General features: G+C 34.8%; 2 protein-coding genes and 1 long non-coding RNA gene across 5 annotated transcripts; 1 reads left to right on the top strand and 2 right to left on the bottom strand.

Annotated features, from left to right (window-relative positions):
* Positions 1 to 11527: 11527 nt before the first annotated feature.
* On the bottom strand, positions 11528 to 14843 carry LOC136226676 (uncharacterized). Its single transcript, XM_066015296.1, has 5 exons — positions 14610 to 14843; positions 12476 to 14220; positions 12188 to 12392; positions 11918 to 12093; positions 11528 to 11828 (listed from the first exon to the last, which is right to left on the bottom strand). Exons 2-5 carry the CDS (start codon positions 13737 to 13739, stop codon positions 11728 to 11730), a joined length of 1746 nt encoding a protein of 581 aa, XP_065871368.1. The 5' UTR covers positions 13740 to 14220; positions 14610 to 14843; the 3' UTR covers positions 11528 to 11727.
* A 23718-nt stretch (positions 14844 to 38561) lies between these two features.
* Positions 38562 to 39206, bottom strand: LOC136225983 (uncharacterized). Its single transcript, XR_010687420.1, has 3 exons — positions 39035 to 39206; positions 38905 to 38965; positions 38562 to 38820 (listed from the first exon to the last, which is right to left on the bottom strand). It is a non-coding gene; the product is annotated as an uncharacterized lncRNA (long non-coding RNA).
* A 949-nt stretch (positions 39207 to 40155) lies between these two features.
* LOC136226795 (structural maintenance of chromosomes protein 5-like) lies at positions 40156 to 60509 on the top strand. Of its 3 annotated transcripts, none has more exons than XM_066015448.1 (31): positions 40156 to 40512; positions 41290 to 41467; positions 41552 to 41705; positions 41958 to 42031; positions 42800 to 42949; positions 43044 to 43148; positions 43221 to 43366; positions 44169 to 44280; positions 44385 to 44540; positions 44924 to 45045; positions 45327 to 45471; positions 45551 to 45616; positions 46736 to 46864; positions 46949 to 47047; positions 47196 to 47361; positions 47449 to 47594; positions 47767 to 47830; positions 47920 to 48044; positions 48162 to 48239; positions 50011 to 50083; positions 55523 to 55626; positions 56858 to 56974; positions 57063 to 57140; positions 57765 to 57864; positions 58138 to 58192; positions 59249 to 59297; positions 59379 to 59466; positions 59573 to 59645; positions 59790 to 59893; positions 59968 to 60018; positions 60218 to 60509. In XM_066015448.1, the coding sequence occupies exons 1-31, from the start codon at positions 40442 to 40444 to the stop codon at positions 60223 to 60225; spliced, it is 3186 nt and encodes a 1061-aa protein (XP_065871520.1). In that variant the 5' UTR covers positions 40156 to 40441; the 3' UTR covers positions 60226 to 60509. The 3 variants fall into 3 exon arrangements, with proteins under 3 accessions (XP_065871520.1, XP_065871519.1, XP_065871521.1); XM_066015447.1 differs by having other exon boundaries at positions 60232 to 60508; XM_066015449.1 differs by lacking the exon at positions 60218 to 60509 and having other exon boundaries at positions 40157 to 40512; positions 59968 to 60167.
* The last annotated feature ends 11580 nt before the right edge of the window (positions 60510 to 72089 follow it).

The following is a 72089-nucleotide window of genomic DNA, read 5'->3' as shown; positions in this document are numbered from 1 at the left end:
ACAAATTATGTGCTATGAATTTGTGGGCAAGGTTCAGGAGTGGATCCTGTAGAGATCTCGGGGTAGCAGTGCTAGAGTTAAATTCTGACTGTCCGGTCATTTCTTCCCAGGCTAGTTCGGCAGTCATGGGTTTTTCAGAACTCGGGAGAGCCCCATTTACGTTTTTAACTCCCATACAGGCCGCTATGGCCGCTTCTCGGAGGCGAAAGGGGTGTCCCCTCAGCTGGAAGGTATACATGTCATTACTCTCATGTTTCTCCTTGTTCAGGGTACTTAGGAACTCTAGGGTATAGTTGTCGTAGGCGACAATTTTCTTTGTGGCTAGATTACACCAGCCTTGGGCCTGCAGGATTTTCTTGAAGTCCTTATCCAATCCTAGAGACACTAAGAAAGATTGATCAAAAAGGACTTGGGGGGAGTGGCCTTGTTTTGCAAAACAGGCATACTTAACCCCCTCTTCCTTACATGTTAAACCGAAAGGGGACTCATACTGAACCTGTAGTGAGTCGATGAATTCAACATCAGACTCGTTGTTCTCTTCTTCCTCAATGACTTTGTCTTTCCCTTTCCGTCTCATGGCTTCCTGAGGATGAGAAGGGTAACCAAAACGGATAAGTTAGAAGTGATATATGCATAAGTAAACAGTTAGTATTAAAACCACCCAAAGAATGAATTCACAAAACATGATTAAGCTTTAAAGTTAGGCACTTAGGGACCGAATTGCAAGGTTTGGTCCCTAAATGTTTACTAATTATCTCCCAGATCCTAATTAGTGCAAAATTAACAAGCCCCAGCGACCAAAACATGTTATGGGGGTAAAATGAAATCCTATTGACGGGTTTTCGGCTATAAATCACATAGTCGAACTTTTGAAGCTCAAATGGAGAAAATACCCAAATTGAATAATCTTTTCCAAATATCTCAAATTAGAAACTCAAATCATACCCAAAGCATATAGAAATCACTAACAAGTTATTAATTTGCAAAGGAATCAAGAAAAGTAAAAGAAAATAGCAAAAATCGGAAAGATCCCAAAACCTAGGTTTACCTAAAAATCAATTTTAAAGCTCTTAAACTAAAAACTAATGTTAGAATCATGCTTGAAATAAAAAATAGGTAAGAATTCATACCTTAATCGTTGATTTCGGTTGAGAAACAAAGATTTGGGAGTTAAGGTTGTTTAGAGAGAGAAAGAGAGAAGGTGGAGGAAGAAGAAAGAAAAGAAGAAAGAAAGGAAGGAGAAGGGGGATGAGTTTCATACCCCCCCCCCCCCCCCCCAATTCTCTAATTTTTTTTTTTTTAGAGTTGGGGAGAATTTCCTGAACTCAACCGAGTTGGCCAGCTCGGCGAGCTAGGGTTTAGGCCCAGCTTGTTGAGCTAGGCCGTCCCAGCTCGCTCGAGCTGGGCGGCAGTGCCCAGCTCGGTGAGCTGGGCACCAGGGGGCGAAATTTCACCCCCTTCCTGCCCGGGACACCGAAAAACGAAAAAAAAATATATTTTATTTATTTACTTTTTTAAGAGAAAGAAATAAGGAAAACTAATGGGGAATTTGATTCAATGAAAAGAAACAGAAATTGAAAATAAAGCAATCAAAATATTCATGAAAAATAAAGAACTGAAAACATAAAAGAATTGTTCGAAATTGAATCAAAAACCGGGAGAACCTGATTTTTCCCGCTACTTATTCCTTTCTCTAGATCTTTGGATTCTTCTCCGTTGTGCTCGGGAGAGAATCCTACGACCTTTCCTGTCTGTCCCTGTTAATCTGAACTTGAACGTACTCTTCGCAGGATCAGGAAAATCGAGAATGGCAAGCCAGCTGAGACAATCGTGATGCGCCTCAGGGCAGAAGCCCAATAGAGACTCATTAAGGGATAAGTGTACCTCATCGTTATCAAGTAATAATCTGGACAAGTCTAGGTATCGAATCCACAAGATCTACTCTTATAAGTATCGAGCTACTCAGTTTCTAGTGTTATCTAGGCTTTGGGGGGGGGGGGGGGGGGGGGTTAAGTTTGGTTTTGATTAAGTTAAACTACTCCTATCTAAGTTATTCTACTCCTAAGTGATATTTCAATAATGCAATTACCCGAAAGGATATGGAATGATACGATAATGACAAATATAAACTGTTTAGACAACCAATTAATAACCTAATCTAAGTCACTTGCATTCGAGGCGATTAACCCTACTTATCCTTCTCTGGTTCCTAGTTCGTGATTCCCTTGTAAGGCCGAAACTAGCTCTAAGGCTCAGAAATTTAGGCTTAATCTTCTATAAGGTCGTCAATCTTATAGGCTCTGACTAGGTCAGATTCAGCTCGCAATATGTGCCAACAAAATATTTGGATTTATGAATGAGTTAAACCAATCAAACAAAGCATAAGGCAAAGATTAAATAGATAAATCAATTGAACAAAACAAGAATTGTATTAACATTAAAGATGGAGAAAATTGTCACGAAGATACAATGAGCCTAGGATTCATAGACTAGATTAAGAGATAAACAAGTTGTAAAAAGAGTAAGAAAATCCCTTTCGGGGAACCTGTCTACCGCTGTAGGCGTCTTCCTAAGCCTTAAGGCGGAACCTTGAATAATCCTCAGAGAATGGAGCTTCGAATGTTCTTCAATGGAGGATGAAGGAGATGGAGGAGTTGGAGAGGATGATTCAAGGGGGAAATCTAGGGTTTTTACAATAAAAGAAAGATATATAATTTACATGTGAAAAGTCCTATTTATAGTTGCGGTTTGATTCCCAAATCTGACCGAATTCGTTTCCTATTGCAGGTGGGAGAATGAGGGCAAAATCGTGACATCGTGGGGCCGGGAATGAGTCAAAAGACTAATTCCTGCAGGCCAGCTTGGCGCGAGCTAGCTACCAGCTCTCCGAGTTGGCCTAAAAAGGCCAGTTTGGTGAGCAGTAAGTGCCCAAATGCCCTACGTAACTGTCGGGTGTTCTCGAAACGCGATTTTTGCCCGAACTTGTTCCTGTTTTGACCTACACACGCATATAAACTCCAAACGACATTAGTTCCGAGGCTAAATTGACCCACCAATCGCTTAATTTGAGTATAAACTCTATTTGGTGCGACTTTTGGTGGATCATTTAGCCGTGATAAATAATTGAAAGCTAACATACGTGCTAGTTTGGCAATATTTGCCCAAAAACAATTAGAAAATGAACAATCTAATTAACACACACATGCATATAAATGCGAGAATTGTTCACTTATTGATGAAAACTAAACTAAACCGTCTTAAAACCATACCTAAAGATAGGGTTTTTAACCCCTATCAGAGAATTCGGAAGCAAAGTAAGGTCAGCAATTATGGGGGAGCTTTATGCTGTGTTCTAAATTTAATTTTTTTCCAACATAAAAATGGGGGAGTTTGTTGAAACACAATTTCCACACTAATTTTTATTTGACAAATCTATTTAAATTAGAATCAAAATCCTAAGATAAATTGTCAACACATTAAATTTAAAAGGCTTTGATTTATTCTTACTAATGTGTTTGCTGAGTGTTTTGGATCAATTGAATTATAAGTGCAAAAGAAATTAAAAGTAAAGCCCAAGTCCATAAGCCAAGTCAAGGCCCAAGTAAGCAAAGAAGAAATTCAAATGGATCAAAGGCCTTCGGATCAACTCAGCCCAGTAGAAGGAAGGATCCAAAATAAGAGCCAATGCCTTCACAACGAAGCTACTGACTTCGAAGACCAAAGGAGGAAACAGAAAAGGCTCAAGTTGACTTCCTAACTTGCATACAAAGGCTATCCAATTGAGGAAAGATTCAGATGCAACAGACGAGTTCTCGCTGTGTTGTCCGAGAATCTTTACCAAAAAAAGGAGAGACAATCTGAAGCATACTGAGTAAAGCAACTGAAGCGCTGATCAACAAAAAACATAGATACAGAGAAGAATTTGTTACGATTGGCCGTGGCACTGGCTACTAAGGACGAAAGGGACAGCAGAGTTGTTTCCCTCCAATAGTTATTTCGAAATTTGAAGTGACTGATGCCTTGAAGTGTCACTATAAAAGGCCTGTCATTTGTTTCATCCAAACTTGATCTTCAACATGCGAAAGATCTGAGCAAATTCATACTTGAAGTTCCATTTGAAAGCAAAGCAAAGACATATTTACACAAACTCTTATTCTTGTGTGTAAACAATAGATTAGATCATTCAAGTGTTCTTTGTTTTAGAACAAAACATTATCAATCACTAAATCTAGTTAGGAGACTCTAAGTTGCTCGATATTTAGCAATCAGAGTTGGATAATGCCGAGTGTAGGTATATAGAGGACGGTACTCTATAACTCCTCACTGACTATTGTAAAGGGTTTGTGCTCTACCCAAAAGAGCTTAGTAATGGATTAAATCTCAGAAAATGAATTTCGGGGACTGGATGTAGGCAGGAGGCCGAACCATGATAAACTGCTGAGTAACATTTTCTATCCCTCATCTCCTATATCTACTTGCTTTTATTTTTGGCTAAGAAAACATTTAACTTAAGCCTGCTGAGTTGCTTGATCTAGTGTTGAGTTCATGAATAGACTTTTAAGTGCTATCTCCTGAATTTGTTGGGGTTTAGTGTTCTATAGTTAATTGTTGTAGGATATAAACCAACTGTAAATGAATTGTTCTTTTATATCATTTGTTTTTAATAAGATATAGTTTTCAACTATATAAAGACAATCACTTTTAAGAACTAAATAAGTCAAAGAAAAGAAAATCCTTAAGTTTATTTAAAGTGATTATAAAGTGTTCATACAAGCATGAAGTGAGACAAAACATTATAATAAACTAGTAAACTTATAACCACCCCAAGTCAAGTAATATGTTTGAATAGGGATTGACATAATATTGTTGAGACTTGCATGTAATAATGTCTTATGTTGTGAATGGAGAGATGATCTTACAAGCTTCAGATATGTGGATATCTGGGCAGTTACATGGATCCAGTGAAGGAGTTCATTAGCATTGGGGACCCGACTTGAGATAACAGGATGGATGGATTTATCCTGTCACCTGTTCATCACATTGGTATTAGTAGGTATAAGTAATCCTCAGACTCAATGGAATATTAATTAGTGATTCTGGATTATGGAATGTGATACTTTGACTCTGTTCAAACACGATCCATAACAGGGAGGACCCTGGGGTGTGTGCGAGGAGGCGTTGGGTATCACATTAAGTAATTGCATAATATTTAATGTTGGATTGAACATTTGTCACTCCTGAGAAATGAGAGATATGTCTAAGGATAGCTTGTGGAAGACTTGACTCTAAATCCTTGCAAGGTGATGGATTAAAAGTTGAAATGGAGATTTCACAAAATCTATCTATTCAGAGTTAACTCGGCCTGTATAAGTAAAATGAACGTCTCAGTATATGTGACTTGACATTATCCATAGTCATAAGATTCGTTCGAGGATGTAGTTGATGAAGGATCGAATTATACTGGACCTAATACGGAAAGGTCAACGACGGAATCAACCTGTTTTCTTATAGCTCTGGGGGAATGTTTACGGTTCTGCTATTCACAGTCCGCGCACTCATTCCGATATACAAAAGATTGAATATAATTTTGGGAAATTAATTCAATGGTTGTATACGGCTAGTAGCAATAAGAACCTAATGGGTCACACATACGACTTAGAACCAAAAGAGGGCATAATGGTAATTAATGAATGGAAGATTATAATTGTTTTAATCACACTAATATGGGGGCCGAAATTTATATGTATTTTTATACATGTATTAATTAATTTATTTAGACAATTATAATTAGATTATAGTTGTGGTTAAATTAATTATGGGATAAATAAATTAGGAGGTTTAATGTGATTATATATCTTCTAATTATTATCCTATCAAATAAATAAATACTATCTATTATATTTAGATATAATTATAGATAATATTAATATAGTATTATTTAGAATAAAACTCTACTTAAGTAACTTAATTCTATCTAACTAGGGTTTAGATACAAGAGGCTATATATAACCCCCCATATGTAGAATTTCGGCCAACACTAAATAGCCACCTAGGGTGAATTTCGGCCAAGACAGTTAGAGGAAGGAATTGGTTCCGCTTGTCTCCAGCCGATTAATTTCTATCTCTTCTATCTTCTCTTTGATTTTGTGTTGATTTATTAGAGATAATCTTTACTGATTGTTATTCTTTGGTTGAGATTCTAATCGTTTTGCCTGTCTGTTTTTTTGTTTGTGCTCGTGAAACTCGGAGTAAGAGTTATGGGCACTTCGTTTGCAACTGTAGATAGAAACAACATTTAAGGTATTTCATTCTATCCCTCTTTGTATGAAATAATGATTAACAGATCTTGGTTAAAGGAAATAGGTAAAAAAAATTATGTTTCCGTTGCCTTGTGTTTGCCTATTTTCTTTTCAGTGGTATCAGAGTCTGCGTTAAATCCATTATTTCATATATCATAATAAAAGTTTTTTCAATCAGATTGAATAGATTCATTAATTAGGTTAATTAATAAATTTTGATTTAGTTAATTAATCTAAAAGATAAATATTGGTCTTAATTATTTGATAATTAAATCTTTGTTATGGTTATGGTTTTAATTGATTAAATTTCGATGAACTAAGAACGAGGTTCAAGAGTTTATATGATTAATTAATAAATGTGATTTTTTTTATTAATCCGGAGTAAACTAAAATTGATTATTTTGATAATTAGTAATTTTGGAATTCTGTTTTAATTATAAGAATTAAAATTAAAATTAAAAAAAAATACTTAAAGGGGTTGTTACCGCGAGGCAGCAACCCCCTTTAACATGAACTGCTGCCGCAAGGCAGCAGTTCATGTTGCTGTCTTGCGACAGCAGCTATAAGTTGCTGCCGCAAGGCAGCAACCCTTGCGGTAGTAGCTCTTAGTTGCTGCCTTGCGGCGGCAGCGAGGCCGACCTCCCGAAAGTCGTCCGATCGATTATTAACGTATAATTTTTTTTAAATAGTTTTATTAAAAATTATTCATTTTTTAAATCCAGAAAAACCTCGTTATTAGTTTATCAAATTGAAACTTATTTAAATAAAATTTTATGAATCCGTTAAATAAAGATAATCATGATCTTGTATAAGTTATATTTTATCTAATTTGTATTCTGATGCATTTAGATTAGAATAAAATATAAAGGGATACAAGTATAAAATTAAATGATAAAAAAGATTAATTTGATTAACTTAAATATTACATAAATAGTTTATGTAATCAACCAATTAAATTTATTAAATTGAGTCTTTGCATGTTTGGAGTTATGGACATATTTGGACCTTCTATAATAGTTATTTAGTCTTTTGATATTTTTGAAAAATAGGATCTGCATGTCCTGCCTTGTCTAGTCTCTATTGTAATTTCTCTTCTCATCTAATTCCCTTCAAATTAGTTGAAGTTTTCTTTAGTAGTGTAGAAATCAATATTGATTTCGAGGCGCCAAGGAGAAGACGGAGGAACTGAATGAGAAATATGTAATAGTTAGTATTTCCCTAGGGTTGACCATTTATTCCGTTTTTGGCTCAACGGAATAATTTAGATAATATGTCCATAATTACCAATGTAAATTGTATGTGTGTCTGATGTATGCTAAAGCAAATCAAGACTATGTTAGATTATGAGATTTAAAATATAAATCCCTCACTAATTAAAAGTTAGGTCAATAAGCAAGTTATAAAGCAGTTGCCCCCCTAATATTATAATTCAGCCGACAGTATCTGGGGGCCTTTGGGTGTCTGAGAGTCTCAGGGCTCGGGGTATTATGGATAACACCTGAATTATCGAAAAATGTTTTCACGAATATATAAGGTTAATGACTTAAAGTGGCTGAGAATAGTTGGGCGAGTCGTTTGGATTATTTAAAGCTACTGGGCAATATGGTTGGGATTAATACTAGAATGTATTAGTTACTAATGTAGTTAGTAACCCAATAACCTAGGAATCACATAGTTGATGTGATTGATTATATGAATCTACCTATTAAGGGGAGTGAGCTTGTTTGAGTCATTCAAGGTAAGTTTCACAAGATAGGATCCTAGCTCACTAAAGAATCTATGAAATTCTTCGAATTAATATTGAGGGTTATTAATTTAGCAAAATAGTGGGAGCAATTTAAAATGAATTAAAAGTCCTATGTTTTAAATTGATATACTTTAAAGCAATTGAATAACATACGTCACTCTTTCTCACTCTCAGGTTATATTAATACACTCCTAAAATCATGACTAAAACCAATCTGCAAAATATACTTACCGATAACAAACTGAATGGTTCAAACTTTACCGACTGGTATCGCAACCTCAAAATCCTTTTGAAGTTCGAAAAGATAGGGTATGTACTAGATACACCGATACCCCCTACCCCAGCTGATAATGCTCCCATTGAAAAGATCGATGTTTACCAGAAGCATCGATCCGATGATGATAATACGGATGCATCATACTTGCATCTATGACACCAGAACTGCAGAGGCAACATGAGGAGATGAATGCCTATTCTATTGTCATGCACTTAAAGGAGCTGTTCGGGAAATAGAATCGCTGCGAACGCTATGAGATAGCTAAACTGTTATTTCATTGTAGGATGCAAGAGGGCACATCTATTATGACACACTGTGTCAAGATGATTGGCTATATTACCAAGCTTTCTAATATTGGCATTGTGATGGATCATGAACTAAGTGTCGACTTACTTCTTACATCCCTCCCAGAGAGTTATTCACAGTTCATCATGGACTACCAGATGAATGGCTTACAGACCTCTCTTGAAGAGCTCGCGAATATGCTTAAGACTGTTGAGCCTAATATGAAGAAAGACAAGGCAATACCTGCTATTGTTATTGAGGGATCAAAGAAGAGGAAAGGGAATCCTCCCAGTCCTAAATATTCCAAGAAGAACAAGGGAGCCAAACCTGCCCAAGCTAAGGGGAAGCAAGTGAAGAAACCAAAGGGAATGCCACTTCTGTGGTAAAAATAGGCATTGGAGAAGGAATTGCAAGGAGTACTTAGCCTCCCTCAAGAAGGGAAAAGACGGTGCTTCTGCCTCTGGTATGTTCTATATTGAAATCAATACAATTTCATAGTCTGGGTCTTGGGTATTGGATACCGGATGTGGATCTCATATTTGTACAAATATGCAGGAACTAAGGTAGACCAGGGATTTGAAGAAGGGAGACATAAATTTGCGAGTTGGAAATGGAGCAAGAGTTGCAGCACTCGCAATTGGAGATTATGTTTTAAATTTACCATCTAGACTTGTAGTAGAATTAAGAAACTGTTTGTATGTTCCTGAGATGTCTCGAAACATTATTGCTATTAGCTGTCTTGTTGATGATGGCTTCAATATTTCAATAAGGAACAAAGTTTATGAATTCTATAGAAATGGCATTTTCTATTTTTCAGGAATATCATTAAATGAGATTTATGTTTTAGATGATAAAGTTTCTGTTTTCACAATTGATACCAAAAGACATAAGCTAGATAATTCAACTTACTTGTGGCATTGTCGCCTAGGCCATATAAATAAAAGACGCATGCTTAAGCTACGCCAAGATGGGCTTATAGATTTAATTGACTGCGAATCAATGGAAACATGTGAGTCTTATTTAAAAGGGAAGATAACAAAGACACCCTTTAGCAATAAAGGTGAGCGTGTATCAGACACTTTAGGATTAATACATTCAGATTTATGTGGTCCTATGTCAGTCCAAGCAAGAGGAGGATTCAGATCCTTCTTAAGCTTCATAGATGACCATACTAGATATGGTTATATTTATTTGATGAAGCACAAGTCAGAAGCTTTTGAGAAATTCAAATGCTTCAAGAATGAAGTAGAAAATCAAACAGGAAAGACAATCAAAATACTTTGATCAGATCGAGGTGGAGAATATCTTTCAGATGATTTTCTGAATTATCTAACTGAATGTGGGATTTGCTCACAATGGACACCTCCTTATACACCACAACACAATGGTGTATCCGAAAGGAGAAATCGTACCTTATTGGATATGGTACGATCCATGATAAGCAGTACATCCTTTCCAAAGACGTTCTGGGGCTATGCCTTGGAAACTGCCCTATTTACCCTGAATCGAGTACCCACCAAATCCGCCAGTGCTACTCCATTCGAACTGTTAGTTGGAAAGAAACCTGTTTTCTCTTTCATGAGAATATGGGGATGTTCAGCACGTGTCAAACGCATAGTATCAGATAAATTGGATTTTAAATCTGATAAATGTTTCTTCATAGGATATCCTAAGGAAACTGTAGGGTATTACTTCTATCATCTAGATGATCAAAAAGTTATCGTATCCATAAATAGTGTGTTTCTAGAGAAAGAGTTTCTTGAAGAAACACATACTGGATGCAGAGTTGAACTTGAGGAAGTTCAAGAAGAAACACTTGCTGAAACTGCGGAAGCAATAGTGGAACCTGAAAAAATCCCATTAGATGAGACTCTAGTGCCATTACCCACTCATAGGTCTCAAAGAGTTCGTGAACTCCCAGTTAGATATGGTTTTCTAGTGGGAGATGATGAAGAGGTTCCCATATTAGACGACGAATCCGAGAACTATGAAGAGGCCCTTACTAGTCCAGATTCCAAAGCATGGCTTGAAGTCGTGAATTCTGAAATGGACTCCATGTATACCAACCAAGTGTGGACTTTGGTTGACCCACCCGAAGGAATAAAACCTATCAGTTGCAGGTGGATCTTCAAGAAGAAGACATACATGGATGGAAAGGTTAGCACCTACAAAGCTAGGTTAGTAGCGAAAGGATATCGTAAAAAACAAGGGGTTGATTATGATGAAACTTTCTCTCCAGTAGCCATGTCCAAATCAATCAGAATTATGCTTGTTATTACCGCTCACTTCGATTATGAGATTTGGCAAATTGATGTGAAAACAACTTTCCTAAATGAAAACCTACTTGAGGATGTATATATGATGCAACCTGAACGTTTCATGTCAAAGGATGCAACCAAGGTTTTCAAACTTCAGAGATCCATTTATGGACTCAAGCAAGCATCAAGGAGCCGGAATAAACGTTTTGATGAAACCATAAAACAATTTGGTTTTGAGCAAAACTGCGAAGAGGCTTGCATTTACAAGAAGATTAGTGGGAGCTCAGTCGCGTTTCTCATACTATATATGGATGACATATTACCAATGTTATCAGAACCGGACCGGACATCAAACCGGATTTGTAACTGGGTCACGGGTCACTTGGTCGGATCGGATGGCTCGGATTGGTTGGACCGGATGACGTAATAAATAAATAAAATATATATTAACTATATATATTAAAATTATATTTATATATATATATATAATAATTATAATAAACCTGTTTACAAAACTTTCATTAAAAAAAAAACCTGTCTACCAAAATATATATACAAAACCTGTTTCTTTCAAGTTAACATCATATCTAAACAATAATTCAATAAACAATAATTCAACATGTAAAACTTGTATCCTTCAAGTTTAACATCAAATACAAAATAATTCAACATCACACATAAACCATAAATCCTTAAACCATAAAGTCACATCAACATTAACATATCAATTTGATGATCCGAATCAATTTGGTGAAACCATAAAACCAACATAACCAATGTTTAACTTGATTCTAATTTCAAAAACCAAAATGACACCAAAAACGGATTCATTAAACAAAATGACACAAATATCAAACTAAATTAAGTATTTCTTCCATGGTTCAACCAATCATCATCATTATTGATGTCTCCTTCAACATCTTCATTGCTTTCATCAAATATTGCATCATCTTGTTCATTCACTATTCAATCAAATTAAGAAAATAATTCATTAGAAATATAACATAAAAATATAAAGTTCAAGTAAAAATATAACTATTTATAAACAAACCTTCCAAATTGATGGATGAATCATCACCACCAAGCTTTGGATGTTCTTTTTCAAGCATGTTTTCTAAATCATCCATGTCAAGTTCTCCTTCATGTTCATCCTCAACTATCCAAAACTCAGTTTCATCAATTGATTCATAATCAACTGGATCAAACATTTTCTTTCCAATATTAGACCTATAAAACATAAAAATTAGATTAAATCTATTTGCCATACAAGTAAAAGACTTAAACAAAACAATTAAAGTTATTCAATAAGATAATTGCATACCTATTGCGCAAACGCAAATTGTAATGAACATAGACAAGATCATTAAGTCTTTGATGCTCCAATTTATTTCTCTTCTTAGTATGGATACGCTCAAACACACTCCAATTACGCTCACATCCAGAAGAAGAAGCAGTCTGACTAAGAATTCTAATTGCCAACTTTTGCAAGCTTGGCACTTCATAACCAAAATTTCTCCACCATACATCTATAACAAGTAATGTTAAATAATAAGAGCATCATAAAATGGATTGATACAAAATTAAATAGTAAATATTTAAAATAGTTTACCCGGTTTCATAGTTCTGCAACTGTCGAGAGCCAAATCTCTACCAAAACCTCCCTGCCTTTGTCGAAATATATCAATTTCATCAACCACCTTCTTTTTGTTGAAAAGCTTCTGATTACCAATAACATCCATCAATGCTCTCATAATCTCTGGTTTGTTGCAAAAGTTAGCTGTATCATATTGAAAAGCCGGATTCAACCAATATGCAGCAGCATGAAGATTTTGGCGCAACATCCTATCCCACCGGTTCTTGATAATAGATGTGTAAGGCTTGTATAAATACTTCTTCCTTTTAAATAACTCTTTTATGCCATTACGAGCCCTATACATCCCTTCATAAACATAACCAAGTGCTGCTTTTTCATCCGAATCACAAATCCGTAGCAAACGCATCATAGGTGTCATTACTTTAACAAACATCAAACTGTTTGTCCAAAACCGCTCATCTAAAACAATTTGTTTGACATCTTTAGCTTTAGGCATCTTCAGGTATTGTCTGAACTCATCACTTACTACCAAAGCTTGCAAATCATGATTGTGATCATGTAGACTCTTCAATGCAATAAAAGTGGTGGCAAAACGAGTAGCCCCAGGCCGCACTATCTCTGTCCAACCAGGTCGGTTCCTTAACCAATTCAATGTATGTTTGTGATTGTAAACAAACACTGTAACCTTTGAAGCTAAAGTGGCAACATCTCTTACACTTGGCATTTCTGCAACATCTTTCATTATCAAGTTAATACAGTGAACAGCACAAGGAGACCACTGAATGGTAGGATATCTCTCTGAAAGTTTCTTTCCAGCAGCTTTGTAATTGGCACCATTATCTGTCACCATATGTAAGACATTGTTTGGACCGACCATCTCAACAATTTCCCCAAATAGGTTGCATAAATTTTCAGCATCTGTATATATACCTAAAGCATCAACAATAAATGACAAACCCTTTGAGCAATATACCAAAAAATTGATAAGTGGCCTTTGTCTAGTGTCTGTCCATCCGTCACCCATAATAGTGCATCCAAACTCTGCCCAATGTTGTCGATGAGCATCCACAAGTAATTTAACTTGTGCTTTTGCATCCTTCAACAAGTTAAGACGCAATGCATGAAAAGAAGGGACTCTATATCCATGTCCCATGCTTGCTATCCTATCTGCTGCAGCTTGAAAATATGGAGAATTCACAGCATTGAAAGGAATACAAGCATCATAAAACCACATAGAAATGGCCATATCAGTGTCATGCCATTTTTCTTTGCTTTGCATGCAAGCTTTAATACTAGGCTGTTTAGGGTCTTGTATGCCAGTTTTAAAAAAGGAAGTGATCTCACCAAGTTTGGCTTTACCTTTAGAGGATGCAGAACCACTCTCAACCTTTTTTGATGGACAAGATGCAGTCTCTTCAATCTCTTCTCCATCTTCATTTATGCATGCACGTGCCCTCTTATTCCCCCGGGCATTCTCGATTTCTTTCAACGATCCTTCAAGTAAAAATTTAGCTTCTGCTGTGACTTTCTGCAATAACCAACATCTCCCTTCTCCCCCGATATATGCTTCTTCATGCGATTAATACCCCCTCCCGCAATTTCCTTTTGACAAAAAGAACATATCAACACTCTCTTGCCCTTTGCATTCGTTCCCTCCGAACAAAATCTCCAAGTTGGATCTGATCGCTGTCTTATATTTGGTTCTTGAACCTTATTGGCAGTACCAGTACCAGTGGAATTTTTTCATTTGATTCAATTACCTAAATAAAAATTGCAAACATAAGCATTTATTTGGACATCACCATCACCAACATTTAGACAATAATAATATTTACCAACATCAAAAAAATCAACAAGCATTTAGACATAAAAAGCAACATCAGAACTTATCATCAGAAACTATAATAAAAATCAACATCAGAAATCATCAGAAAATCAACAGAAAATCAAAATCAACATAGCATAAATTCAGAAAATCAAAATCAACATAGCATAAATTCACAATACTTTAATTATATTTCCAATGTTAACAAAATAAATATCATCAGAAATTCAACTCATCATATCATATATTAGATAAAGGAAATGAATATTGGATTTAGAAATTAGAAGCAGTAAAAGAAAAGTTATATGTTCGAGTTCGACAAACCGTGAGTGTCGGAGCCGCTGAAATGGTGGAGGCGGAGGCCGAGGTGGATGCGCTGGGTGGGAAGGGAAGAGGCGCTGGAGAATAAGGGTCGGAATGGAGGAAATCAACGCCGGAGCCGCTGGGTGGGAAGGAGGCGGAATCGTTGGACTGGAGTGGAGTTGGCGTTTGCGGCGAAGTCGCAAGAAAGAAAATAGGGAAGAAAAGAAAGAAATGTTCCTAAATTGTTTTTTAGGGTTCAGTTTTGTGTTTTTTATTTTATGTTTTCAATTTTTTATAAAGTTAACTCATTTACTAAAATGATTTTGTTTTTAAAAAAAAAATAAAAGTTCAAAGACCCGGGGGACCGCCGGGTCCCGGACCGACCACCGGGTCCCGGGTTTTCCCCGGGTCTCTCCGGTTTGTTGAGGATTCAACAAACCGGGGTGGCTCGGACCGATTGTCTGGCCGGTTCCCAGTTCGACCGGTCCGACCGGCCGGTCCGATCCGAACCTGATAACATTGCATATTACTGATGGTAAATGATGTAGCAATGCTTCAATCAGTGAAAGTATGGTTATCAGGTAACTTCTCTATGAAAGACCTAGGAGAAGCAACTTATATCTTAGGGATTAAGATCTATAGAGATAGATCAAGAAGACTGTTTGGTCTTTCACAAGCTACATACATTGAGAATGTGTTAAAGCGGTTTAACATGCTTGAATCGAAAAGAGGTAACTTACCCATGCGATATGGGATGAAGTTAAATAATCGTCAGTGCCCTAAAACAGAAGATGATAAGAAACGAATGGTTGTAATTCCTTACGCTAGTGGGAAATCTAGGTGATGATCACTAGAATGGTTGTGCACTAGGCATGATGTAGCATTTGCATTGACAATGACGAGTTGCTATCAGGGAAATCTAGGTGATGATCACTAGAATGCCATCAAGAACATTCTTAAGTACTTGAGAAGGACTAAAAACATGTTCCTAGTGTATGGAGAAGGGGAACTAAAAATAGAAGGATTTTCCGATGCCAGTCATCTCATAGATGAGAATGATTTTAGATCCCAATCAGGATACCTGTTTATCCTAAATGGGGGCGCGGTCAATTGGAAGAGTTCCAAGCAGGGAAGCGTGGCCTTATCTACGATCGAATCTGAGTACATCGCAGCTGCATAGGCAGCAAAGGAAGCGGTTTGGATTAAGAAGTTCATCACTAAACTAGGAGTGGTGCCTGACATTGTAAATCTCATTACTCTGTACTGTGATAACAATGGAGCCATTGCATAAGCAAAGGAACCACGGTCTCATAATGCATCCAAGCATTACCTTAAGTGATACCACCTTGTAAGGGAGATTGTTGCAAGAGGAAATGTGAGAATAGAAAGAGTGCCTACTGAGGACAACGTTGTAGATCCGTTGACATAGCCCTTAACCCAGAAAGTTCATGATCATCATTTGAATTCTACTGGGATTAGTTATAGAAACAATTGGCTTTAGTCCAAGTGGGAGTATGTTGGGGTTTAGTGTGCTATAGTCAATTGTTGTAGGATATAAACCAGCTATAAATGAATTGTTCTTTTATATCATTTGTTTTAATAAGATATAGTTTTCAAATATATAAAGGCAATCACTTTTAAGAACTAAATAAGTCAAATAAAAGAAAATTCTTAAGTTTATTTAAAGTGATCATAAAGTGTTCATACAAGCATGAAGTGAGACAAAACATTATAATAAACTAGTAAACTTAAAACCACCCCAAGTCAAGTAATATGTTTGAATAGGGATTGACATAATACTGTTGAGACTCGCATGTAATAATTTCTTTTGTTGTGAACGGAGAGATGATCTCACAAGCTTCATATATGTGGATATCTGGGCAGTTACATAGATCCAGTGAAGGAGTTCATTAGGATTGGGGAACCGACTTGAGATAACAGGATAGATGGATTTATCCTATGTCACCTGTTCATCACATTGGTATTAGTAGGTATAAGTAATCCTCATACTTAATGGAATATTAATTAGTGATTCTGGATTATGGAATGTGATACTTTGACTCTGTTCAAACACGATCCATAACAGGGAGGACCCTAGGGTGTGTGCGGGGAGGTGTTGGGTATCACATGAAGTAATTGCAGAATAGTTAAAGGAAATAATAATTAACGGATCTTGGTTAAAGGAAATAGGTAAAAAAAATTATATTTCTGCTGCCCTATGTTTGCCTATTTTCCTTTGAGAATCAACATCAGAAACAACTTTAGTTGCTGACCAACTAAAGCTACCTCTGACCGCACTCAGTATCCTTGTACTTTTAATCTGCGTGAGAAAATATATTTCTCACTAAGAACAAGTCAGCCTTAACACAAATTTTTAAATAGTTCCTTTAACCCCCCCCCCCCTAGGAACTTATTCTCATAACACAAGGGACCAAAATTCTCTCCATCTTCCGGGTGAACAGTCTACTTTTGTCACACCCGACCCCAAATAGCATCGGGTATGAACGGAAAACAGGATAACGAACATCTAACAGTCTAAAAGCCGAACGTCTTTTCTAATAGATAAAATTTTATTCGGACTACCTAACATTTATTTAATTATTTGGCTTGGACTTGATAATTCTATCAAGCTTCCTACGTATCCCGAACATCTTGCAATCTTTAAATTGGGAATCAAAGCCACGTAGTTCTAACAATTTTAGGTAGTTCTCTTAATTAATTGATACATTGATCAACACACTAATCAGTTAACTGTATATTTCACTTTACTACTATATAATCCAATTAAATAATGTTTTATCAAAACTAGTTCATGAACAAATAACCGTTTTATCAAACCATTTCATAATCAAATAAATGTTTTATCAAACCAACTCGTAATCAATCAAACGTAAAATCTTATATCAAAATCAATCCGAAAACATAATCCAAATGAACTTAAAATATTGTATCCATCCTCGAGTTTCTCCCCTTAAGTATCAATCCATAACCACATATATAGTCGAGACGTCTCTTAACATTGCCTATCCCATATGGTCTTATCCAACACTTCGCTGCCATACCCAATAGGTCTTCAGACTGTGTACACAGGCCATGTCCCTCACTGAACATGGTCTTCAAATATAAAACCACCGATCCGGATAACTCTCGATGGATATAAAATCATTAAATCATAACGTGCTCAAATTTCCTTTCACAATCAAATTCCAAACTATTTCATAACCATAAATCATTTGGCTTCAATTAGCCTTTTGTATCATAAAAATCATATTTGGACTTCAATCCAAAATAATAACAACAATAATCGCAACAGATTTCTCAATCCAAAAACAATTCGTAAGAAATCATCAAATTCATTTTGCTCAATATAGATATATATTGAAACCAAAAACATATATGTATATGTAAATCAACCAAATCAAGCCTTAAATCAACATAATCAAGTAAAATCTGAAAGTCACATAGAAGCATAGTCAATAGCTTCATTTGAATCATAATTTCACAATAAAAAGCAAAATCAGGAAAAACCTCACTTTTACAAAATTCCTGCATAACCCTAAAATATCAATTTCTGAAACTTCTTTGATTATATATATATATCTATGTACATAAAACTCAAAATATAGTTGATAGTTACTTACCTTGGTCACTAATTGAACAAAATACACCCGATCGATAAGTCGCTAAATTCTGTCTAAGACGTTTCCCTCCAAACACCGCTGAAACTCAAAAACTCTTCGATTATGACTTAGATCTATACATAAGGATGCTATGTGTCTAATTTCGAGTGATTCGGACGGTCGAATCTCCGTAAATCGAAGAAACGGTGGAGAAACGGTCGAAGAACGATGAAAACTGATAAAGATGAAAGAAGAAAAAGAAAAAGAAAAAAGAAGGAGAAAAGAAAATGATGAATGTGATCATCATCTGGAACATTTCGCATATACATCTCCAAATTCGGCAAAGAACTCGTTTGGTCCTCCATCTTTATATAATCTTTAAAAATTATTCTAAACTCTTAATTTACATATAAAATCATCAAATTAACTCCAAACTTTTCCTGTAGCACCAAATAAAAATCACACACCTAATAATTATAATATATATTACTATCCAGGTATAAATTCTAGAAATTTAGACATGGACGTGACAATTCTCCCCACCTTAAAGAAATTTCGTCCTCGAAATTCACGTTCTCTAATCTAAATTTTCTTCCTCAAATAATCTCCAAGATCACAAAATTATTTCAAATTATCCAGATTCCTCATAATCATCATAAGACCACAAATTCTAATGTTTCCTTCCATTAACTTCATCATTTATCAATATCGACATCATTGTAACAATGCTTTAAATATAACTCTTAGTAACTTTAAACTTCAACCTAGTCAATTCCATCACCAATACATCCACAATAAAAGTTCAAATATCATATATGCAATTTGATATGATATGATACACTTTATATTCATATCTTCCTATCACTAAACCAAATCTCACTTTAATAGATTTAAATCACAATTGATTTCATCAATTGCATATATATCAAATATATTTCACCTATCTCCAAGTTCTATAGACTTCAAAAATAATCACGTTTGAACCACTATGGTCTTACCCAACACTTCGCTGCCATACCCAATAGGTCTTCAGACTGTGTACACAGGCCATGTCCCTCACTGAACATGGTCTTCAAATATAAAACCACCGATCCGGATAACTCTCGATGGATATAAAATCATTAAATCATAACGTGCTCAAATTTCCTTTCACAATCAAATTCCAAACTATTTCATAACCATAAATCATTTGGCTTCAATTAGCCTTTTGTATCATAAAAATCATATTTGGACTTCAATCCAAAATAATAACAACAATAACCGCAACAGATTTCTCAATCCAAAAACAATTCGTAAGAAATCATCAAATTCATTTTGTTCAATATAGATATATATTGAAACCAAAAACATATATGTATATGTAAATCAACCAAATCAAGCCTTAAATCAACATAATCAAGTAAAATCTGAAAGTCACATAGAAGCATAGTCAATAGCTTTATTTGAATCATAATTTCACAATAAAAAAGCAAAATCAGGAAAAACCTCACTTTTACAAAATTCCTGCATAACCCTAAAATATCAATTTCTGAAACTTCTTTGATTATATATATATCTATATACATAAAACTCAAAATATAGTTGATAGTTACTTACCTTGGTCACTAATTGAACAAAATACACCCGATCGATAAGTCGCTAAATTCTGTCTAAGACGTTTCCCTCCAAACACCGCCGAAACTCAAAAACTCTTCGATTAGGACTTAGATCTATACATAAGGATGCTATGTGTCTAATTTCGAGTGATTCGGACGGTCGAATCTCCGTAAATCGAAGAAACGGTGGAGAAACGGTCGAAGAACGATGAAAACTGATAAAGATGAAAGAAGAAAAAGAAAAAGAAAAAAGAAGGAGAAAAGAAAATAATGAATGTGATCATCATCTGGAACATTTCGCATATACATATCCAAATTCGGCAAAGAACTCGTTTGGTCCTCCATCTTTATATAATCTTTAAAAATTATTCTAAACTCTTAATTTACACATAAAATCATCAAATTAACTCCAAACTTTTCCTGTAGCACCAAATAAAAATCACACACCTAATAATTATGATATATATTACTATCAAGGTATAAATTCTAGAAATTTAGACACAGACGTGACAACTTTTATAACCAAAGACTTCTGTTTCTTGTCCTCTGACTTCTCCTTGTTCTCAAAGCTCTTCATTGAGATCTCATGCGTCAGAAGAGATCCGATAAGCTCATCAAATTTGTAAGTTGTTAGATCTTGAGCTTCTTCCACACCAGTCTTTTTAGCTTGCCAACTCTTTGGAAAGCTTGTGAGTATCTTCTTCACTTGTTCTTCTTCCGTGAAGGCCTTTCCGAGTCTTTTGAGCTTGTTGATAATATTGGTGAATCTGACATTCATCTCTGAGATGCCTTCACCATCATTCATCTCAAACAGCTTATACAGCCTCATGTGCTGGTTCACCTTTGACTTTTTTACTTTGCTCGTGCCTTCATAGGTCACTTCCAGCTTCTTCTAGATTTCCTGTGCTGACTCACATCCTGAAATCTTGTTATATTCTGCAGCATCTAACGCATAGTGAAGCATATTTATAGCAGAAGCATTGTTTTGCAATTTCCTAAGGTCATCTTTTGACCACTTAGCCTCTTCCTTGATGACTTGTTTACCATTAACCGTTTCATATGGAATGAACGAGCCATTGACTATTGCTAGCTAGGCACTCATATTCGTAGCTTGGATGAAATTTTTCATTCTATTCTTCCAGAAGGTATAATTTGATCCAAAGAATAGAGGTGGTCTTGTGATAGACAAGCCCTCAGGCAAGATCTGAGTTGTTTCATTTCCAGGTAGGAAACAAGTGTTATTGGCAGCCATTATGGGATCACGCTCAAGATAGTTTTATCTTGTGTGTTGAGCTTTTAGGCTCTGATACCAATTGTTGGTCCCTTGTAATGTGCGAATTAGTTCCTAGGGGAGGGAGGGGGTTAATGGAACTATTGAAAGTTTAATTTTTTTAGCCAAGTTAAAATACTTCTCACAGTTTAATAGCATGACACATAGGGTAAATCTTAATGATCAGAAACAACTTTAGTTGATTAGCAACTAAGATTGTTCCTGCCTTTTGTTTAGGAAGTAACACCTCATAGGGGCTTCCGAACTTAGTGCTTCTTAGAGGCAACTCTGACTAGTTTAGATTTAATACTTTCGAAAAACAAGAAAGCAAGCAATAGTAAGGAGTAAGAATTAGAAAGTGACACTCAGAAGTTTTATCTTGGTTCGACCTCCTGCCTACATCCAGTCCCCAAAATTCCTCTTTCGAGCTTTAATCCACTACTGAGATCTTTATGGTGGAGCACAAACCCTTACAATAGCTATTGAGATATTACAAAGTACCTTCCTCTATAATCCTACACTAAAACTATCTAACTCTCTGTTTGCTAAATACCGAACAAACATCAAAGCTTCTGAACTATTCTAAATGATTGATAGTTTGTTCTGAATAAGAACACAATGAAAGATCTTCGAAAATGATTACACATAAGAATAAAATGTTTGTGTAAATGCTTTTGCTTTGCTTGGGAACTTCAGGAAATGATTCACTCATAATTGAAGATCAAGTTCCAAAGTTGCAAATGAGGGGGCTTTTACAGTTGACACTTGAAGGTTGGGGTTATTTCGAATTTCGAAATTACCGTTGGAGGGAAACACTCTTCTGTCGCTTTCACTCTTCAGAGGCCAGTGTCAACAACCAATGGTTTTCTATATTTTACCGTTGATTTGTCTATTGCGATGTGCTTTAGAGCCTGGTCGGAAGCAAACCGATTGTCTAACCAAATCAGGCAAAGTTCTGAGGTTGACCAGGGGACAAGCTGTTTGGTGCTTCTGAAACTTCCCTTTTATGGTGAGGCTTTGTCAGTTGCGTAGAGTCAACTCTTGATCTAATCCAGCGTGTCTTGATCTGTCTTCCGAATCTGTCTCATCTTTAAGACAACTAAGCTTGCTTCTGGATCCCTCTGCCCGTTGGGCTGAAGCTTGATCCACTAGCCTTTGGCTTATGGGCTTTGACTAAAGGCTTAAGGCCTTTTCTTATTTCTTTGAACTTAAACTTAATTCATCAACACACTTCAACAAACACATTAGTATGAATAAATCAACATTTAAATTTAATGTGTTATTTACCATAGAGATATTAATTTCATTTAATATTTTTGTCATAATCAAAATTAATGTGGAAATTGTGTTTCAACATAAACATGTTGTTTCTCACTCTAGTGCATAATCAGAATATCGAGCGATGTCTTAATTAGTGTGTGAGATTATGTGGTCATCATCTTTTGTCCGAACTTGGTTTCAACGTCACCATTTCAGCAAAGTTATGGTGTGATAATCAAGCAACCCTGCATATTGCTTCCAATCTCGTGTTCCCTGAATGTACCAAACATATTGAAGTAGATTGTCACTTTGTTCGTGAAAAGCCAGAAGAAAACATCATTGCCACAACATACATTGACACCAATGAACAACTTGGGCACATTTTTACCAGAACACTAAATGAGGTTCGGGTAAACTACATTTGTAACAAGCCTATCATGACAAATATCTATGCTCGAGCTTGAGGGAAAGTGTAATATATATATATATATATATTAAGATGTAGAACTGTAACCATTAATTAGTTTAGGCAGTAGTTACCATTTATTCCTAGTTTGTCTTTATGTATAAATACTTATTATTTTCTCATAATCCGATAAAGTTTTATCTCAATCTTGTGTATGTGATTACAAATGTGTTCCCTAAAATATTATCACATCCAGTTTGAAGTAGACGCTAAAAGTATCCTGGACAGTATCACACCATGATATTTCGAAGTATGGCATCGTCATAGATGACATCAAGACTCTAATGGTGCATGATCGGTATGATGGTTCATCGGCTTTTATTTCTAGGTTAGAGAACGATGCGACTCATCGTATGATCCGTAATGCTCAGTATAATGCTAATTATTTTAGTTTTTTTTATTAGTTATTTATGTAATTCCTCTTACTACTAGAAGGATATTCCTCGTTTCGCTTCAGAAAAAAACACTTGATACATTTACTATATCTAAATTAAACTTACAAATAGCAAATTTTCATTTTAAAAGAAAAAAATTTAAGTTATTTGATTAATAAGAATAAATTTTAAAGGCATATACATCTTCAGCTTTGGAAACTAATTGTAAATAAATATTTAGTTAATCCTAAAAGGTACATCAAAGGATTAAGATTGCTTCATATATTATAAGGAGTTATATAGCTTTTCAATTTAGTAATGTGAGATGTTTAATACGCCCCCTCACGGGGATATTAAATGAATGGAATTGGGATATCGATGGAATATAATGAAATAGAGCCACTTTGAGATTCGTCCAATTCATTTGGTGTATGACGCTAATGTCATTAAGACCCCAACATTGAACATGACTCTAATACCATGTAAACAAATGCCTAACTCACTAAAAAGATACCATCTGAATTTCAAAACGTTAAAATTAACTCCCTCAAGTTGCTTACTTAGAATAAATAACCTTTCAAATGTCACATGGCGGCACGTGATTGGAACCTCAAAAAGTTAACTTTCCAATATCACGTGTTGCTAATCATATTCCCACATAACATTTGAAGGGTTATTTGTTTCAAATAAGTAAATTGAAGGGATTAATTATAATATTTTGAAGTTGATGGGTCAACTGCAGTATTTAACAACTTAAGGGATTGAGGATGTATTAGAGCAATTTTAAAACATTATGATAAAAAATATATATTTTTAAATTATATAAAAACTAACCTTCACAAATATATATTTTTAGTAGGTATTACCTATTATGTACTGAAAGTGGGAAAAAAATTTGTAATTGGTAGTGGAAACACAAACGGGACCGTTTTGCTATTAGGTAGTTGAGGGATTTGAAATAATTTGCAGGGCAAAAATGTAAAAGTATTTAAAAGGACAATATTGGAAAAAATTGAACTAAAAATTGAAATTGGTATTGTTCTCTTCTTTCATTTTTATATATATACCAGTTCAAAAATATATATTTTGAATAGATTCCTTTTTGGCAGAGGGAATGAATTATTTTGCATCAAACCTGTGTATAATACAATAGAATAAGGTATTAAAATAGACTCAAAGTTTTTACGGGAATGTTAATTTAACTCCGACGTAAAAAATAACATCATTTTAGCCTCAACATTTATAAAATCAATTATAACTCTGGGTAACAAACTTTAAATCTAAATTGGTAATATTTCACAAACGTTGAAGCGTAATACCTTATTCTTTCATCATTTTAAGGTACCCAGGGCTATTATCCAGGGCTATAATTACACCACAATTTCTTTCATCATTTTGAGGTACCCACCTAACTGATACTAAAACGGCACCGTTTATATTCTCAAGCCTTGAAAAGATTCTTTTCCCATTCATTATAATATTATCACATGTTTCATTTTTTTTATAAATCAACCTCCTCCATTTATATATCTATCTTAGATTTACTTGGCTTTTTCTCTTGCTCTCATCAATATATCTATCTTAGATTTACTTTGGTTTTACACTAAAACCTCGATAAATGCATATCCTTGGGACCGAAAAAAAATTCATTAAGCGAGATTATTTATTAATGAATTATTCATTTATCGATAAATCGATATTTATTATTTTATAGATAATTTTTCATTGTAAAATATATATATTGTATCGTCAATAATGAACAATGATGATGATGATGACGAAGAAATTATCCAGTCAATAATAAACACTGATGATGGAAATGATCCAAAGCCAGATGATAGTTGCGTTGTTACAAATGTATCGTCAAAAGAGGCTTTTCAAGCAATGGTCACCTTAAATAACTACTTGCTACAACATGAGCAAAATATACCAGAAGTTGTGTTTGCATTACAAAAAGCTAAGGATGATGTTCATTTTGGTTTAGGTGGAAAGAAAAAACAATCAACTATAGATGCATTTTTTTCAGAAAAAATGACTTTTAGTTGATTGATTCAAAAGGTTTTGGTATATATATTGTATGAAATTCAATAATTATTAATTTATATTTTCATTGGGCCCTTAAGGATTTAAATATTTTTATTACTTAATGCATTTAGCGAGGTTATTACTTTAGTCCATTGGCCCAAGTCGGGACCGAAAGAATTTATTATATAAACGAGATTATTACTTTATCGAACATTCATTTATCGAAGTTTAACTGTAGTATACAAACCATTTTACAAATATTGAGATTAAAATTATGTTATTTTGTATATTGAAATTAAATTGATACTTTAAAAAAATAGAAAATTTTGATATGAAATTGTAAAGGTAAAATTGGAAATAATTGGAACAAATATTGATTTAATGCAATCCACTTTTATAAGTATACTAGAAAGATACCTTGCTTCGCTTCGGGAAAGAAATAACGTGTTAATTTTTATTAAATTGAACTGTATTTTAACCACTTGAACCACGCGGTAGCCACTCAATTTTAACTTACTCCTCAAAATGACCGTTAACGACCGTAAAATGAAAATATTCAAGAATTAAAGTTGTTCAGAACGAAATTTATCATAAAATCGCATTTTTTATTTTCCAAAATCACATTTTTTGAGCTTTCTCTCTCTAAATATTTATTTTCTCTCCTAACCAAACAACACCTAAATTACCTGAAAACGAAAATTTTCAAAAGTTAAAGTTCCTTAAAATATCATTAACTCTTCGAATTATTTATTTTGATACCGTCAATGGTCGTTTTGAGGTATTGAGTGGCCACTGGTGTTAAAAAAGTGTAAAGTTCAGTGGCTATACTGTTAAGAATTAAAGTTCAGTGACCACAATGTTAAAATGGTAAAGTTCAGTGGCTATGGGTGTAATTTACCCTCTTCCAAAGCAAAAACAAAAGGCGTCGTTTTCTTGTAGGGGGCTGGGTGCTATAAAAGCTCACACAAAAGAGAGGATGTAATTGAGGATAATATTGAAAAGATGAATGTCAAATTAATTGAGGATAAAATTGGAAAGTAAGTGGAAGGATAATATTGGAACAAATTGAAAAAAAAAATTGAAATTGGAACTGTTCATGCTTTTCAATTTTATAAGTATACTAGAGGGATACCCTTGCTTCGCTTCGGGAAGCAAATTAATTAATTAAAATTATAGATCATATATTATTTACTCATAGAATATAATCGTTTTTAATATCGTAATGAAATAATATTATATAATTACACAAATAAATTTATTAACTTAGAACTCTATAAATACATAGGTAATTAGTTCATTTTGGACCACTAAATTTTATGTTCCTTCGGATACATTAATAATTGCTTTTCCACTACTTAACAATTATTCTTTCACTGCCTAACAATTTAATTGACACTTGAAAGTTCTCAATTTATCATCCACTATAATGCTGGCATACTTTGAATCTCCAAATGCAAAGATGGCCGTGAATGACTCTACGGCTACTTAAGTTTTGTAAAACCTGCAAAGATCAAGCAAAAAACACACAAAATATACAAAAATAAAAAAAATACAAAGATCAAGCAAAAAACACACAAACTATACAAAAATAAAAAAATAATCATAAAAGTTACTAATCTTGTTCTTTTCCCCGTTCATTGTCTAAGTTGCCGTTCTATGAAAAATAGCCTATATAATTTTATTGACAAAGTCATTATTATTATTATTAGTATTTGCTTGTCTTTAACTTTTCTACTCAATTGATTCTTCTAGTTATTGAATTAAAATTTTCAAGAAATGCACAAATATATAAATTCGAACAATTATCCTTAGATGAAGGCAATTTAAGCTAATAAGGGGATGTTCCTTAAGAAAAAATCAGTTTCTACCCCATATCAATACTGTAACAATCCTAAGAAATCCTCAAAAATTAAGAACTTCAATAAAGATTGGAAAAATATGTATTAAATAAAAAATCACAAATTTAGGGGTTCTAATTTCTAGAACCACTTATTTTATTTCCTTTAAGGAATGTAAAAACAAAGCAATTATGCCAATTGCCTCAGTTGTTTGGTATTGAAACTGAATCAAACTTTACTTCCAAAAACAGTTACTTAAGAATGTAAATCAGAGTAAAAGCACTAACTTTTATACTTATCTCGATCATTTGTATGTGGATAACCATTCAAATAAAGGAAAAAAAAATAGAAATGTAAAACAAAAAAGAAGGCAATGAAGCCACCAACCTTTCTTTTCCTATCTATGCCTTTCTTTTCCAATGAAGCAATGAAATATGTAATCAACATCTTCAGTTCCGTCCTCAACAACTTTGCTAATTTATCAACCCATTGTTGAGCCTGGAATGACAAATATCAAGCCAATCTATCTATTGTTAGGAAAACAAACTTTAAATGCAAACTGATAATTAATATTGAAGCACTTTAATACATATAAAATAGAGGTTATATAAGCATATGAAAGTTTATATTTCTATAGTCTCTAACTTTTAAATATCTTATATCCTATTAAATTGACTCTTTAAATGTTTCCCATATCATCTCATTTCAAAGGTTGAATTTATGCAAAGTCAAAGTTTAACATATACATTTTAAAGGATTGACATTATCAAGTAGATAACTAAATGCAAGCAAAACCTGCAAAAACAAACCTTAAAATAAATTCCAGTCTCAGTTAACCCAAAAAAAAAATTGAATTACCAATTATCTCCATAATGATTCGACAATCAAACAATCAAGTCAGGCACTCTTACAAATGACACTATATAAAAGATTACTTTATAAGTCCAGTTCAAAGGTATTTGACCTATAGAAAATACTGTGTCTAGACATGTAAAGTTTAAATTGAAAAGTTTGATAATAAGTAATTATTTAGGCTAGTTTTTATTAAAAGGTTATTGTAGATTACCTTTAATTCACAAAGAAGTTTTTATTTGTTGAGATTGGTGAGAGTAGGAAAACAAAATAAAATACGATAATGTTACCTTGAAGTCGTCGACCATGCAAGAAATAAAGTAATTTTGGTATTCCTCAAGGGTGTATTGAGAAGGGCGAGTTGGATCTAAATAGTCATTCTGAAGAAAATCATTATTACCCTACATTTCTTACTATCTCGTCTGCCTTCTTCTCCCCTACCACCCCAGTCAGATGCACCTAGCAGTGCTTCAAGTATTATATCTGCTTAGAAACTGCTCATACATTCTATAAAATTATCCACACACACAAAGAAAAAAATATTAGTGTTATTTCATATATAATCCCTGCTAATAATTACAATTATAAGTAATTAGAAGGGTATATAATAATAATAATAATTACAGAGAGATTGACAGTGAAGTCATTGTAGCCATAACTTTAAAAGGAGAAACCTATAGAAAACTCAAGCACTTTTCAAAGAGCTTTGAACGTGTTGCATTTAGAGTAAAAGTGAAAATGTACACACTAAATTTTTAGAATATGTAAAGCTAGACTAAAATTCCACTTGCATAGAAAATATCAAATTTAATAGAGAAGCAGCAAATACAGCTCCAAAAGAAACCAATGGCCAAAAAAACACAGGCTAGGAGCAAATGTATAAGATAAAAAGAGAATTTGAAGTGAAAAAATAATTACCAATTGATATTATTACAACACCCCAATTGTAATGATCCTAATTTTATCAATTATTATTATTATTATTATTATTACTACTTTTATAAAAATTACCCACCTTTATTTTATTTTACCTAATCAAATTAACCTTCCTAAAACTACTCACTCCTCACTCAACTAACCCTAAAAGAAAAGAAATAACCTGCTCTTCTCTTCTTAGTTCAAGAGCCGCCGTCCTCCTCTCTACTCCATCAAAATAATTTTCACTGGTTAATGTCCTCTGAGTAAAGCTCCTTAAACTGTTCAGGTTAGTCCCTTGGTTATTTGTCTGATTTCTTCTATATACCATTGTGATTCTACTATTCTATTTCAAAAGGCTGTCTTTTCAATTGGGCACCACTATTCTCTTTTTTGCTGCAAAGATTAAAGATCTTTTCCTAGACTTAATTGATGTTCCCTAGGCTAACTTTTGCGTGTAACCTACTAAGTTCACTTTTAATTAGTTTCAATTCTTTTAAATTGCTTTCAAGTTGTAGCACAAAAAAAAAGTATCGAAAACCCATTTTCTAAAACAGGAGAAAGAAAAGAAAAAAAAAACAAAAGCAAAAGACCTTTCATTACTATATTTTGTTTGGCAGGTGAATTAATTGTTTTTGTCTCATTTATTTGATCCAAACCCAATTTCTGAAACAAAAAAAGAAATGAAAGAAAACAATACTTTAATCTATATATATATATATATATAAGTTGTGTGCCATGAAATTAATTGCTTTTCTTTTCTTTCAACTAGCTTCCATGAATTAATCATAGTCTTATAGTTACTCTATTTTCGTTTTAACCAAAAAACTCCCTATTTGGAACTTAATTTCTTTCTTTAGATCAATTGTCCTTTAATAATTTAGTTCAACTGAGTTTAGAATAATTTATTTGGGCTTCGTTATCCGTGATTTAGGAACTTCAGAATTTCTCCCAGACGCTTAACTGACAGACAGTTGTGATCTTAGACCAAGCATTTTTTTTCGGATTTCAGGTGAGTGGTAATTATAGTACATGACACTATTTTATTGAAATATCAGAACTGTTTATCAAAAATTAGCATTTGACGGTATTTTCCCTTTCATAAAAGCGTATATTTTGAACCTTATTTTTTTACTAAATATCCTTAGTATTAGAGCGTATATTCTGGGAACATGCCTTTATATTAATTGTTTGATTATCAGTTACATTGAAATTTTTAAGATTTTGATTTGATATGATCTGTACTCTCTGATACGCGATTTATCGCAGTTATTACCTTTGTTTTAGAAATCTGATAATTCGTTCAATCAGTTATGATTTTCTGATTTATATATGTATACTATATGTTTTCAAACTGGTACAAGTGCTCAGTATATCTGTATCTATTATCTGGCCTCTCACCGATCTTCATAACATTAGGTCCTTGCATTTGTCTTTGAGTCAGGTTGTCAGTTGTCAGTTTGTCGTCAGTTGTGTCAGCATTAGAATCATGCATAAGATCGGTGAAGGCGATTATCTGTTATCTGTATCTGTTATTGGTAGCGCTTACCATTTATCTGGCCCTGGTGGTGTGCAGTATCACCACTCTGTTACACTGTACCATGTGTTTTAAAGCTTTTGTCTTATTTTCTGATTATTCTAATATCTGATATTTTGAAAGGCTTCAGTATTATTTTTGACAATTGATTACCAGTACTTTGATTTGATTATCTAATATTGACCATTATGTTTAACTAATTTTGAATACTATATTTGAAACTATATTTGTCATAATTTAAAAGTATCAGCCTGTCCACCTGTTCCTTTCTGCTGTGTGCTATAGCTACTGCTCACTGAGGTTTTCGCTCGTATAGACGAAAATCTCATACCACGTTGAATCTTTCTTTTTCAGATTAAGGTCCCTGTTCGTGAGGTAACCCTTGGATTGATGTTGAAGGAGATTGCCTAATAAATTAGCTTTATATTATCTTTAGAGACTTTTGATTATTGAGATTTGACTTGAATATTTAGGTTCCTTTAAGGTTCATGATGTAATTTCAACGAATTTGGTATTCTGTTATTAAATTTTGGAATTTCCATTAGTTCAGAATTAAGGCTAGCATAGGTTAAAGTTAATTTAATTTATGCGCCGGTCATGGCCTGGGTTGGGTCGTGACAAAGGTGGTATCAGAGACTAGGTTTAGGTTCTTACAGACTTGCTGTATAGGATTCACGTGTTTTGTTCGTATCCCTTATCTTGCATATCTATCTGGGTCTTATTATTTACTCATTTTCAATATCTCATTTGCTAAAATGTCTAACTCTGCTGCATGGATAGGTAATCATGCCTCCTAAAGGAAGAAAAAGAGGCAAGAATACGGTTAATGTTAGTACTAGGAGTAGGGTGACCGTTGAGAATTCATCCCAACTTGATGGGGGAGCTTCACACCCTATTGGAGGACTAGCTCCAGCATCTGAACCAATTTTGCAACCAGCTGGAGGGTCATCTCAGCCCACTCGTACAGCTTCAACCTCTCAGCCTGCTCAAATATCTAACACTGATTTGGCTGCTGGATTGCAAAGGGTCTTTCAAGCAGTTGAAAGGCTAACAAATGTGGTAGGTGAAAACAGACAACCAAGAACTACAGGATCTGCTATACCTAATGATAGAGCTCAATTACAGGATCTCAGTGACTTCTTGAGGTTACAACCTCCAAAGTTTTCGGGTGAGGATTCTGTAACAGATCCTATGGATTTTCTGGATGCTATGGACAGATGTTATGAGGTCTTGGGATGCACCAGTGCTAGGATGGTATTGTTAGCAGGGAATCAGTTACAAGGAGTGGCACGTAGTTGGTATCTTTCCAAGAGAGGGAATGGACTTGATAACGCTTTCCTTTGGTCACAGTTCCGTGATTCTTTCTTAGAGAGGTTCCTTCCTCCTAGTGTTAAGGAAGCTAAAGCTTTAGAGTTTGAAGTGCTGAAACAGGGTGGTATGACTGTGAGTGAATATGAAATGAAAGTCACTCGACTTGCTCGTTTCGGTGAGCATCTTATTCCAACTGAGGAGAGGAAGGCAAGGAGGTTTGAAAGGGGACTTCGGGACAGACTATTAGACCGAATTGCTCCTTTACGATTGTCTAGCTTTGAGGAAGTGGTGGATCGATCCAGGCAGATGGAGATGTTTGATGATCAGCGTAGGGCTCGTGATCAGAACAAACGTGCTCGATATGACAACCTGAGTGGGCAGCATAGTAGGGGAAGTAACTATTCAGTGTCTCATGGGTCCCATTCCTTACCTGGTCAAGGAGGGCAGTACTCCAAGAATAATCCGAGATATGGTCAGAGAGCTCAGTCCACTGGTACTCAGAATAGTCAAAGTTCCTCTAGATCGTCATTCCCTACTTGTCAGCTTTGCGGTAAATTCCATGGTAACTCTCCATGCCATCGAGCAACTGGGGCTTGTTTTGGTTGTGGTCAGGTGGGACATAGAAGAAAGGATTGCCCAAGCAGTAACACAACACTAGCTGTGAGTCAGGACACAGGTTCTGCCCCTTTTGTTACTCAGCCATCTTCTCAGTATGGTGGTAGAGGCCAGAGTTTAGGAGGTCGAGGTCAGGGTGGTCGAGGTCCCAATTCAGCTCCTAATCATGCAACAGCAGGTCGAGGTCAGTCTAGAGCCTTTGCTCTGACACAGCAGGATGCTCAGGCATCTAATGTAGTGGTGACAGGTACCATTTCTGTATGTTCATTTGATGCTAGAGTTTTGATTGATCCTGGTGCTACACATTCCTTTGTTTCTCCTTGTTTTTCTATGAAATTTGGTGTATCACCCACTATGTTAGATTGTCCCTTATCTGTGGCAACACCTATAGGAGATGTACTTGACATAAATCTAACTTTTAAGAATTGCTTAGTAAAAGTAGGGGAAAGGGAACTCTTAGTTGATCTTGTATTACTTGAAATGTTAGATTTTGATGTGCTTTTGGGAATGGATTGGTTAGCCTCATATCATGCCTCTTTAAACTGTTATAGCAAGTTAGTAACTTTCAAAATTCCTGGGGAGATAGAATTTCAATTTCAATGAGATCGTAGCATGGCTCCTCATAGTCTTATTTATGCTATTACTGCAAAAAGATTGTTGTATAAGAACTGTGAAGGGTTTCTAGCTTATGTTAAGGATACTCAAGCAGAGGGTGTCGAGTTGGAGAATGTTGATGTGGTGAATGAGTTTGCTGATGTTTTTCCTGAAGATTTGGCAGGTTTGCCACCTGAAAGAGTAATCGATTTCTGTGTTGACTTAGCACCCGAAACAAGACCCATATCTATGCCTCCTTACCGAATGGCTCCTGCTGAACTAAAGGAGTTGAAGGAACAACTGCAAGACTTGCTTGACAAAGGGTTCATCCGTCCTAGTGTCTCTCCTTGGGGTGCTCCTGTGTTGTTTGTGAAGAAGAAGGATGGATCAATGAGATTGTGCATTGATTATCGACAGCTGAACAAGGTCACAATACGTAACAAATACCCTCTTCCTCGAATTGATGATCTATTTGATCAGCTCCAGGGTGCAAAGTACTTTTCTAAGATCGATCTGAGGTCCGGTTATCATCAGTTGAGGGTTAAAAATGTTGACATACCTAAGACAGCTTTCAGGACTAGGTATGGTCACTATGAATTTCTGGTGATGCCTTTTGGTCTCACTAATGCTCCTGCAGCTTTTATGGATCTAATGAATAGGGTGTTTAAGCCCTTCCTTGATCGTTTTGTGATAGTGTTCATAGATGACATTCTGGTGTATTCTAAAAGTAAAGAAGAACAGGAGCAACATCTGAGGCTTGTTCTTCAGACCCTAAGAGAGAACTAATTGTATGCTAAGTTCTCAAAATGTGAATTCTGGTTGGATAGTGTCGCATTCTTAGGGCACGTAGTATCCAAAGATGGGGTGAGTGTTGATCAGAAGAAGGTTGATGCTATTCTTCATTGGCCAAGGCCTAGTTCAGTGTCGGAGATTCGAAGTTTTCTTGGGTTAGCGGGTTACTATCGACATTTTGTGCAAGACTTTTCTCGAATAGCTTCTCCTTTAACCAAATTAACCCAGAAGAATGTGAAGTTTCAGTGGTCAGAAGCGTGTGAGAAGAGCTTTGAAGAATTGAAAGTTCGTTTGACTTCAGCACCAGTGTTAGCTCTTCCATCTGGATCGGGGGGCTACACAGTGTTTTGTTATGCATCAAGGGTTGGTCTGGGTTGTGTATTGATGCAACATGGTCATGTGATTGCATATGCTTCTCGCCAATTAAAGCAGCATGAAAAGAATTATCCAACTCATGATTTGGAAATGGCAGCAGTGATCTTTGCGCTGAAGATATGGAGACATTACTTGTATGGGGAGACATGTGAGATTTTCACTGACCATAAAAGTCTCAAATACATCTTTGATCAGCGTGATTTGAATTTGAGGCAGAGAAGATGGGTGGAGTTTCTCAAGGATTATGATTGCACAATTCAGTACCATCCAGGGAAAGCAAACGTTGTAGCAGATGCTTTAAGTAGGAAATCTCTGGGTAGCTTAGCTCATCTTTCCGTAGTGAGGAGACCTTTGATTGGTGATATTCATGAATTGATTGATCAAAGAGTAGAATTTGAGGCAGCATCTGAAGCGTTAGTAGCTCATTTTCGTGTTAGACCTATTCTGTTAGATAGAATCAAGGCAGCCCAACAAGAAGATCCTCAATTGTGTAAAGTTAGGGATGATGTTTGTCAGGGTAAGGTTAAAGACTTCGTGATTGGTGATGATGGAGTTCTTCGTTATGGGACTAGATTGTGTGTTCCTAGTGTTGATGATTTAAAAAGGGAAATTTTGGAGGAAGCACACTGTTCAGCTTATACAGTTCATCCTGGTTCCACTAAGATGTATAGAGATTTAAGGGAGTTATACTGGTGGAGTGGAATAAAGAGAGACGTTGCAGACTTTGTTGCTAAATGCCTTACTTGTCAACAAGTCAAGGCAGAACATCGGAGACCGTCTGGGTTGCTCCAACCATTACCCATTCCTGAGTGGAAGTGGGAGAACATTGCTATGGACTTCGTGGTAGGATTGCCTCGCACTAGAGGAGGGTACGATTCCATTTGGGTAATAGTCGACCGTTTAACTAAGTCTGCTCATTTTCTTTATGTGAAGATAACTTATGATTTCTCTAAGCTTGCTCAGTTATACATTGATGAGATTGTTAGACTTCATGGAGTTCCAGTCTCTATTGTGTCAGATCGTGGTCCTCAATTCACTTCTCGGTTCTGAAAGAAATTTCAAGAAGCACTTGGTACAAAACTTCAGTTTAGCACCGCTTTTCATCCTCAGACGGACGGACAGTCAGAGAGGACTATTCAGACTTTAGAGGATATGCTTCGAGCTTGTATTTTTGACTTTGGTCAAAATTGGGATCATCATTTACCTTTGGTAGAGTTTGCCTATAACAACAGCTATCAAGCTAGCATTGAGATGGCACCTTATGAAGCTTTGTATGGTCGTCGGTCGCCGATTTGTTGGGATGAGGTTGGAGAAAGGAGACTCACTAGACCTGAGTTGATACAGTTGACTTCAGATAAAGTTCGTGTTATTCGTGATAGACTCTTAACAGCTCAGAGTAGGCAAAAGAGTTATGTTGATCCGAGGTGCAAGAATGTAGAATTTCAGATCGGTGATCATGTGTTTCTGAAAGGAATCATGCGTTTTGGCAAGAAAGGAAAACTGAGTCCACGTTATGTTGGTCCGTTTGAGATTCTTGAAAGGATTGGTGCAGTTGCATATCGGTTAGCGCTTCCACCTGATTTCTCTAAGGTTCACCCGGTATTCCATATATCGATGCTTAGGAAATATATTCCAGATATTTCTCATGTTTTGCAACCACAAGCTATACAAGTTAGAGATGATTTGTCATATGACGAGCAACCAATAAAGATCTTAGATAGCCAAGTCCGCAAGCTGCGATCCAAAGAAGTTCCTTTAGTCAAAATTCTTTGGCAAAACCACTCTAGTAGTGAAGCCACTTGGGAGACTGAATCTGAGATGCGAACCAAATATCCCCATTTGTTTGATATTTCAGGTTAGTATTTTTCGTAAATTAAATTCGAGGACCGAATTTCTGTTAGAGGGGAAAAATGTAATGATCCTAATTTTATCAATTATTATTATTATTATTATTATTACTACTTTTATAAAAATTACCCACCTTTATTTTATTTTACCTAATCAAATTAACCTTCCTAAAACTACTCACTCCTCACTCAACTAACCCTAAAAGAAAAGAAATAACCTGCTCTTCTCTTCTTAGTTCAAGAGCCGCCGTCCTCCTCTCTACTCCATCAAAATAATTTTCACTGGTTAATGTCCTCTGAGTAAAGCTCCTTAAACTGTTCAGGTTAGTCCCTTGGTTATTTGTCTGATTTCTTCTATATACCATTGTGATTCTACTATTCTATTTCAAAAGGCTGTCTTTTCAATTGGGCACCACTATTCTCTTTTTTGCTGCAAAGATTAAAGATCTTTTCCTAGACTTAATTGATGTTCCCTAGGCTAACTTTTGCATGTAACCTACTAAGTTCACTTTTAATTAGTTTCAATTCTTTTAAATTGCTTTCAAGTTGTAGCACAAAAAAAAAAGTATCGAAAACCCATTTTCTAAAACAGGAGAAAGAAAAGAAAAAAAAAAAACAAAAGCAAAAGACCTTTCATTACTATATTTTGTTTGGCAGGTGAATTAATTGTTTTTGTCTCATTTATTTGATCAAACCCAATTTCTGAAACAAAAAAAGAAATGAAAGAAAACAATACTTTAATATATATATATATATATATATATATATATATATATATATATATATATATATATATATAAGTTGTGTGCCATGAAATTAATTGCTTTTCTTTTCTTTCAACTAGCTTCCATGAATTAATCATAGTCTTATAGTTACTCTATTTTCGTTTTAACCAAAAAACTCCCTATTTGGAACTTAATTTCTTTCTTTAGATCAATTGTCCTTTAATAATTTAGTTCAACTGAGTTTAGAATAATTTATTTGGGCTTCGTTATCCGTGATTTAGGAACTTCAGAATTTCTCCCAGACGTTTAACTGATAGACAGTTGTGATCTTAGACCAAGCATTTTTTTTCGGATTTCAGGTGAGTGGTAATTATAGTACATGACACTATTTTATTGAAATATCAGAACTGTTTATCAAAAATTAGCATTTGACGGTATTTTCCCTTTCATAAAAGCGTATATTTTGAACCTTATTTTTTTACTAAATATCCTTAGTATTAGAGCGTATATTCTGGGAACAGGCCTTTATATTAATTGTTTGATTATCAGTTACATTGAAATTTTTAAGATTTTGATTTGATATGATCTGTACTCTCTGATACGCGATTTTTCGCAGTTATTACCTTTGTTTTAGAAATCTGATAATTCGTTCAATCAGTTATGATTTTCTGATTTATATATGTATACTATATGTTTTCAAACTGGTACAAGTGCTCAGTATATCTGTATCTGTTATCTGGCCTCTCACCGATCTTCATAACATTAGGTCCTTGCATTTGTCTTTGAGTCAGGTTGTCAGTTGTCAGTTTGTCGTCAGTTGTGTCAGCATTAGAATCATGCATAAGATCGGTGAAGGCGATTATTTGTTATATGTATCTGTTATTGGTAGCGCTTACCATTTATCTGGCCCTGGTGGTGTGCAGTATCACCACTCTGTTACACTGTACCATGTGTTTTAAAGCTTTTGTCTTATTTTCTGATTATTCTAATATCTGATATTTTGAAAGGCTTCAGTATTATTTTTGACAATTGATTACCAGTACTTTGATTTGATTATCTAATATTGACCATTATGTTTAACTAATTTTGAATACTATATTTGAAACTATATTTGTCATAATTTAAAAGTATCAGCCTGTCCGCCTGTTCCTTTCTGTTGTGTGCTATAGCTACTGCTCACTGAGGTTTTCGCTCGTATAGACGAAAATCTCATACCACGTTGAATCTTTCTTTTTCAGATTAAGGTCCCTGTTCGTGAGGTAACCCTTGGATTGATGTTGAAGGAGATTGCCTAATAAATTAGCTTTATATTATCTTTAGAGACTTTTGATTATTGAGATTTGACTTGAATATTTAGGTTCCTTTAAGGTTCATGATGTAATTTCAACGAATTTGGTATTCTGTTATTAAATTTTGGAATTTCCATTAGTTCAGAATTAAGGCTAGCATAGGTTAAAGTTAATTTAATTTATGCGCCGGTCATGGCCTGGGTTGGGTCGTGACACCAATGGAGATGAACTTTTCCTTACACATGAAGTAGCCATAATTAGATCACCATCTTCAAAGCTAATAGAGATTAAATTAGTCAAGACAAAAAAAAGAAACAAATTTTTGTTGTACATTTAAAAGTAAAGACATTTCTAAACTTCAAAACCAAACAAAAATTTGATGTTAAGAGCATGAATACGTCTCATCTAACAATACCACTTGTCATCTAACAAATTAATATAGAAGAAAAAACAGCAAAAACATTGTGAGCAGAAGTATAGTCAAATCTCATACAACAAAATAGGTAAAATTGTAACAAACAGGCATGGGCAAGAATAGTTCAGCTAATCCAAATGGAATTAGTTAATCATATTTTCTAATTGTAAGAGGAGTATAATTCTATTTACTTGAACTTCTATATTGCAAAATCAACAATATATTTTCAGATTTCTACCTTTTGGTTTGCCCGCTAGCTCTATCTCCTATTAGCGATTTCTTCGTGGATGGAATATAACTCTGAAGCTAACAAAAAATAAGATCGAACTGAATACATAAAGAGAATAGAATGTGGATTCAAAGGTGAAGTTTGCAATAATTACAATACAAAGATAAAATAAAAAAATTGCAGAAGCTATAAAAAACAAAAGGGAGGAAGAAATTTATCAAACACAGTAAAAAAAATACTCCACAAAAACAGATCCAGGATTTAGGATTCTAGGGTATCGCCGCCCACCTGAATAAAAGAGAAGAGATTTGCAAACCGGAAAAAGAACAGAAAAAGGAAGGAGGTAAAGAAATGAAAAAAAGAGAAGAATACCTCTGCTATAACCGATTGAAAACAAACCATGATTGGGAATTCCATATTCAGTTTATAAATCCTGCAAAAAGGAACAAAAATTAGACAAAGAAAAAGAAAAATAGATTTAAACGAAAGAAATGAAACTTACCTTCTCATAGTTCTTCAGTTCTGGAACCTTTTGACCAAAAACCAAAATCACTTACAAATCTTAAAGCCTTTTGAGGAAGATGACCATTATTAGGCTTAATGGTGGCACCTCCAAACTCAATATCATATTCAATTATCTTTCTCTTCTGGTGGCCTAACCTTCTCCATTTCTTCATCGGTCCCATCCACTACATATCTCTTCTACCATTGAAAGCGTATAAAAAATCCAAAGGCCAGAAATCAGTAACAAATTAAAAATTCATTCGTGAAGTAATTGAGAATATGAAAATGAACTTTTTTTTAAGATGAAAAGGAAATTAACAATAAGAAAACTTATTTCTAAAAAACCAGAAACAACCTAGACCATATGAAGAACCCACTCATCATATCAGAATATAAGAAAAAAATAGAAAAAACAGATCTAAAAGGAGGAAAAAAGTTAAATCACTACGATCTATAATCCACTTACCACTGGTGGATCTAAAAAAAGGAATCAACTTAAAAGAAGATCAGATTGTGAAAAAAGGACTTCGAGTTGATCTGAAAATGTCTCACACCTTCAAAGAGAACGAAACCACACGATAGGGCTGCGGATGTCATTGGAAATGTGAGAAGAAAGATGATTGTCGAGATGTTGTTGTTGTCTGGTTGGAATGCAAAACAGAGAAGAAAAGGAGAAGCTTGAGAGAAATGAAGTCTTTTGGAGTGAGCGGCTGGGTGAGAAAAAGAGCAACAGATAGAAGCCCTAATGTGGAAGGGAAGAAAAGTCAAAGTTGCCCCAAGCAATACGGTACCGTTTTGGTGCCAGCTGTGGGCAACTCCAATGAATTTAAAGGGAATGACGAAAATACTAAAATAACCCTCAAATGCATGGTGAAAAGACATGGCAGGACACATGAATCTGAAAAAAATCAGAAAAGGAAAGGGCTTGATTGGAAAATTTTGGTAAAAATTTCCAATTGTACTGTACAATCTCTTCAAGTTTATAGTATATATATATATATAATATAATATATAATTCTATTTAACTTTTTTTAAGAATTAAAGTTTTCTTTGAAAGAAAAAAGAAAAGACACATATAATATGATTTCTATATATTTGAAATGGAAACATGGCACCGAGTCATCATGGAGTTGGCTCGTAGGCAATGCCGTACCAACAAACATCCCGGTTCGTGGGCCCTATTTTTTTTTGTTGGTGAAAAGGTCCCACATTAATATGACGTGATAGTAGACAGACAGAAGCTCTCTCTCCATCTCTTTATTTCGCGCCAATTTTCGTTTCTGGACTGTCTTTCTTTTCCACTCCATTTAAAACCCTAGCTCTCTTCTGGGTTTCATCGAGACATTGCTTCTCGACATCTTCAAAAATCTTAACTTTCCAGCTACGAAGCGAACGACCGAGCAACATGAAGCGGTCTAAAATGGCCGAGGACCCTGACGACCCTTGCTGGAAGGCGAAACGCGCCAAAATCATAAGGTCAGTGTAAAATTTTGCCTTCTGTACTAAATTGACAATGCATTTTGAGGAAATGGTAGAAATTGAGGAATATGGGATAGCAAGTTTTTTTTCTTGATATTTGGGACCATGGGAATTTGGAACCTGGCGGCTGAGGTCAATTGAGCTTCATTGATTTAGAGGAAGTATTTTAGGGAAAAGGAAGAGACTTGAGAGGGATATTGAGTTGAGAGTTGGCTTTATAAGTTGAATAGAGGAATTGGACTTAACGTATACATTGGAACAGATCATTTGAATGAAGATTGAAGTACCTTTCTTAGATTTCCAGTTGCCATTCAGGAGTTTTGATGACAATTTATTTGAGGCTTAACTCAGAATACCCATGGAAAAGTAACCAGTTGATCCCTGTCTAAAATTTATTTGAATCATTATTTGTTGCAGTAAAAAAGCTACAGCTTATAGTTAAAATCTCAAAATATCCATCCAAACACCTCCTGAATACTAACTCAGGAATCACCAATTAAAAGCCCTCGACTTCCATATTCCTTAATAAGAAAAAAAGATCCTTTGACTTCCAAATTCCTTTGCAACACTGACACCAGGTCAGAAATCACAAAATAGAATCCCTCAGACTTCTAAATTCCACTTGCTAACGAACTTTTATTGTAACCCCTATACTTGGTGAAATAGAAGAAAGATTTATAAGCATCCCAACTAGTTGGGATTGACAAGACACAGTTGAATATTATATAAAGTTGCCAATCAAAGAGAAGATTAACATTTTATTTTATTTTTCAGGGGAGAAGATGATTATATGCCAGGAAACATAATTGAAATGGAACTTCACAACTTCATGACCTATGATCATTTGTTTTGCAAACCAGGATCTCGCTTAAATCTTGTTATTGGACCAAATGGGTCGGGCAAGAGCTCTATTGTGTGTGCAATTGCGCTTGGTCTAGGTGGCGAGCCCCAGGTTAGCTGAAGATTAGCGTACTTGTTTATTATATGAATTAGTTGTCCATGTAGACTTCATGACATGGGGACTTTGTCTATGCAGCTCCTTGGTAGGGCGACAAGTATTGGAGCATATGTCAAACGTGGGGAAGAATGTGCTTATATTAAAATATCCCTAAGAGGAGACACAAAAGATGAGCAAATCACCATCATGCGCAAAATTGACATGCATAACAAGTCAGAATGGTTGTACAATGGTTAGAAATTCATTACTTGTCATAGCATTTCATTTGGTAGTTTGATAATTTTGGCAGCAATGTTTACTTGATTGGGATTTAATAGGGAGTAAATCATAAGATTGTCTTTTTCTATTATGTGTTTACCTTATTAGCAAATTAAAGTGATGATGTTATTGTTAACAGAATAGGAGAAATTATTTTCTTTATTTTTGTATTGCTAAAATTGAAGTGATGCTCTCTTTTTGTTCATCCATGCTATGTTGATTTCAGGAAAAGTGGTACCTAAAAAAGAAGTAGCTGAATTAATTCAAAGGTTCAACATCCAAGTCAACAATTTGACCCAAGTAAGTCGTGGGAATCGCTGTTGGATTCTTTGCATGGCATCTTATAGCATTATTCTACAGATTTATACAGCGCTTCTTGGTGAATAGATGCACATTGCCTGTAACTTATGATTTTCAGATGACATTATTATTGTTATAGACCATTAAGAGATACCATGTAGATTAAGAGTGTACATTAATATATTTACCCTAAGAGCAATACACATATATACATACAAGGTTCTCCTTCAATCAAGGAGACATTGCAGGCCTACAGCAGTCTTATAGCAGCCTAAGCATGCTTTAGTTGACTTAGACATGCTTACATTTATTGCATTGATTTATTATGAAACAATTATTATTGAAGCATTTGTCATATTGGATATGTATGAAAGGAGGCTATTGGATTTTGAGTTAAATTTTGTAGCCTGATAACTGTTAACCTTTTTGTATTGCGCTGGAACAAGGGTACACAGTTGTCACTCTTCTTTTTTATCTTATTTAATATAAAGAAAACTGTGGAAATAAGAAACCAGCTTCTCTACAAATGTTCACCAAAAAAACTAATTAGAAATTTAGAATCATAGGCATCCACTGATGAATTCTTTTTTAAGATATATTTGAATTTATATGATTTTCACTGCCTGATGGCCTAATTCACTAAATTCAGGATCTCAATGTTTGCATTACACAGCTAGTATAGGTGCTTTAATTATTTATACTTCTCTATCGTGTTGTGTCTTCTCTTTAAGTTTTTCATTTGTTTTTCTCATGTCATGGTACTTTCAGTTCTTACCACAAGACAGAGTATGTGAGTTTGCTAAGTTAACTCCTGTGCAACTTTTAGAAGAGACTGAAAAGGCTGTCGGTGATCCTCAACTTCCAATTCAACACCGTGCTCTAGTTGAGAAAAGCCATCAAGTGAAGATTAACGAAGTGGTGAATTTCTAATGTTCATCGCTTTTGGAAGCACTTCAATCATCTAATGATGGTTCATGCAATTTTTCTGAAACATGCCATGTGTTTCTTGTAGGCTATTGAAAGAAATGGTGAAACTTTGAATCAGCTGAAGGCCCTTAATGCTGAACTTGAAAAGGACGTAGAACGTGTCCGCCAAAGAGATGAACTTCTAGCGAAGGTATGTATAAATTTCTCCATTATTATGGTTTCTTGTAATGCCTATCTGACACTTCTATTCCATTGCCTAAAGGTTGAATCAATGAAAAAAAAGTTGCCATGGCTGAAGTATGATATGAAAAAAGCTGAATATATGGAAGCTAAAGAGCAGGAAAAGGATGCCAAAAAGAAATTGGATGAGGCAGCTAAAGCTTTGAAAAATCTTGCAGAACCTGTTGAGTATGGTCTTCAACTCTTATTCAGAAATATTCTGTGATAAAAGCTTACGACATGTTTGTTTATTTTTGGCAATTTCATGTCCATAATGATAGAAAATGGGTTTTATTCATTCATATTATCTTTATTTATCTTTTAAATCTTTTGTATATTAAGATATCATGAAAGCAGTACAATATGGTAATCTCACGGAGAACAGGCGTAATTGTATCTTAACTTCATGCTCCATTCTGTAGAAGTATTCAAGTTACATCCTCGCTACTCAAGACTTGTGGGATGAAACTCAAACCTTTTCCAAGATTATGATAATCTAAAATGCTAACAATTGAAACTGCCTTGTTCAGGCTCTCGATTTACATGGTCAATGGCTGATCTTTTCCATGAAATGAATAGATATTTTATTCTCTTCGTTTAACACAATATAGCCAAGATTCTCCAGCTGTCATATGATCTTAGAGCTGTTTTTGGTTTTCACCACTTTTCTTTCCTCCTTAAGCTTCCTCTATATGATTGGTCTTTGGTCTTCTGTTAAGTCTAGCAAACCTTCATCCTTTTTGAGGCTTGAGATCCGGTGGTGGTGGAGAAATATATTATTGTGTCTTAATTTCACTCATTCTTTCCTTGGCCTCCGTTATGAAGAAAACTTAATTCCTTCATCAATCAGGTTAACTGGAATATTTTATCGTAATTTCTGATTTTGAAATGATAAGAGGGATATATCATTAACTGAATCATTTGTTGAGCTACTCAGTACTTAAAGAGGAAATATTATGCCATGACCAATTAGTGAAAAAAAATATTGCAGCAAAAAGAAGAAGGAGAAATCCCTTATGGATTCTAAATGCAAGAAAGTCCAAAGTCTTGTGAAAGACAACGCTAAGCAACGTATGGAACTTCTGGAGAAGGAAAGCCATCTGGTGCGTTGGTTTTATTATAGCTTGATGCTTTTGTAAACTCTAATATCTGGTAGCAGAAATAACTGGATAGACCATCACTTTCAATATTTCTTGTGTGTTTATAGGGTGTTCAAGCACGAGGAAAATACAGTGAAATGGGAGATTTGAAGAGGCAAGAGGAATCCCGTCAAAAAAGAATGCTAAAAGCTAAGGAGGACCTTACTGCTGCTGAAATAGAACTTCAAAACCTGCCCATTTATGAGGCCCCAAAAGATTTACTTGTAAGTTAAACTTTCTTCTGGTGGTGGTTATTGTAGACTTTTCAGCCATTTCTGATAATGTGCCTCCAGAAGTTCTTAGATTTTTATTGCCAGATGTGGTTAAATGACATAGCTGTTATTCGTATTCTGTCTTACTGATGCTGTTCGGCTTGCTTGGTGCAATGAAGTTTTGTACTAAATATTTTGCACCTGTTGTGATAGATCACTTGGGAATGACTAATTTGGTTGGTTTTAGACAGTTCTCTGAATTGCAGTTGAAAGCATGAATCTGCAATTCAAAAATCTATAATTGATAGAATATACAATAATACATGTACACAAGGACATGTAACTTTTGAAAGAAGGGGAGAATTGAGTAATTGACGTTTTCTTATCTTTTTCAGGAAAGATTAGGTGCTCAGATTCTGGAGCTACAAGTTTCTGCAAAGGAAAAGAGGTCACAGAAGTCAGAGAAGGAGAAGCTTCTGAGTCAACATAAATTATCATTGAGGCAGAACCTGGACAGGTGATTTCAATTTGGAGATCATTTTCTTTCTCCATAAGCTTTTAAAGAAAAGTATAACTTTCTGTAGATTGAACTCTGAAACACAAAGAGAATGGTAGAATACTTGTATGTTTTGTATTATGAATTGATACATATATGTATATACATCAGAGAATATGCTATACTAGGTAAGGAATAAATTATATTTACTCTAATTACTATGATCAAGGAAACTGATTCCTATAATCAAGGAATGATAGCTATGTACATGCTGTAACAAACTCTATTGTATCACTTTGCAGGTTGAAGGATATGGAAGATACAAAGATTAAACTTTTACAGGCATTAAGAAACTCTGGAGCTGAAAGTATTTTTGATGCTTATAAGTGGTTGGAACAACATCGGAGTGAACTGAGAAAGGAAGTTTATGGTCCTGTGTTGCTTGAGGTACCTTTTAGTGTTTTGGCTGTTTACATATGATCTTTCTTTTCACTTTGTCATATTTTTAGTTGGATTGGAAACTAAGGTCAATGTATCGGATCGAGCACATGCAAACTACTTAGAAGGCCAGGTCCCATATTATATTTGGAAGGTATTTTCTAATATACTTTTCTCTGAATTTTTGCTTACCTGTAAAATGTTGTGCTTAACATCGGATGGTTAAGTTCAGGAAGTTTTCTGCATCTGTTTTATTTTCGATGCATGCATATTATTTTATAATTTCTTTGTCCAAAATTGGGTAAGCATTCTTACTCGTTTCAAAGTTTCAGCTGCACAAGATGAATATAAATAGAAGTAGCAAAAGGCTTAATGTGAAATATGTTGGCAAAGAGTGATTGACTGATTTGAAAGATCCGAACATGATTAGTTGTATTGGGATAAACAACGGAGATTTTATGAAAATTCTAAGCTTGTATAATTGTGATGACTATGTATTTCCCAAAATTTCCCTTTGTATGTCTTGCCTTTATCAGGCAAATAACATATGTTATGTCCAAAGCTCTCATTGTGGCACCTTGCAAGTGGCCATAAATTATTCTATGAATAAATTAATTGCACAAGGATTAGGATGAAGCAAACTAACTAAATAATTGAGGAGTTTGGTGTTTTGCATGTGAATATGTTAGTCTGTTTTTGATTTTGGCCTTTAGGCAGATGGTCTTTGAAAGGGACACCACACCTAATTTAAGTAAAGATTAGTTGATCAAAATTAGCATGCATACATATACTCTGAGGTAGTTGAAACACTGTTCCCCTGAATAGTTTCTTTTATTGCTTCGTGAAATATTATAGGAAAAAGAGGATTTATGAAAAAAAGAGAGTAAAAGTTCTACTCATTGGAGAATGAAATGTCTGTTCTAATGCAATAAAGAGCAAGTAAAAAAAGTGGAAAGATTAGTGCTTTTGGTCAAGTTGGATCATACTCGACTAAGCTTTTTCCTCGATCTCACAATTTTTTTTTTCTCTGTATCTTATTTTACCATCCTTGGCACTTAAACGGAGAATGTGATATCAATCAGGCTGCGATCATGCTAGATTCTGCTGACTCTCAGTTGTCAATTTTCTTCCAAGTCTAGTAACCTTTTTAATTGTGATTTGCAATTTTTCATTTCACAATATTTATCATTCTACCATTCTATTTAGCAGCACGTAATCCAACATACATCTACCATTTGGTTTCAGTATTTACATTGGTGCTCTCATTTTGCAGTCTTTCATAACCCAGGATCCTCATGATCGGGATTTTTTGGTCAAATGTCTAAAGAATTATGATGTTCCAATTTTAAATTATGCTAATGATGAATACCGTGCCAAGGAACCCTTTCAAGTTTCTGAGAAGGTATGGGCACCTTTTGCCTGGAAAATATGATGAATTTGCACTAGTGAGATTATCTTACTGTGATTTCCTTGTCTTCTTGGGCAGATGCATGAGCTTGGGATCAATTCTCGACTTGACCAAGTCTTTGATGCTCCTCGTGCTGTCAAGGAGGTTTTGATCAGTCAGTTTGGTCTGGATAGATCTGTATGCTTCCCATACCTATTCTGCTAGTATTTATTAATAGGTCAAATGATACGAGTTTTGGAAGTTACAAGATATTCTAGATTATGAAGCTTTTTTCATTCTTATGTGCATGTGAATATATAATGCTTATATTTGTTTGTTTCTTCAGTATATTGGGTCAAAAGAAACTGATCATAGGGCTGATGAGGTTGCAAAGTTGAAAATTTTGGACTTTTGGACTCCGGACAATCATTATCGCTGGTCCACTTCTAGATATGGTGGTCATGTATCTGCAAGTGTTGAACCAGTCAATAATTCACGTCTTCTGCTGTGTAGTATGTATTTTGTTCCAATAAATCAATATATTGTCCAATTTTTTTTTATAAAATTTTGAGACATCCAAGTTTTTGTTTTGATGTTAGGTTCTGATGCCGGAGAAATTGAAAGACTGAAGAGCAGGATACAGGAGCTGGAAGAATCTGTTACTGCTTTGGAGGGAACTTTTAAGTTGCTGCTTGCAGAGCAAAGACAGTTGGAGAATGAAGAAGCTGAACTCCAAAAACAACGGGTATGCTTAAAAGAATGCAAGAAGTGCAGCATTATGTCTTCATATACTTCACCTGTCTTTTTAGATTTGCTTATGCATGCATCTGAACTCAAGATAATTTCACATTAAATACTTGTTCTCTGCAAGACATTAAATTCCCTAAGAATTTTTTCATTTCATGTGTAATATGCAGGAGGAGGCTATCAGCGTTGTACAGCATGAAAGAAAACAAAGGCGGGAAAAGGAGAACCTTGTCAGTATGTAACACAAACTTATTGCTTTGAAAATGATATTCTTTTTGGTTCTTGTCGCACAATTTGAATAAATAATGGTTGCTTGGCTTTAGATCAAAGGAAAAGGAAACTTGAATTAATGCAGAAGGAGGATGACTTAGACACTAGCATGGCAAAGCTTATTGATGAATCTGCAAAAATTAATAATGAGAGGCTCCGATGTGCAATTGAAATTAAGGTGAAGTTCCTTTTGGACTGTTATCTTTTACTGTGTTAACAGTGGCCACGTTTTTATGTCAGTGGAAGTTATAACACAGAGTTGCTTAACTTTGATCTTGTTTTTTCTCTTTGGCAGAATTTACTTGTTAATGCTGTTTCTTATGAATGGAGTCTTGCGGCGAGACATATGACCTCCATTGAAATTGATTCCAAGGTATTTTTACTTCAAGTCTCTCCGAATGATTCTTAGTCACAGTGATTATATATATACATACACACTGTCAAGGGGCATGCTACTGTCTGATTAAATGCAAATCGTACTATGTTGCACAAAAACGGACATGGACATGAAACAGACACGAAATGAACACGGACATGAAACGCAGAAATGCTACTAAAGAGGAGTGTCCGTGCAACATAGAAAGCATCTGTACAAAACTTGGGAATCTGCACAGAAGAAAATGCTTCCTTTTTATTCTGCCCCCTAGAAAGCAGTCAACCCTGGGTATATATCCACTTGCAAACCAGAAATCATTTTGGTCTGTGCTGCTTCATATCTAGTTTGGCTTGAGTTTTGAAGGATTCCACACCTTATGTGACTTTTTTCTTACTCTATATCTACTTTTTCTTGTGATCATTTGCTACAATATTCTATGTCGACGGAACAGTAACCACAACTCTGATTCTTTTCATCTCACTTTACTAAACTTTATCTCTTGTGTATATGCTATCCATACCCATATGATAATATACTAGTCAAATCTTTCAATTTTTGAAGGCCTAATAAAATAATCCAGACAAAAAGATTTAAATTTGATGACTAAAGCCTGATTTTCCAATTAGTTGCAATTTTAGAAAATTGACAAATTGGAAAAGGAAAAAAAAGGAGGCCCTAAAGACTAGAATCCTCTTTTTCATGATTTTTCACATTTTTTTTTTCTTTTTGCTATTTGGCAAGTTCCTAGGGCAAAAGGTTCCTTCACTGTAAATAGAAGGTTAGCCTAAACTGGCCAATTTGTTATAATTTTAGCCAAAGGGTAAAATTTGGCAAAATAATAATTTTTTTATTCATATAGTACTTCTAATTTTTTTTATCTACAACTTTTAAATAACAAAAACTAAGGGGAATTTTTTTTCCAATTCTAATAACTTCTTATATTATTGAAAAGAAAATGATTACTTAAGTTTTCAATATATATTATTGTTTTGTAATTTGTAAAAATGACAGAAGTAAGTGACTTTTTATGAAAATTTTCCCGATACATTGCTGTTCAAATTCAATTTGCATTAGTTTTGCTAAAAGCACAAATAATGCTAAAGTTGTCAAAGCAAGAAGTTTTTATTAAATTTAAAATTTATGGAAAAAATTTCAGCCTAGGGTTTGTTAATTTTATACTTTGGCTAAAATTCCAGCCACTCAGCCAACTAGAGCTAAAACTGCCAAAATTAGAGGCTAGAGTCAAAACAAAAAATTATGAAGAGGTATGGGTTTTTCTAGGCAATATGCCGAATCAGTGTATTCACCCTTCAATTCAATAAATCAAATATAAGCAGGCTGCAGACTATGAATAATGACCCTACCTTTAAAACAATCCTATCCTAAGTGAACCATTCAAACCTCCTTAATTCATCTACAAACTGTAAGGATATTCACAAACTTTACAATCAGAAACCTAAGTTATCGCTTTTGACATGATATGCATCTTGCTTAACATAAAATATCGTATAACATACTGGAGGGAAGATAGAAATCACCACAAAGTTCTTACGCCAACCCTTTCACATTTTGCTTGGTCTTTTTAAAAAAAAAAAAAATGTAAACCTATGATAATTGTTGGGTGTTAGTGGCTTCAAAATTGTTGACACGATGTTTATACATAAACAAGTAATGTCTAACAATTGGAAAAATGTTGGGTTCATGATGGCATTGAAAGACTTAAAATTTCTTTGTTCTGATGTTTTTACTTGGTGCATTTTTCCTTTAGATTAAAGATCTTGAAATCAATCTGAAGCATCATGAAAAGTTCGCTCAACAAGCATCAATACAGCTGGAGTATTGTGAGTTACTTATTTTCTTTCTCTGGTCTCAGTTTGTGTTCTCGGGGTATTTTTAAGTCAATGGAACATTTATTATGACATGCATACACCTTACTAATCTATGTTGGACTCTGGACACAACTATTTGTTATATATATTACCAGGTTTTGGGTTTGAAATTGGTTAACAAATGGTTAATATACACAGAGAATACAACATAAATTAGGAAAGTAATTCTAATAGAAATCCCTTGCAATATGGGATTCTAAAACGAAATTTACCGCTAATATTCTCCAAAATTAACTCCTAAATTAAGGTCACTAATCCCCACACTTTGGTGAATAGAAATATTCCATTCTTAGCTTGGATATTATATTCTCAAATATTAAGCTACTCAGCCCCTTAATGAGAATGTCAACAAGTTGTCCTGCATTGGCACATAGAGTGCATATCAAACCATTGTCCAATTTCTCCTTGATGAAATGCCTATCCACCTCAACGTCTTTCCTCATATCAGATGAACTTGGTTATGGGCTATGCTTATTGCTGATTTATTATCGCAATAGAGTTTCATAGGACCATCCACTTAATCTTTAGGACATCAAAAATAATTTTCAGCCAAAGCAATTCACATATACGTGGTGCCATTACACGCAGTTCTGCTTCAACATTGGAACGCGGTACTACTTCTTGTTTCTTACTTCTCTGTGTCAAAAGATCCCCTCCAAGGAAGGTACAATACCCTGATGTAGATCTCTTATCAACAAGTGATCCTGCATTGTCAACATCAATATAAGCTGGCAGTTGTCATCTTCCATTTCTCGACAAGATCCCTCTTCTAGGTGTTCCCTTAAGGTATTGCAAAATTCTGTGTGCTGCTTGCAAGTGGACTTCTCTATGATGATGCATAAGTTGACTAACCTAGCTCACAGCATACGCTATATCAAGTCTGGTATGTGCCAAATAAATAAGTCGTCCTACAAGGCGTTAATACATTTCTCTTGACTAGAACATCTTCCTCTACTTTTCCTAGTTTAAGACCTGACTCTATGGGTGTACTTTCGGGTTTGCATGCAGCTTGCCAGTCTCCTTGAGCAAATCAGTAACATACTTTTGTTGGGATATAACAATTCCTTTTCTAGAATGTGTCACCTCATTTACCAGAAAATACTTGCTGCTTGCTCAATCTTATCATCACCAGTTAGTATAATGTCATCAACATATACTAGTAATAATGTCACTCGTATGGTTGAATGCCTAATGAACGATGTGTGGTCCCTTGACTTTTCCTTAATCCCATGGCTAACACGACCCTTGAGAATCTCTCAAACTAGGCTCAATGAGATTTTTTCAATCGATACAAAATTTTATTCAGCTTACGTACTGTATTGGTTAGCCTGGTGGAACCTGCATGTAAATCTCCTCTGCAAGATTCTTGTGCAAAAAAGCATTCTTCTCATCATATTCTGTAGGTCCCAACCACAGTTAGCAAAAAAAGGGCGGCCCGGTGCACTACAGTTAGCAACTAGAGATAAAATTATTCTAACTGCATTCATCTTAGCCATAGGAGCAAACGGCTTTAAATAGTCAATATGTATGTTTTGGTGTATCCTTTTGTTACTAGTCTTGCCTTGTACCGTGCTACTGATCCATCAGCCCTATATTTCACTGCATAGACCCATTCACAACCTACCATTTTTTTCCTGGTAACTCCACCAAACTCCAAGTTTTATTCTTCCTCAATGCCTCTATCTCCACATGCATGTCTTGTTTCCATTTTTCATTAGGCAATGGCTCAAATGAGGTTTTAGGGGTGGTTGTGGTATTGAGGTTTACGAGGAGGGCTTTGAATGTTGGTGAGAGGTTTTGAAAGGATATGTAGTGTGAGAGTGGGTTGTGCATGTTCTGGTTCCTTTACTAATGGCAATTGGTTGGTCCTAATCTTCCTTACTAACCTGTAAAAAAAAAGGGCGGCCCGGTCGCACTATGCGTCCCCGCTGAGCGAGGGTCCGGGGAGGGGTCCCACCACAAGGGTGTACTGGGGGCAAGCCTTCCCCTGCCAATTTATTTGGCAAGAGGCCGCTCCTAAGACTCGAACCCGTGACCTCTTGGTCACACGACAACAACGTTTACCGTTGCGCCAAAGCTCGCCCTCCTTCCTTACTAACCTGTATTCAGGAAAATTAGAAACTGTTACCTCATTTGAGGTCCTGAATCAAATTCTTGCATGTGCACAGATTCCGGAATGACTTCTTTCCACCTTGAGTTTACCAATTTCTATTCGAATCTCACATCTTTAAGAATAGATTCAGATTCAGAAAGTTCAGGTTCTGAATGATTGGACTCATGAAGGATATGTTCGGATTTAGGATTCAAGTTTGGACAAATTGGACTCATGGTTTGTTGAAGGCATCTGATTGGGTTTAGATGGAAGTAAATGGTCAAATTCAGACAACCCAAGAATGGTTTTTTTATATTCCTTGAGACTCTATAAGGTCGGATGAGATAGGCTTCTTGCTTACTGACGGTTGCATCCCCTGATACATGAAACTTCTTCGAAGGAGGATGATAGCACTTGCGCCCTTATAGAGTTGATGAATACCCCCACAAAGATGCACTTCAATACTCTAGGATCTAATTTTCCGCAGTCTTGGCAATGGATATGAACAAATGGCATGCCCAAAAAAATGCGAGGTGAAAGATTGTTTGTAGTGGACAAATTCGGGGTAGAATGAAGAGAGAACCTCCATTGGACTTTTGAACCCTAAGAGACTAGAGAGTGAGTCTGTTACTGAGTACAACCACTTCCCCCCAAAAATATTTCGGTACATTTTGGCGAAACAAGAAAGCTCGAGTTTGGTCTGAAAGGTATCCATTTTTTCGTTTGGCCATACAAGATTTTGTTGTGGTGTTTTGATATAGGATGACTCATGAATTATCCACACTTTTTGCAATAGGGAGTGAGAGTTTGGTTGAAATAGTCTTTGGCATTGTCTGGTCTAAGCTTTTCGATAGATACATGAATTGGTCTTTATTTTTTACCATAGAGATGAAATTTGGAGACACACTTGTGTTTGAGCAAGAAAATCCAGGTAACTCGGTGTAGTCTTCAATAAAGCTCACAAACCATCATGCTCCTAGCACATTTGAAACAGTTGAGAGACCCCAAATATCAGTGTGAACAGGGTAAAAAGGACAAGTGCTTCGTTTGTTACTAATTGGAAAAGGCACACGTTTCTGCTTAGTAAGTTTGTACACCTCATAGTGAAGATCCTCAACATCTAGTTTTGTAAAGAATGAAGGAAACAACGATTTAATAGCACACGATGGCATAGAAAGGCCTTTTCTTTATTTGATAACAAAGACTCAAACAAGAATGAGTAGGGACTGCTCTTGGATTTGTTGGCCATTGGTTTCCTCAAGCTGGTAAAGACCATTCCATTCTCTAGCACTTCCAATCCTCCTCTCCATATCCTTCTCTTGAAATGCAGACTGACTAGTGTGAAATATAATATTACAAAGTAAATCGCATATGAGTTTCTGAATAGATATTATACTAGTGGATACCTTAGGGATATGAAGAACATTAACGAAGTTATGCACGTGTTTATTTTGACATCTCCTATGCCGGGCTATGCTTGCTAAGGATCCATCTGTTGCGGCTATTTTCTTATTGCATGGGCATGGAGAGTACAGGGTGAAGTGTTTGGATGGATGAGTCATGTGGTCTACGGCTCCTCCTGAATTCGTGATCCTTTAATCCAAAATGAAAAAGAATGCATACCTGAATAAACTAAAGTACCTGTAGGTTTCTCCATCATAACAGATTCAGTCTTCTTGACTTCTGTCATCGTTTTTCACTCTGTAGAGCAGTCGACTATTTAAACGAAATTAATCAGCAGAACCAGCCTCGACAGTAAAGGTCGTAGGCCTAGAAGCAAGAAAAAGAAAAAAGGCGATGATGCTGATGGAGGTTGATAACCAGAATTTCCAGCATTGAGGGCTGGTAAAAAAGGGCTGAAAGTAGGGCTGTAAATGAGCCGAGCCGCTCATGAGCGGCTCGGTGGTTGGCTCGATAAAAGCTCAGCTCGACTCTGCTCGATTTGTAAACGAGCCGCTCATGAGCACGATTTACTGGCTCGGTTCGTAAATGAGCCGAGCTTGAGCAGGCCAAAGCTCGGGTCGAAAGCTCGCGAGCAGGCTCGATTAGAACATTTATGAACAAATTTTAGTTTTGTAGAAAACTATATAGTTTTGTGTTAGTTCACAAATATCAAAACTTAATATTATTTCATTTGCTATTAGATGAGTTCGTTCACAAACATAATAAATGAGTAATAGACGAACTATTTGTAAGCATATTGTTTATTTATTCACGAACTTTGCTTGTGAGCTTGTTTATGTACACAATTAAAGAGTTATTTGCGAGCAAACTTCACAAATATAACAATTCATGGTTAGATAATTTTCTTAATGAACTAAGAGTATTTTGGGCTCGAAACAAGCTCGAAGCTCGGCTCGAGCTCGTTGAGCAAGCCAAAGCTCGGCTCGGGCTCGAGCTCGTTAATTTTATAGCGACCCGAGCTTGAGCAGGTCAAAGCTCAGTTCGGCTCGATTACAGCCCTAGCTGAAAGTGTTTAATTGACAAAAAACAGAGGAAAATAGGGGAAACATTGTTCACAACAACAACAGAGATTGGCAATAAAGGCCCAACCCTTTAGCATTTGTTTGGGAGTTGGGAGGTTAATGGGTGAGATTCAGAGGAGGTAATGGAATGGGAGGGGAAGTGATGGAAATGAAGGTTAAAATTTAACCTTGTTTGGGAGTTGATGAAATGTAAATGGAAGTTAAAAGGTTAGTTTTCATTAAAAAGTTTCCATTACTCCCATTAACCCTCATTTTGGAGGTTAAGATATAGAGTTAATGGGAGTAAAATGTTAACTCCCATTAACCTTCGTTTACTTTCAACAAAACTCCCAAACAAGGTTAATTTATAATTTTACATTCCATTACTTCTAACCTTTATTAACCTCCTCCCAAACAAGGGCTTAATTTTCTCAGAGGAATTTGAGCCTACAGCTCTGCTACCATGCCAGATTTTGGGATTGATATGGTTTTTCTTGTATTAACAAATGGGTAATGTATACAGAGAATACAACATAAATTAGGAAACTAATTCCAATATAAATTCCTTATGGGTTTTAAAATACATATTTTGCAACTAACACTCTCGAAAATTAACGTCACTGCTTCCCACATATTATATATATATATATATATATATCCATTTCAGCAAATCTGTGAGGACTAATGAAATGGAAGCAAACAACAAAATGGTAGAAAAATTCTCTCAGCATAAACATCTGAAACCTGCAAAAAATAAAGGGGATTTTGTTTAGACATTTATTGCTTTCAATTTTTTTTAAGTATTTTTGACTTTTTACCTTGAACATCACAAAGGCAAGAAGGGGCTAGAGGAACAGAGAGAACAACTGTTGGCTGCCAAGAATCATGCAGAATCAATTTCTGCCATTACTCCGGAGCTTGAAAAGGCTTTTCTTGAGGTTCGTTTATTCTTTGGTTTTTAAAGTTAGAATTTCACCTGAAATTTTCTATGACTTTGAGTTGGTCCAGCAATAATGACTGTCTTCTATTTGACTCAATTTTGAGTGTTGATTATTTGACAAATCTACTATTGTTTTTTATATGGATGCATGCCATATTTGTACGAAAGCAGAGAAGGACACTTGATAAGCATGTAACTTGTACTAATAAAGATATTACTGTCGTAGAATTATTATTGCTTAATTTCATTGGAGTAGTTATCTACTAAGAGCTTCATGTATTGAACCTTTATTGGCTTGAGTTTATTTCCCTTTTTCCTTGGACTCAGTGTTCAAATTTGACAGAACTATGAAATAGTGGACTCTAATCATATTCATTGCCTGATTTTGAAATGTTATCCATAGCCCAGTTAAAGAGTGGTTAAATGAAGATCGTAGCTTATCTCTAATGTTACCCATACCCCAGTTGAAGAGTGGTTAAATGAAGATCTTATCTCTATGGAGTTCTCTTTCCATAGTTACCAATGTGTTTTAATACCTATCGTTCCTTATTATCATTAGAGAATGTTTCGAACTTTCAATTCTAATTATCTTGATTTCAAGGTGTGAAAATATAAAAGGCTGCCATGAACATATGAAACGTCGCAATTTCATGATCACGCTAGTCAAGTAAATCTCATTAGCTATGGACATGAGTTCACAGCATACTCATCCTGAACAAGCAGGATTTATCAACTGATTGATCCTTATCATAATGGATTTGAAGTGAGAAAACCGTTTTTAATGTTTGAATTAGACCTAGGATGTCTTAAGGTAGATGCATTAAATGAAAATTGAAAGCATCAACTTCCTAGAGTTTATAATGAAATCACGGTTAAAGGAGAAAACGTACTTTCACATGTGAAATTGTTCTTAACAATTGTCACGAACCAATTGAACTAAAAGCTTAAGTTGATAGTCAGGACTTGAACCCTCAACCACTTGGTCTAAGAGGCTCTGATTCCATGTCATGAAACCAATTGAACTAAAAGCTCAAGCTGATAGTTAAGGCCGAGGAATAACTTTTATTATTATATCCGACAATAATCATGCACTGCTTTTCTGAAATCACTATTTATCAATTTGATTTTTTTCTTTTTGTTTATTTTTTTGTAATCCTTGCTGCGTCTCTCTACCAGTTTTTAGATTTGGAAATTTAATTATCTTAGTGATCTTTAATTTTTACAAATAGATGCCTACAACAATTGAGGAGTTGGAAGCTGCTATTCAAGATAACATGTCTCAAGCAAATTCAATTCTTTTTCTTAACCATAATGTGCTGAAAGAATATGAACACCGTCAAGAGAAGGTATCATATGCTATCTACCCTTTTTTATCCCTGTAAGTCTTAGTTTTAGTAACCGTCTCCGCCACGTGACATTTTATATTTACTGCAGATAATAACAATTGCCAAAAAGCTGGAAGCAGACAAAGAGGAACTAAAAAATTCTTTAGCTGAAATAGATGCCCTGAAGGTGAGTCTAGTTGCTTTTAGACTTGTTAAATAACTTTTTGCAATTGTGAGAGGAAGAAAATGCAAACGTAAAAGCTAGACAAGAGCTAATGATCATGATAAATTCAAACCGATTATTCAAATTCCAGTTTGTCTTGATCATTTCTATTGTTTATTGAATAATATAGTAAGTTTAGCCTCCGTGACTTTGATGAAGCTCGTGGGATTATACACTTCTTATTGGCATTTGTGAGTTATTTTACTTGTCTCTAGTCTTGTCTGGTAATGAACTGGACTTGGTATGCTTACATATGTAGTGATATATGAGGTTTGTTGGTCTTGAAGGCATATGATATTTCACAAATCACTCTACCACAAACCATAGTTGATTTTTTTTTTTTTTAGGAAAAATCTGAGCTTCTTTTGATTGGTGAATAATTGTTACCATGTTTAATATTAGCACCAATAGGATATATGGAGTGGCAATGGAGCCTATAGTACCACTGGATTCAACTTACTGGTTTATTGGCAAAATGAATTTAAATTTTTTTTTTTTTTTATCAAGGGCTCCACTGTTTGTTAATTCTCCTGTGTAGAGTAATATATTGGAATTGCCTTATTTCTTCTTAATTCTTGTCTTATGCAGGAAAGTTGGCTTCCAACTTTAAGAAACCTTGTTGTTCGTATAAATGAAACTTTCAGTCGTAACTTCCAGGAGATGGCTATTGCAGGAGAAGTATTATTGGGTAACTTTTGTAGCTTTTATTGCAATTTGCAGTAGATGAGTTATTATCAGTTAATATTTCTTCATTTGAGTGAGAGTATTATAAATTAAGAAAGTGATTCTTAGTGCAATTGTGTTTTGCTCCCTGGTGACTGGGTTAATGTTTTCGAACAGTGGAAGCAACTTCCTTTAAGGGAAGTTTGCTTGTATTTGTTCTTTTGGCAGTTTATGAAGTCTCATTGAATTGGACAACTTTTATTTGACTTTCTGATATACTCTGTTTGTTGTTTTCTAGATGAACATGAAAAGGACTTTGATCAATTTGGAATACTTATAAAAGTGAAGTTCAGGTGAACTGCAATTTTATATCTGCATTTTTTTTAGCATATCCAATTTGTATTGATTACCCTAAATTGTTCAAGTATCATAGCTGCTCAGAATGTTATTCATTGAACTCCATATTGTAGAAGATACATACATCTCTTTATCATTTTCATGCGCATGCAACTTATTTAGTGCCAAGTAAATTGCCCTTTTTTGTTGGCTTTTTAGTGGAGGTGGCAAAAGTACACACTACCAAATGGACACACAATTTTAGTGTTTGGGTTAACTTAACTTAGTAGGTAACTTGTCATTTCTGGATTGACACGAATTGACATTTAAAATTATTGTTATATTCTCGTGTTTTTACATGTCACATTTATTAATGAAATAATAAAATTATAATTATTATTTGCAAACATGATTCAAACTCCCTGTATTATTGTAAACACATTACATGAACCCCCAACATGATATTAGTGGACTTTTGGATAGTTAGTGTTAACATATTAATCCAAAAATGACATAAATTATTTAAAAGTAGTACCATATCCTCCTACATAGTAAAATTACATGTGATATGAAAACGACGCGAGATTGACACTAACTTGTTCAGATTTAGAAAAGAATTAGGATAAGAGAACGGGAGAGAATAGGAAGAAGGTGAATTGTTTGTATTAATTTCAGGATGGAAATCTAGTACAGTTAGCACAAACAAACTCACTAGAGTCCAAAGGTAGGACAAAAACAGTTAGCGCAAACAAACTCACTAGAGTCCAAAATAACTAACAGCCAGCTAATCTAACATCTAGAAGCATCTTAGGGAATTAAAGGCAATGCAGAAATGCATAGCTAATATAGGAATAAAAGAAACAACAGAATTAACGATATTGGGCCAAATTACACAATTGGTCCGTTAACTTTACGAGCATACGTGACACATTGGTGGCCAGAGTCATTCTATAAGTTTCTAGAATCACTCACCGATAATTTTTGCGAGACACAAATGTTTTTTTTCAAATGCTTCAAGTACTGAGATAGCACTCTGGTTCATATTCTTATTGGTTTCATGTGCATGACCTCAGGCAAGCAGGACAGCTTCAAGTTCTCAGTGCTCATCATCAATCTGGGGGGGTATTATACAAAACTATATTCTTGTCCTTGTAATTGCAACTCTAGCAGTACCGATTTTTACTCTGAAAATTCCATCTGTAGGAGCGTTCAGTTTCAACTATTCTTTATCTTGTTTCTCTTCAAGACCTTACAAACTGCCCGTTTAGGGTAGTTGATGAGATCAATCAAGGTTAGATTTGTTCTCTTTACCATACCATGTAGTGCTCTACATTCTGCAGTAGAGAAATCATTGTGATGTCTTTTTCTGTTTGCTTTCTTTCTTTCTTTATTTCCAGGAATGGACCCTATAAATGAAAGGAATATGTTTCAGCAATTAGTGAGAGCTGCCAGTCAACCCAATACTCCGCAGTAAGAGCAGACATCCGCATCTTTAGATAATGTTTTGTTAGTTTTTCACTGTTAAGTGCGATATACAAATTGTAGAAGTAAGATGCGTGAGGAGCAAATATGGAAGAGGTTCTTATGTTGAAATACTAATTGTTGCATATATAGGTGTTTTTTACTGACTCCAAAGTTGCTACCGGATCTGGAATACAGTGAAGCATGTAGCATTCTGAATATAATGAATGGACCTTGGATTGAGCAGCCTGCTAAAGGTGAAGTCAGTGTTGTTTGTATTTGTAGAGGGGTTGAAAATGGATTGATTTTATTATATTTTGATTTTGATCAGTGTGGAGCAGCGGAGAATGCTGGAGAGCTGTGGCAGGAGCGGTGGAAGAAGGTTAGTATGATGGCAAATTCAGGTTGTTTTGTATAGAAATAGATAGCCATTCCGAATGGATGCTTGTATTTCTAAATGAAATATATTCTCATTTTAATATTATATATTCTGTTCAAATAAAATAAAGAAAAGAGAAGAACTACTTTCAACCCTTGTTAGCAGAAATAAAAAAATGCTTTGCTTAGTAAAACAAACACAGCTTGTTGATGGCAGGCAGGCACCATTCCTCTATCCAAGATCGACACTTAGCATAAAACCTATTGCTCTATCCAAGACCTTATCATACTCAGGCTTCTCAAATTTTCCTTAATAGTAGATGATTGGTATACCTATGATATTAATTCATTTATCTGCTCTATTATTTCCGGAGTACCCTAAACCTTAAATAGTGTCAATTTTTGATTTTGAAATTGTTTCTAAACGAGATTAATTTTACCTTATCTAACATACTGATTTATTGTTATTTGACTTGTAATTGTCACATCGTATCTTTTAAACATAACTTATGTCCAAAACATTTATTCTTTCTATTTAAGTTTGAAATATACAAGTTAATCATAAAAAATGACTATTTATTATGTTATTAAAACAGTTATAAATAACATGCCAAAATGCAAAAACTGCTTCAGGTTATTAATAAATTTATTTGGAAGATGTGATGTGAATAACGGTCAAATCAATCTATTCAAATTTTATACTAGCTATGGGGCAAAATTGATCTTGTTTGTCGATATTAGAACTAAAAAATTCTAGTACTTTGTATTTAAGGTAGAGGTGGTAAAAGTACACAAGGCCCGATCACACGATACAAAATCGACATGTAATGTTAGTGTTTGAGTTTAGCTTAGTAAGTAATGTGCCATTTTTGGGTTGATACGAAACTAACATGCAAATTTTTGGGTTGAGGTTAGGGTTGATATGCTAACCCGAAAACGATACAAAATGACACGGATATTTAAAATTATTGTTATATTATCTCATATTTTTATATAATAAAGATAATAAAATTATAATTATTAATTGCAAATATGTGCCATTTAAATCTCCTAAATTATTATAAATACATTACATGACCCCTTAATATGATATTAGCGTACTTTTCGATGGTTAGTGTTAATATACTAATATAAAAATGACATAAAATATTTAAAAAATACCAACATCTCTTATATTTTTAAAAGTTATCATTAAATATATATGCATAATAAAGCTACAAGTAATCCGAAAACACGACACGAATCCAAACATGTTAATATGATTGTGACACAATTTTTTTGGGTTGAGTTTGAGTTTACTCTTTTCAATATGAATTCGAAAATAACACGATATCAACACGACTCGAACATGAAATTGCCAGGTCTATTTAGAGGTAAATTGAAACTTTTTTGAAACTTTTTTAAAAGTTAATTAGGCAAATTTGGACCTTATCCCTTTAAAACGGGGAATTTATATGGAAATTCACTTTTAAAACTTATCACAATTTTGTAAGTAATTATGTAAAACTTATAAAATCAGTATTTTTAATATATTTTAAGGATTATGGTTTATAAATTAAGACTCTTTTTGTTTTTGGGGAAAATAAATAAAATTAATTGTAATAGAATTTATGAATTGGAGCATAAATTTTTTAAATTAGAGTATAAAAAAATATTTTATTTGTTATATATAAAAAATAGTGATATATTAATTATTAATTTTAATGATATGATTTAATTGTAATTTTGTAACTAATTGTGATATTAATGTAAAAAGCTCTTTAAAATAGGATATGACAATGAGAAATTATAGAATATATCCAACACATTATGTTATCTCGTGTAGCGAATAATTTAATACCAAATCATATATTTTATAATCTAGAGTTTAAATTTATGCATTAGATTAAATAATTATACAATGTTAATATATTTTAATTGTTAAAGTGTAATATAATATTAGATTATTAAATGCACAAATAACGTACGGAGGTGAGATATGGATAAAGAAAATTAGATAATTTATAGCACGTTTGTTTGGGAGATAGGAGAGTGTTCTAAATATTTTTAGGTAAATTCCAAAAACAACCCCTGTGGTTTGATGTTGTTCCAAAAAAACCCTTGTGGTTTGTTATTACAAAAAAAAAGGACTGTGGTTTGCGCCGTTAACCAAAAAACGGAAAATGACTTAACGGTGTTAAAATGCTGACGTGGCACAGGGGTAAGGTTGGAAATTCGATTTTTTTTATTTTTTTTTAATTTTTCTTTTTTCTTTTTCTTTTTCTTTTTTTCTTTTTCTTTTTCTTCCCTTCTCCCTCCTTCTTCTTCTTCTTCTTCTTCTTCTTCTTCTTCTTCTTCTTCTTCTTCTTCTTCTTCTTCTCTTCTTCTTTTTTTTTTAAATTTCTGAAATTTTATTTTTTTTATTTTTTCTTTTTCTTTTTCTTTTCCTTTTCCTTCTTCTTCTTCTTCTCCTCCTCCTCCTCCTCCTCCTCCTCTTTCTTCCCTTCTTCTTCTTCTTCTTCCTTCTTCTCCCCTCCTCCATTCTTCTTCTTCTTCATCCCTCTTCTTCTTCCTTTTTTTTTCTTTTTTTTTTAAGTTTCGGAAATTTCCAGAAATCTGGAAAATTTCCAGATTTCCGTATGAAATCTCGAAAATTCCAGATTTCTGACGGAAATTTCCCAAAATCTGGAAATTCCAGATTTCGGGAAAATTCCAAATTTCTTCGAGTAAGGGAATTTAAAAAAAAAAGAATAGAAAAAAAGAAGAAGAAGAAGGAGGAAGAAGAAAAAGGAAGAAGAAAGAAGAAGAAGGAGGAGAGAAGGAAGAAGGAGGAGGAGAGAAGGAAGAAGAAGGGAAAGGAAAAGAAGAAAAAGAAAAAGAAAAAGAAAAAGAAAAATTAAAAAAAATAAAATTTCAGAAATTTAAAAAAAAAAGAAGAAGAAGAGAAGAAGAAGAAGAAGAAGAAGAAGAAGAAGAAGAAGAAGAAGAGAAGGAAGAAGGAGGAGGAGAGAAGGAAGAAGAAGGGAGAAGGGAAGAAAAAGAAAAAGAAAAAGAAAAAGAAAAAGAAAAAAGAAAAAGAAAAAGAAAAAAGAAAAATAAAAAAAAAATAAAAAAAATCGAATTTCCAACCTTACCCCTGTGCCACGTCAGCATTTTAACACCGTTAAGTCATTTTCCGTTTTTTGGTTAACGGCGCAAACCACAGTCCTTTTTTTTTGTAATAACAAACCACAAGGGTTTTTTTGGAACAACATCAAACCACATGGGTTGTTTTTGGAATTTACCCAATATTTTTCAAATTAATTTTAATCTTTGAACTTTTGAAAACTTAAGCTTGTTTATATATTATTGTGGGTTAAGGTGCAAAAATATCCTAACATTTTGGGTCAGGAGTAATTTTACCCTTAACGTCTAAAATAGTACAATTTTACCCCTAACGTTGATAAATTGGGTCAATTTGAGAAATAATTCATCAAACTATCTTCGTGGTCATTAATCTTGTCATCTGCACTTCACATGTGCGTTATTTTATCAGTAACAAATCACAAACATATGTTGGCATGTGAAAAAAAATAAAAAAATACTGTCTTTTTGTATGAATTAGACAAAAAATTCAAAAATTCACCAAATTTATAAATATTAATCTCCAATTCTATTATTAAATTATAAAAAACATGAAATCTTTTTTTAGAACGAATTATACAATTGGTGCAGAATAAAAAACAAAAATATTTGTGTTTTATAATAGTGTATGAAATTGACCCAATTTATCAATGTTAGGGGTATAATTGCTTTTGGCTTCCAACCTTAGGGTTGAAATTGCACCATTTTAGACGTTAGAGGTAAAATTGCTCCTGATCCAAAATGTTAGACGTATTTTTGCACATTAACCCTATTATTGTAGTATCAATATGGAATTAATTAAATTTAGGGTTAATTATAAAAAAGTACCTTGTGGTTTGGTTGATTTGCGATGTGGTACCTGTGGTATTTTTTTTTTTGTAAACGCAACCCTGTGGTTTGCAAAATTTTGTATTTGAGTTGACTTTGTCAGAATTTGGTCGATAACGACTTCGAAATGAAAATTTTCGAGAGTTAATGATATTTTAAACAACTTTAATTCTTCAACTTTTCAGATTTGATGTCATTTAGGTGGTGTTTTTTTATGAGAGAGAAAGATAATGTTTAGAGAGAGAAAACTCCAAAAATGATGATTTTGGAAAATTAAGAATATGGTTCCATAGTAAATATGATACCAAACAAGTTTAATTCTTGAAAATTTTCATTTTGAGGTCGTTATCGGCCAAATTTAGTAAAAAAAACATGTAAAATTTTATAACCATAGGGTTGTGTTTGCAAAAAAAATACCACAGGTACCACATCGCAAATCGATCAAACCACATGATACTTTTTTGTAATTAACCCTTAAATTTAATCTATCATCTCAAATATATTTTTATTCCATTTCTTGTGTTTTGAAAATTTAATATTATTTCTCAAGTTAGGATGGAAGACGCGGTGCTTGTATCTTGCAGGTCGGACAACCTTAATTCGGGTTGTAACTTCAGCTATCCCCTCATACAATATGCAGACATCATTATTCCCGATGAACATCTAACGGAAACTCGATGCGCTGAACAGGCGGTTCCTTTGGGTAGGCTCTCCTGGGCAAAAGCGTTTATCCCTTTTTAGGTGGGATTTGGTTTGCAGGCAACGACTCATGGGTGGTTTGGGGATTAGGAGAACTCGGGATTTTAATATAGCAATGGCTGCGAAGTTGAGTTGGCGGATTTTGTTGGAGGATTCAACTCTTTAGGTGCGTGTTATGCGTTAGAAATATATAGAAGGGACTCTAGAGCTTGATCGGATTTGTCTTAAGAATAATCAGAGTCACGTCTGGAAGTTGTATCGTTAAAAGCAAAGATTTGTTAGCCAGAGGTCTGGAGCGCCACATTTGCGATGGCCAGTCTACTCTTTTTTGGTCGGATTGCTGGGTCGGAGTGAAGCCGCTGGCGGAGTTGAGTGTGGGCAGTATTCCGATTGCGGACATGCTTTGAATGGTGGGCTCGTACTGGTTGTCGAATGGTGGCTGGAAATGGGACGACTTGAGTGGTATTCTCCCTCACTCGGCTATCCTCAACGCATAATAGACTAATATGTTGAAACCTTTAAAATTTCACATGAAAAGTTTGGATGAGTTTACAAACTCCAAAAGTCTTACACAAATATATGCTTCAAGTGATTTTATGAAGCATGCCTTAGCGAACTGTGCATATAAAAAAGTTGAAAACACAATGTGGGAATATCAAAAGAGTTTCTTGTAATGCTTTATTCTTTAAGCTAAACAGTGCCACATAAAACAGTGAAAGATGAATAAAAATTATAATAGAAGCTTGATTGTGATGGGATCCAAAATAGTTTACAAACCATATTCATAAACCAACTTGTCTTATTTTCTTGTATTGCTATTCTACTAGTACACACTTTTAATGAGCACCAATTCAAGAAAACCATCAAAGTAAAAACTATTGTTTTGCCAATCTATTTATTTCGTGTATATAGAAATTGGAAACAACTTTCATAAGTAAACTTCGAATGATCCTAATGACACCTAATTATATAAAAAAAATCGATATAACTAACTAAAGTGAGTTGTCTTACAACGTGTTAGTAAAATTAACCCAAAAAGAATACGAATAGAATATAATAATAATAATAGAACATATAATATTATTAATCTGAATTTACAGTATTGCTAAAAAAATTATAGAAAATATTAAACCTTTAAATAAACAGAAATGGATAAATACGAGGCTTAATGAAATCAATGTTTTAAGGAAGATTTTGCTGCAATTGGCAATTGTTTCCCAAGACAAAATGCACAATTCAAACTCTAACCGTGTGTAATAATTATCATCGAAAGCAAGAACACATAATGAACAAAGGAATAGAAAACAAAAGTACAAGGATGAAAAAGAAAATTGACAGAGAATTATCCATGTCTCTGTCTTTTTTCTTATCTATTTTGAAAATAAGAGAAATGCCAAGATATAGGCATATAAAAGAGACTCGAAACGTTTTATGTCCATTAATTCAATTTTTTTTGTAATGAAGTATTAAGTCCATGAATGTTTTTAATTTATGAGAATTAAATCTCAAATATAACCACTCAATACAAAAACGTTTATAATTAATATGTGAAATTAATTCTATTAATTAGAGTAATTAAGCTCGATAATTTTCAAAATTGAAGAGATTCAAGTAATGCAAATTATAATTCACATTCGTTTTTAACGATTTGTACTATGACCATGTTTTATTTTCCTTTATTCATTCTGCTAGCAATGAGAGATAGAGAAAAAATAACTTGTATTGTAGTCTAGAGTTAATAATTTAAGAAATATTAAAAAGAACTCCAAGCCCTTAAAAAAGAAAATTAGATAATCGTTAAGAACTTACCAAATTAACATTGAAACTCAACTCTCCATAACCAAATGAACATTTAACTATGTAGAAAATGAGGTTTTACATGTGGTGTTCTAAAAATCTCGTAATTGAGCAAATCCATTAAACAGTAAAATAAAAGAATATTCATATATGTATATGAAGTTGAGGATTTCATTTGCGATTTCAATAAAATTGTTATGTACTAAACCCAAAACTTAGAACCATTACAATGATTGGGAAAACGCTCAATACTCATCTGGACCATATAGGGCATCCACAGATAATTTCTCATATTTCCAGCCTAACATGGTTTTTATGACAGGCAAACGGGATATTCAGACGAAGTGATGGTCCTCCTAGAGGATGTGTCCACCCGACTTGCAGCTAATGAAGTAGTTTCTAAGGATCTAAGCCAGTAAATCGCTTTGATCAGGCAAAAGGAAAGGGAGAACCAAGATGGTTACAGAGCAATGAGGAGGCATCTGCCTCATAAGAGGAAACAACTCAAGACATCACCTTGAGAAGTGGTAAGGAGGTTGACACGCCCATACCACCCTAATCACAACCTCAACCGACACCTCAGGTAAGTAAGGAACCAAAAGTGGTAAGCAATCCCGGTCCTGTGCCTGAAAACTCAGCTCTTAAAATAGCTATAGAGAGTCTAGTTAGACCTTATGTGCCTAAATTGCCATTCCCTCAGAAACTGAAAAAGACTAACCTAGATAAGAAATTTGCTAAATTCCTAGAAATCCTCAGTAAACTAGAAATTAACATCCCATTTATAGAAGCCCTTGAGGAAATGCACAACTATGCAAAGTTTCTTAAAGACATGTTGTCCAAGAAAAAGAAATTTGGGGAGAATGAGATTGTGGCCCTAACAGAATAGTGCTCATCCATAATCATCCATAAATTACCCCCCAAACTTAAAGACCAAAGGAGCTTCACCATCCCTTGTAGGATAGGCAACATGCACATAGATAGGGAATTATGTGATTTAGGAGCAAGTATCAATCTAATGCCATTGTCTATTTTCAGGAAATTAGGACTTGGAGAGCCAAAACCAATAAACATGACGTTGCAGTTAGCATATAGGTCGATCTCTCGGCCTAGAGGTATAATCGAGGATGTGTTGGTAAAGGTCGATAAACTAATCTTCCCTGTCGACTTTGTAGTCATCGATATGGAAGAAGACAACTCTGTCCCTATTCTTATTGGGAGACCGTTTCTTGCAACCGGTAGGACACTTATAGATGTCAATGAAGGTAAATTTGTCCTAAGGGTGCAAGATGAAGAGGTAACATTTAATGTTTATGATTCAATGAAGTGTCCTCCAGAACATTCTAAGAGCTGTAATTTCATAGATACCTTGTTAGATGAGTGTGTTGAGGAAACTAATTTTTGCATTGATGATACCTCTAGGGATAATGATTCAGGTAGTGAGGAAGGTTCAGATTTAGACGAACCAATAGAGGACCTTCTGCCTGAAATCTGCTACTAGGTAAAAGGTAGAAAGGAAGACCTCAATCGTGAGGTCAAGCCTAAACCTAAAACCTCATTAGAGGAACCTCCAAAATTGGAGCTCAAACCTCTACCTAGTAATCTGAAATATGTTTTTCTGCAACCTCCCACAGATTTACCCGTTATTATTTCTTCCTTATTGACAAATGAACAGGAGGAAAAGCTGATAGAGGTATTGCATAAGCATAAATGAGCCTTTAGATGGTCAATTCATGACATTAAAGGCATCAGCCTCACAATATGCACAAATAGGATCTTCCTTGAGGATGAGATCAAGCCATCTGCTCAACCTTAATGTCGACTCAACCCTAACACGAAGGAGGTAGTAAAAGCCGAGGTTATAAAACTCTTTGACTCATGTATTATCTTTCCACTCTCTGATAGCCAATGGGTAAGTCCGGTGCAATGTGTGCCTAAAAAGGGAGGAACAACGGTAATGGAAAACGAAAAAGGGGAATTAATCCCAACTAGGAAAGTCACGGGTTGGCGTGTATGCATAGACTATAAGAAATTAAATGAAGCCACCCGTAAAGACCAATTCCCTTTACCGTTTATTGATCAAATGTTGGAACGATTGGCAAGACATGAGTTTTTCTGCACTTTTGATGGGTTGTCCGGCTATATGCAAATTCCTGTAGACCCTTTGGACCAAGAGAAAACTACATTCACTTGTCCATACAGAACTTTTGCATATAGGTGGATGCCCTTCTGACTTTGTAATGCTCCTGCCGCATTCCAGCGTTGTATGATGGCTATTTTTCTGACATGGTCGAAGAGTCCATAGAAATTTTCATGGATGATTTTAATATTGTGGGACCTTCATTCGACCAGTGTCTTCAAAATTTGGACCGTGTCTTAGAACTCTGTGAAGACACAAATCTGGCACTTAATTGGGAAAAGTGTTAGTTTATGGTCCGGGACTATATAGTGTTAGGACACAAGGTGTCAGGAAAAGGGATTAAGGTTAATCCAGCAAAAATTGAAGTGATAGAAAAATTGCCTCCACCTACTAATGTAAAACTGGTTAGTAGCTTTTCAGGGCATTCAGGGTTTTATAAAAGGTTCATAAAAGATTTCTCTAAAATCACTAAACCCCTCACTCAATTATTACTTAAGGATGCTGATTTTAATTTCACAAGTGAATGTTTTGATGCTTTTGAATTGTTGAAAAAGAAATTGATTGATGCACCTGTCATGGTAAGCCCAGATTGGTCTCTTCCATTTGAATTAATATGTGATGCCAGTGACCTAGCTTTAGGTTCCTGTCTTGGGCAGCGGGCGAATAAGATTTTTTGCCCCATTTTTTATGCTAGCAAAACTTTGAATGAAGCACAACAGAATTATTCCATAACTTAAAAAGAGTTGCTAGCTGTAGTTTTTGCTTTTGACAAGTTTAGATCTTATTTGGTGTTATCTAAAGTGGTTGTTTTTACTGACCATGCAACCTTGAGATACTTAATGAGTAAACAAGATGCAAAACCAAGGCTAATCCGCTGGATTCTACTACTCTAAGAATTTGACATTGTGATTAAAGATAAAAAGGGAGTAGAGAACGTGATAGCAGACCACATGTCTCGATCAGATTCAGAACAACCCTCTCTAGAGCATGAGGAGATCAAGGAGGTATTTCCAAATGAAACGATGTATTTGGTAAAAACTCTCCCCTGGTTCGCAGACATCGCAAACTACAAAGTCGGTAATATTGTTCCACTTGATTTAAATATGAACAAAAGACGTAAGTTTTTGTTTGAAAGTAAAGATTATTTTTGGGAGGAACCGTATTTGTTTAGATTTTGCACAAATGGCATGGTTAGGAGATGTATACCCGAGGAAGAGGTAGAGTCAGTGATAAACATGTGTCATTCTAAAGAACCAGGTGGCCATTTTGGGCCAGATAGAACAGTGGCCAAAATCCTTCAAAGCGGGTTTTGGTGGCCACAAATGCATAATGATGTTGTGAACTTTGTCAAATATTGTGATGCATGTCAGAGAGTAGGAAATATCTCTAGGAAAAATGAAATACTTCAACAGGGCATACTCGTTTGTGAGCTCTTTGATGTTTGGGGCATATACTTTATGAGACCCTTCCCTAAGTCACACAACAACCAATACATTCTTGTTGCGGTTGATTATGTCTCAAAATGGGTAGAAGCAATAACATTACCCACAAACGATGCTCGAGTAGTGACAAAATTCCTAAAAAAGAATATCTTTACAAGATTTGGTACCCCCGAGCTATCATAAGTGATGGGGGGATCCCACTTCTATAATAAATAATTTGACACGTTACTCCAAAAGTATGGCGTATAGGGTCGCAACACCCTACCACCCTAAACGAGTGGACGGGTAGAAGTGTCAAATAGAGAGCTGAAATGTATTCTTGAAAAAATGGTAGGGAATGCTAGAAAAGATTGGAGTTTAAAGTTAGATGATGCTCTTTGGGCATATAGTACAACTTTTAAAACTCCTATAGGAATGTCACCCTATTGTTTAGTTTTTGGGAAATCTTGTCACTTGCCTGTTGAACTTGAGCATAAAGCCTATTGGGCACTGATATATCCGAACTTTGATCTTAAACTTTCAGGTGACCTTCGGCTGGCACAGCTGCACGAGCTAGATGAGCTTAGATACAATTCTTATGAGAATGCCAAACTCTACAAGGAGAGGACTAAAAGGCTGCATGATAAGAAAGTACAAAAGAAAACCTTTCAAAAAGACGACCAAGTGCTTCTATACAATTCTCGCTTGAGGTTCTTCCCTAGCAAACTCAAGAGTAGATGGACTGGGTCATTTGTAGTTAGAGAACCACACCCTTTAGGCATAGTTGAGATTGAAGGGAAAGATGGGACGACCCAAAGGATAAACAAACATCGCCTTAAGCTATATCTTGGTAAAGATGACTGAGACGTGCATGTCCTGTACCTCAGAGACAAGTAAAATGGAAATCCCATCGGTAAGTTGTCTTCTCCACCCCGACTCTTTACATTTTGCACCTTCTTGATCAAAATTGCAATGTTGGAACTTATTGCAAATTTTAAGTGTGAGGAGAAGGGGTAGACAAACTTATAAAAACTTGTATATTTTCAAATTTTTGTTGCGTTGTGTCTAGTTTAGTTTTATGGTGTTTTGAGTGTTTTTTTTGTGTTTTGCTTGTTTTAGGGCCTAAAAACCCAATTCCTTCGAAGTTAAACTTTGTTACTTGTCCCTAGGAATTGAGAATCGAATCTAATATTGCATGCTAACTAGTTTAGGTGTAGGACACAATCCTTGTATCTGTAAAAACATGAGCTAAGATCACATCTGTACCCTACTTTGAAAGAAATGCTAAAATCATTACTTAGGTAGGTAAATTAAGAATTGAAGGCATGTGATATTAAACTTGAGCTTGGTAGAACTAATAAGCACAAAAATTAAAACCCGATGAATTATGAGTTGTATTTGAGCCCAAGAGCGAACATCAAAAAGCTAATTTTCTTGACATTTTTGTGTGTATGCTTTGACTTGTGAAAGATTACAGATTTTGCACTAAATACTGAGTTGAGTCTACACGCACTGATATAAGACAGTAAACGGTGAAACAAGCCTCCTTAGAATTAACATTTTTCTTTACCTTATTTTTTTATCTTTTTTTCATCAACTCTAGGAAGCCCTTTTGAGCCTTAATTCTTGTAGTTTATAGTTTTTCTTCTTTCCTAATCTATATTTTTGCAAACTATCACTAAGATTGTTCCCTAACCCATGTTTTTGCAAACTCAAATAGAGTTTTTGTTTTATTTTAGCACTTTTCCTTTGTTTATGACATTTTTAAAAGCAAGCCAAAAGGCTAAAAGGTGAACGAGCACAACAACAATAACAAAGCCTTAGTCCCGAAATGATTCGGGGTCGGCTAACATGAACCATCATATAAAACCGTGAAATCAAGTCGTGTCAACGACACAAATTCTCTCCCTCCACTCTGTCCTATCCACTACCATATTTTCCTCAATCCCCAATAAACTCATATCACTCTCGATCACCATCTTCCAAGTTTGCTTAGGTCTTTCCCTACCCCTCACCACTACATCCCTTTGCCACTCTTCAGTCCTCTTAATTGGCACATCAAGCGCTCTTCGTCTTACATGGCCAAACCAT

The sequence above is a fragment of the Euphorbia lathyris genome, chromosome 4 (genome assembly GCF_963576675.1).
Source record: "Euphorbia lathyris chromosome 4, ddEupLath1.1, whole genome shotgun sequence".
In the NCBI taxonomy this organism is placed as follows: domain Eukaryota; kingdom Viridiplantae; phylum Streptophyta; class Magnoliopsida; order Malpighiales; family Euphorbiaceae; genus Euphorbia; species Euphorbia lathyris.
The sequence above is the reverse complement of the archived record's forward strand: the minus strand, read 5'-3'. Positions and strand labels throughout refer to the sequence as shown.

Coding starts and splice junctions, on each gene's coding strand:
- LOC136226795 (XM_066015447.1), top strand. CDS start 40,442: ATGAAGCGGTCTAAAATGGCCGAGGACCCTGACGACCCTTGCTGGAAG. Junction 44,281..44,384: donor TGGAGAAGGAAAGCCATCTG/GTGCGTTGGTTT, acceptor GTGTGTTTATAG/GGTGTTCAAGCACGAGGAAA. Junction 47,362..47,448: donor TTCACGTCTTCTGCTGTGTA/GTATGTATTTTG, acceptor TTTTGATGTTAG/GTTCTGATGCCGGAGAAATT.
- LOC136226676 (XM_066015296.1), bottom strand. CDS start 13,739: ATGCAAAGCAAAGAAAAATGGCATGACACTGATATGGCCATTTCTATG. Junction 12,094..12,187: donor AATTTGCGTTTGCGCAATAG/GTATGCAATTAT, acceptor TATGTTTTATAG/GTCTAATATTGGAAAGAAAA. Junction 11,829..11,917: donor TTCATCCATCAATTTGGAAG/GTTTGTTTATAA, acceptor TTGATTGAATAG/TGAATGAACAAGATGATGCA.